The following is a 53,957-nucleotide window of genomic DNA, read 5'->3' on the forward strand; positions in this document are numbered from 1 at the left end:
AAAAGGACCTATGATGTCTACCCCCCATTGCGCAAATAGCCATGAGGCCGAGATGGGGGTGAGCAGTTAGGGAGGTTGATGGATAATGTTTGCGAAACGCTGGCAGTTGTCACAAGCTTTCACAAACTGCTTTGCATCCTGCTCGACACTGGGCCAATAGTACCCTTGTCGAACCACCTTGGCCGACAACGACCTGGCGCCAGAGTGGTTTCCACACACCCCTTCATGAACTTCCCTAAGAATGTAAAGGTCTTCTTCGGGAATCACACACTTGAGCAGAGGCAGGGAGAAGCCACGTCGGTACAATATTCCTTCTCGGAGTGTGAACCGAGCTGCTCTTCGCGCCATCTTCTTTTGCTCTTTCGGATCTTGCGGTGGGTTTCTTTTGATGAAGTCCACGATTGGGTCCATCCAAGTGGGTGATGAAGTATCAACCTCCATTACATCTGGCTCCTAGATTGAAGGAGTGTCCAAGATCTCGACCGGGACCGATCTAGCCAGGTCGGTCTCATACGCTGATGCCAATTTAGCTAAGGCATCCGCATTAGAGTTTTCAGATCTTGGAACTTGACTCACCTCGTAAGTCTCGAACTGGGCGAGGTGTGATCTGACCTTGCTTAGATATTTTTCCATTCGGGGATCCTTCGTTTGGTACTCTTCCTTAATCTGATTTACAATTAGTTGGGAGTCACTAAAGACCTTAATGTGGTTGGCCCCCAGCCCTTTGGCAACGCGCAGGCCTGCTAGGAGTGCTTCATACTCGGCCTCATTATTTGACGTCCGAAAGTTGAATCGTAGAGCATACTCGAATTGCTCACCTCCTAGTGCGAGCAAGAGGATTCCTGCCCCGCACCCCCTCTCGTTGGAAGATCCATCAACGTAGATCATCCACGGGAGGTCGGACTTGGCCAAATGAGGTGGTGGAGTGAGCTCTGCGATAAAATCTGCCACTGCTTGCGCTTTCAACGCGGTTCTGGGCTCGAACTGGATGTCTTACTCGCTCAACTTTAATGCCCACTTCATCAGACGCCCTGATGTTTCAGGCTTAAGGAAGACATTCTTGAGGGGTAAGTTTGTAAGTACTATAACAGTGTGCGCCTGGAAGTACGGCCTAAGTCTTCGGGTCGAGGTGACTAAAGCGAGGGTCAGCTTCTCCATTTGAGGGTACCTGGTCTCAGCCTCAGTCATGGCCTTACTGGTGTAATAAATAGGGCTTTGGCTCGCACCCTCCTACTTGATCAGTGCCGAGCTGACGGCGTTATCAGATACTGCCAGGTACAAGTGGAGCTTCTCTCCTGGCAATGGTTTTGCAAGTAGAGGTGCCGAGCATAGATAGTTTTTCAACTGCTCTAATGCTTGCTCACACTCTACTGTCCATTCGAACGACCCTTTCTTCCTGAGAAACTTGAAGAAAGGAAGGCACTTGTCCGTTGATCTTGACACGAACCTATTCAAGGCTGCAATCCTGCCATTGAGGCACTGAAGCTGTTTTAGAGTCTTGGGCGCCTCCATCTCGAGCACGGTCTTTATCTTCTCTGGGTTAGCCTCAATCCCACAGTTATTTACCATAAAACCAAGGAACTTTCCCGAGGAGACTCCAAAGGCACACTTGGTCGGATTGAGCTTCATTTGATACTTGCGTAGCACTCCAAAGGCTTCGGTCAGATCGGAAAGATGCGACTTTGACTGCTTGCTCTTGACAAGCATGTCGTCCACATACACTTCCATATTCCGACCGATCTGCTTGGCGAACATTTTGTTCACCATCCTTTGGTAGGTCGCACCTGCATTCTTTAGGCCAAAAGGCATCACCTTGTAGCAGTACAGACCTTGGTCTGTTATGAACGTGGTATGATCTTGGTCTGGCAAGTGCATTTTAATTTGGTTGTATCCGGAGTAGGCATCCATGAAGGTGAGCAGCTCGTGCCCGGCCGTTGCATCCACGAGCTGGTCGATCCTCGGAAGGGGGAAGCAATCTTTTGGGCATGCCTTATTTAGATTTGTAAAGTCCACGCACATCCTCCACTTCCCGTTGGATTTTTTAACTAATACAACGTTAGAGAGCCACTCAGGATACACAATTTCTCGTATATATTCAGCTTTTAAGAGTTTGTTTACTTCCTCAACAATTACATCACTCCTCTCTTTATTTACAGGTCTTCTTTTTTGCTTTACAGGTCGAAATGATGGGTCTATGTTGAGGCGATGCATCATAATTTTTGGGTCGATGCCAGGCATGCCCTCGTGAGACCATGCGAAGACGTCCGAGTTAGACCTGAGGAAGTTGATCAGTTCTTTCCTATCAGTGGCCCCCAGCTTGGTTCCTATGCTTGTTTTTCAGGGCTGAGTAAAGGAACAAGCTCGAGTTCTTCTGTTGGCGGGGAGAGTTGCCTTTTACCTTCCTTTGGCAGGTCTGCTTCGGACTCTTGCAGCTTGCCACGATTGGTTTGCTCTTCCAGGGCGCATACCGCCGACCCTTTAAGCGCGGATGCATAACACTCCCGCGAGGTTTTTTGCTCACCTCGGACCATGCCCACTTCATTCGGGGTTGAGTACTTCAAGACTTGATGCAATGTGGAGGGGACAGCCCGAAATGAGTGGATAATGGGTCTCCCAAAAATGGCGTTGTAGGCCGATCTGCCGTCGATTACCACGAACTCGGCCATCTGCGTTACTTGGGTAGCATCTTGCCCGATAGTTACCGGCAGGTCAATGCACCCTTCTGGGGAGACCGATTCTCCAGAGAATCCAACCAAGGGTGTTGGACTCTTCTTCAGTTGAGACCTAGTCCACCCCAAAGCAAGATATGTTGAGAGGGACAAGATGTTGGCAGACGTGCCTCCATCTATCAACACTCTTCTGACCAGGTCATGATCGATCAGAGAGGCGATCACCAGTGCATCGTTGTGGGGCAAGTGGACCCCCTCCAGGTCGGCATCGCCGAAAGTGATGGAGCAAGTAGGTTTGTGCTCCCTAATGATGCATACCTCGCGCCTGGCCTCGCGAGCTAGCTCCTTCCTCTTGTTTCCGGACTGGCCCCCATTCGGACCTCCGAAAATAGTGTTGATGACCGCAGGTCGGTCCTCTCGTCGAGGCGGCGTTCTTGAACGCTTCCTCTCTTCTTTCTTTTCGACCGAGTTAGACCTCGGTTTTCCCACGAACTTTTTGAAGTAACCATCTTGAATGAGATCTTCAATCTGGCGCTTCAGCTCCCAGCAACTTGTCGTGTTATGGCCGTGATCACGATGAAAACGACAGTATTTCTCTTTGTTGCGCTTTTCTAGGTCTCCTCGGAGCTTCTCAGGTCGCTTGAGGAGCTTTTCCATCCCGCTCTCTTCGATGTTCGTGAGTATCTCGGAGATGGGAATGGTGCTTGAAGTATACCGCTCATAAGGTCGGCTCCGGCTGGGGCCGCTCTCCAACCTACGGTACTCTGTTCTGCTGGCGGAAGAGGACGATCCCTTATCTCTAGACTTGGAATCAGCCTTCCTCTTCTCTTGGCTCAACTTCTTCTGGTCGATCTGCTTCTCAGGTCGGCCAGTTTTGGTTCGGAGGAGCTCTTGCCCATCAATGACCTTCTTCGCCTTCTGTAGGACTTCGACGAAGGTGGTTGGAGCCTCCTCTCCAAGTTTTACTGTTAAGGTCTCATCGGCCAGGCTGGTGAGGAAGTAGCACATGGCCGAATCATCGGAGCAGTGCGCGACCTTCAACTGCTCCTCCTGGAACCTCGTGACATACTCTCTCAGCGTCTCTCTTTCCTTCTGCCTGATAGTGGCGAGATGAGTCGCTGTCTTTCTGTCATAATGCCAAGAAGAGAACTGACTGATGAACTCCTTTCTCAGCTGAGAGTAGGTCGAGATCGACCTAGCCGGCAGTCTTCGATACCACAGGCGCGCGCTACCGGTGAGCGCGATCTGGAAGGCGCGGCACTTGATTGCATCTGTTGCCGCTTGAAAGTCCATGAGGCCTTCGAAGACCTCAACATAGTCTTTAGGGTCCTTAGACCCATCATAAGGCTTCATCGTGGGAGTTTTGAACTTCGGAGGGATTGGAGCCTCCAGGATGTCCGGGGTGAATGGCAATTCTCCCAAGTCGTCATCGTCGAACGAACATTCTTTCTTCTCGCACCTGGCCTTAAGCGCCTCGACCTGCTCATCGAACTTGTGCTTCATCAGGTCGAACTCTTCTCTAGTGATCACAGCTTCTGGTGCTAGAGGCTTGTATTTTGACTGAGCCTTTAGGTTCGAGTTCGAGAACTCTCGGGAGTAGGAAGGAGAGTCTTCTGGCTCCCGAGATGCTCTCTTCTTCTTTTCAGTGAGATGCTTTCTCAGATCGTTGTCCCGCAAGCTGTAATACACTCCTTCAACGTTGGGAATGGGTCGCGGTCGCCAGGTTGGATGGATGGGGCTCCCTTTTCACCAAGTGCGCCCGGGACCCTAGAGGGAGACGCAGTTCGGTTAGCACGCGTTGCCTCGGCGTACATTTCTTCCATTGTGCGCAACCGATGGCGCATATCATCCAACTCGCGCTGGAGAGTAGACAGAGCTTCAGGGTCTGCTGCCTGGTTGGCCCTTTGGGATGTCTTTCTCGAGGTCCCTCCTCAGCCTCTGTTGGCTTTTGAGGGTTTCGGGTGAGCAGGTGGTAGCTCTTGGTTCGCATGGCGGGCAGATCTGCGCGGCAGATCTCCCTCTTGTCCTGCTCAGACCTGGTCCTCGACTATTCTTGCGTCGAGGTCTCGCTGAGTGCTATTATCAGCGTTCACACCCCTCTGTTCTGTCGTATTAGCAGAGCTTGCCGGATGCACCATTGTTGCGTATATTTTCTAGATCGGGATGACTTAGGATGTCCTTCCCCACAGACGGCGCCAAATGTTTATGCAGGAATTTGCACAACGGTTCTTCACGAATCGAGCTCGAACCCGGTCTCCGGTTCCGACCTGAACACTAGAGTGGACCTGCACAAGAGGGTTAGCACTCCGACGCTTAAGTCAGTATAGATCGGACTCCTTATTTAGTTTGAGGTGAGATTTGATCCCTGAGCGTGAAATGAAGTCCTCTATTTATAGGTAATGGATCCGACAGTACACACGATCGACGGTTATGTGTCTTTTTCTCATATCGGACCTGTCGGGTTCCGAGCAGGTCGGACCCTAGTCAGGTCGAACCTTGGTGCCCATAATTAGTCTTTTTTAACGGGCGAACCCGGCCACCCTGGCGGGGCCGAGGTGGACCTAAGCAATCCTTCTTATTCGGTTTCTTCAAACACTAATAAGGGTCTTCCACGTGTCTCGGGTACGTTTACCCCCAAACAATTTTAATTTGGTATTTGGTGTTTGTCATTTGTTGTTTTGTTATTAAAAATACAAAATATAAAAATAACAAAAACTAAAATAATATTAAATTACAATTATGATTTTAAAAATGAAAAGAGAAAATAGAATCTTAAAAATGTAAAACACCTTCCTTTAATTTCTCCCTGTATTTCATCTTTTCTAATTTTCTCCCAACTTCCATATTTATCACTCCCTCTCTCTCCACTCTCCCAATTTTACGTAACTTCTTCATCTCTCCTAACAATATCTCCCTCTCTCTCTCACATTCTCCTCCATCCCACATATTTCTCCATTTTCTTTCTTGTCACATCCTCCCACACTCCCACTAATCTGTCTCACACTTACCCTTCACACGGACAGGAGTACTTTGTGTTTCCTTTCTGTCCAAGTTTCTATAGGTCAATATAAATTTTTTGATTTTTATGGTGAATGGGGGTATCTCCATACAAACAGAAAAAGACACAGGGGAAGTCTCTGTCAATTTAGTTGGAATATCAAAAACCTCCTTCCCACACATACAGGGAGTACTTTTCTTTTGTCTCCAAGTTTTTTTTATGTCTATATAAATTGATTAATTTTTCTTTTAGGGGAGAGAGCAGAAAGGAGAAACACAGAGTGGAGACACACAAAAACACAGAGAACATACATTGAGGTTCACCATATCTTTTGGTCTCTCCAAATTTCCTTTTTTTTCCTTCTTCTTAAAATCTCCTCCAATCGCTGCCCGCTCAATTTTTGATTGAACTCAACATCCTTCAGAAGGTTTGAAATCTCCTTTATTATTATTTTACTATCTTTTCAAATTACTGAATGCATGAGATATACAAGTATTAGATGATGGACACTAAAATCCATTTTACAATTATTATAGGAGATGTTTTTTTTTAGTGTTTTATGCATTGGGACCCTTATGTGATTATGTGACTCTGGTTTTAATTTGTTAAGATGCTTGATTTGATATTAATTTCACACTATGATTAGTTTCATAGATTGGTTACTGTGCATTTGAATTTTTAATGTTGACATCTTCTCATTTTTGTAGATATTGTCAATTTGAATTTCGTTTCCTTTTATTTTTTAATTTTCAAACAATAGGGAGAAATTAAATTTTAAATATTAGTGCAGTGTTTTCCCTATGAGTTTCTTTTATTAAAATTCTAAACTCCTCTTAAAAAATAATTTTACAAAATTTCGAAAACGAATTTCTTAACAAACAACATAAATCAAATTTGAGAATTAGTAGTGTCATCTTTGTGTATTTTCTTAAAATTCATAAATACATGAAAATTCTCGTGCAAATAAAAATTTCCATAATTTTGGAAAAAGTAATGTTCTCTTTATGGATTTTATAAATTCCATAAATACATGAAATTTCCGTTTTAAAATAATTTTAATAATTAAAAATAATTTATCATAAAACAATTTAAACAAATTTCAAAAGTCACTCATTTCTATAAAAAAACAAAAGGGAGATTGAGTAGTGTTCCCTTTTGGAATTTATTAAATTAATCCAATACATGAAATTTCTCCTAAAAACAAATTTCAATATTTTGAATGACATTTTATGTGACTCATAATTATTAAATCATGTTTTATTTCTAAAATGTGGATTAATAAACATGGGACATTTAAAAATAAAATAAATAAACTTTTGTGGACCTTTAATAATTTAATAAATTGGATAATAAAAAAAATACTGGTAACTGTTTTCACGGCTGTTGTAGGGTGCTAATACCTTCTCTATACACAAATGACTCCTGAACTCAATCTGAATTGCATAGACTAATTTACGTTTCGTCTAATTGGGTGACCAATCACACCCTCAACATGATTTGTGGCCACTCCAAAATCTTTTATTTTAAGAGACTCTTAAAAGAGGACGTCGACCGTTCCGCGTCGCGATCAAGTTGCGACATATATAATTCTATTTTCTTGATTAAATAGAAGAAACAAAAAATAAAAAATGGAAACGTTACCCGACCCTTAAACACTTATTAAAATTCAGAAACAAACCGAACATAATTTAACATTATAATTTAACAAAAAAAACTATTTATTTGTTAATTTTCCAAAGATTAGATCTTAATGATTATATGAAAAATAAAGTGATAAATTCAAATCTAATATGCATGTATATGTACAAATAAATATTTTACACATTTTAACCGATTGACAAATTGTTTTACTAACATCAAAAGATACTATAATGATTTTTCTAGTACAATATGCAAGAGCGGGAATCAAATTCATGACCTCTTCTGATAGCAGATAGATGTCATAACTCATTGATCTACGAGAAGCATAATAATTTTTAATTTCCACGTAGTGAAACATCAAAGTAGTAGTTTGTTTATTAATTTTGAAAAAGCAAGCAAATTAAAAATAAAATAAAGTGGGAATCTATTGTATTATGGATGCACACTTTTTTTAGAATAATATATATTTGTTTCATTAGCCCTTTTTTATTTCCTCCAAACACAAATATCTCTTGTATCCACTCACCAAGATATGCAAAAGCTTAGTAGCTAAGGAAGGAAATCAAACTTTTCTCCCACTTTATTTGTTTGTTTGCTTTTTTTTTTCCCTGTAATTTTACTGTCTTTCTCGCCCCCTTTTGAATTCCTGTCAATGTTCTAAGAGACCTTAAAAACGTGTCTATTCTATAGATCTATTATTTTATTTTAGTCCTTGAACCCTTTAAAAAAACAATTATTTTAATTTGATCGTTGCTATTACTCTGTCATCTAACATATTTTTTTCACTTAATTATTCACTTTAATCAACCCATGAGTCGCTCAAATACAATGTCCACATTGACATGTTAATAATAATTAATATTTTAAACCACATTATTTATCTATTAAACAAATGATAAATAATAATAACTAAAATAGTTGTTTTGTAAATTTGAAGGACTAAATAGATATTTTGGAAGTTAAAGGGCAAAAATAAACAAGGATATTTTAGCCTCTAATATTTAAGTATCTTTAAATTTAGTTCCTATTTTATTTTAAATGTTTTATTTTAATCCTTTATGTTTTGACTTTTTTTCTACCTAGAAGAGAAGATATGGTAGTGAGCAAATTTTGTGGGAAAAAAAATTATATTTGCATGGGAACGTTTGTAACCGAGCAAAAAACCACTAGTTTATTACAAATTTTTTATTATTTATAATTTGGCCTCATCAAATTAGAAATTAGTTTACAGTATATATCTACACAATTCTAGCTAGGGTTAATTTATAATTAATTACTTTCGCTGTACTAAAACTTACAAATAATTAGATCACTTCTTTTAGTCTAATTAAAATAGCAAAAAAGGATATCAAGGGCTCGTTTGGTAACGTTATTGTTTATTGTTTCTCGTTTCCAATTTTATTAAGAATTCTAAGTATTTGACAACTATTTACGTTTCTTATTATTATTTTTAATATTCTCAAAATTGTATAGAAATTTTGGAAACAACAAAAACAATCTTTTTGTTTCAAAATTGTTCCAACAAAAATAAAGATCTTGTTTTATCATCTTAAATCTATGGGTGTTTTCAGGAGACCTGCAATTCACTCTTCTTTATTAAAAAAGAAACAAAAAACGAGAAACAAGAACATTACCCAACGGATTCTTAAATAGTTAAATGTGTGACCTCATATTATTAAAATAATAATAATAATATGAAATATCATGGATTAGTACCTTGGATGCATAACATAGAAATTACATGAAACATGATCAGTACATGCCTATTTCCAATTGCTACTTTCTTATTTTATCCAAATCTTTATCTTTGACCTAATGAGGCAAAGTACAATTAATTGAATTTCTATATTCCTAATTCATCCGAGTACGTAGTAGTAGTAATATATATACAAACACACGTTGTAATAATATATATAAAAGTCCAAATCAAAGATAATGCAATGACTTTGGGTGGGTAATCCCTTTGTAAGTGAATCCGCTATCATAAAGTTTGTTCCAATAAATATGTGGTCACTTTGTACTCTTTTCTTCACAACTAGAAACTTTACGTCTATATATTTAGACTTAGAAGCTGATTGAATTTCTACTGTTATTGGAATATAGCACGGTTGACTTATCGTCACAATAAATGTTGAGTGGTCTTTTAACACCCTCTAAAATCCATAGCCCCATGACAAATTTTGTAGCCATATTCCACGATTTCATGACTCATAACAAGCTACAGATTTTGCCATCATCATGGACGAAGTTATGAGTGTTTATTTGACAACTCCTCCAAGATATAGCTCCAACGACCAACGATAAATATAGCCTGACACAGATCTCCTACTATTTTGACATCCAACATAATCTTTTGTTTTGTCCCTTGCAAATATCTCATAACCCGTTTTGGTGGTTTCCATTGATCCATACCATGGTTATTCAAGTATTTGTCCAACATCTCAACAATGTACACAATATACAGACACATATATACTTGAGAACGATCCCGATATATTTGAATTCTTAGTAATACACAAATAACTTTCTATTAAGTAATAACACCATAAATACAACAACCAAACCGAACATAACTCAAGTAGTTTAGGTACATATCTCTTACCAAAAAGTTATGAATTCGAACCCTCACTCCTACATGTTGTACTCAAAATTTTCGATTTCTCGAATTTTTAGTATTACTTCTTTCACTCCAAATCTTTTACCTCTATCTAACATAACACTCTTTTTTATCTCTCTAAATTTTAATATTTTCTCAAACTTTTTTTCTTTTAAATTTTACCTTTGTAACTTCTATTTCTCTTTCTAATCCTTTTTTTTAAAAGTAAATATGGCTCAAACTTTTTGCTATCTTAAATTTTTGGGTGATTGTAGTTGGTAGCAAAAATATTTTATGTATTTGAAAAATGTCACCAGCATTTCAAAATTTCAAATATAGCAAAATATTTGAATTTTTATTATTCCAATTTTACCCTTATGATATATGATATATATCTATATCTGATATACATCCAATATATATTTATATCTGATATACATTCAATTTATATCTGATGTATATCATACATGAAATCTATATCTAATGTACATCCGATGTAACTCTGATATACTTCCGATATACATTCGATGTATCCCTAATATATGGTATCAGATGTACCATGATATACATTATCAGATATACCACTGATATACATCAAATGTACGTATTATACCACTGATATATATATATATGATGTACTCCTAATTTTTGATATACTAAATATATTTCCAACTGATATGCTATTTGCAACTGATATACTAAATATAAGGTATATCAAATGTTTGACTTTTATTGGTATATCAGCTGTTTAAATTATAGATTATCATTTCAATTTGTTGATTAATATACTAATATTATCAATAATGTTGATTACTATATCACTACTATTTATTCAATATTAATATTAATTAGATACTAAATATAAGGGATATCAACTGTTAAATTTATAAAGTATATCAAAATTTTAACTTATCTTTTTGGACGTTCATGGTCCACATAAACCTTTTATATAATAACTTTATATTTCAAAAATAAAAAATAAAAAATCTTGCACCATTGTTTTCATATGAAAAAAATATTGGATATAATAGTATGATATCAACACACATATATATAGTTATATTAATAGATATAATGATTATACAAGAGGTATATAAGTGGTAAATTAGAAGCATATTAAGTATATATCAGTGTTATATTAGTGGTAAATCATAAAAGAAGTTATATCAGTAGATACCATAATTATATCAGTGGTATATCATTTGTATATCAATAGTAGATTAGAGACATATCAAATATATATGTATTGTATCAACGTGGTAATCAATGGTTATCATATGTATATCAGTGGTAAGACATGTTAGAAGTTGAATAGATATCATGGTTATACCAGAAGTAAATCAATTGTATATCATATCATGTTTAAAAAGTTTGTTTTTGTCTTTCTAAACTTTTACTTTTATGTCTCTACATTAGGGAGGACAAAAATCCTCCCAAGATTGGTACTCGCTCAAAGAATAGGAAGTGCATTTCCCACCATGATCCACTCCTTGATTCCATTTTTTTTTAAATGAATATATATGTTATTAACTATTTTACTAAACTAATGATAAAATATTAAATAGTTTTTAAAACTAATTATTTATACTAGTAACAATAATTTTTATATATTTAGTAGACTTTTTTTTTTCTTTTTTTTTTGAATTTTATAAATAATTACAATAATTACTAAACCAATATTTGTTCTCGTGAAGATCTTCATCTCGGATTCCTCGACCTGGATCTCGATTTACGAAATCAAAGAATGAGGCGGGTATGAGGAATAAAATTTCTAGAAGGAAGAGGATGGGAGGGCGTGCCCGACTACCCCCGTCTCGTTGTATAGATAGCATATCTCTTGATTCTCTACTTTACATAGATTTTTCCTCCCTCTCTAGCATATCTCTTGATTCTCTAACTTTTTAAAAACATCAAAGCAAAAATGGTTATCAAACATGGTTGTTTTTGTTATCGAAAAACTAAAAACAAAAAACCAGTTATTAAACATATCGTTTTTGTTTTTTAAAAACTAAAAACTTAAAACTTAAAACAAAAAAACAGAAAACAAAAGGTAGGAAACCAAAAGCCCAAAAATAAAAATCGTTATAAAATGGGTCCTAATATTTCATAGTATTTATATTCTTTTGTCTAAAAAAATTATAGTTCTTTTAATAGTAATATTTTATTTCTGGAGATAAAATGAAAAAGTAACATTTATTTTAAATAAAAAAATAACATTTATTTAAATTGAATTAAAATGAAAAAAGAATTGCAATATAACATTCTATTGGCTTGAAAAATATTGGTGTTTTTAATGGGTAATATTGCTTTAAAAAAAAGTGGTAGAAGACATGTCTTAAAGAGACGATATAGATGTTTTTATAAAAAAAAGCAACATGGCTACATGTTATTCTCTAAGAGACGACATACAACGCCACATATATATTGTCCGTCGTCTCTCACTAGTTAAAGTAGAGTATGTTGTATTTGGAGAAATCTATGAAGTATTATTTTTGGAATAAGTTTGGATTTGAAAATATTTTAAAATAAGTTTGAGAAATAGTAACTGGTTTGTTATTTTTTGTCTTATGTTTCCATTTTTCAAAATTTTCAAAATATAAATAAAAAGATGGTTTGTTTTCTGCATAAAAAATATATATATTTTTTAAAATTAAATAGAAAGTAATAATTTTGGATATTTTAGTTTTTTTTAATTTACATTTCAATAACTTTTTTTTTAAATTTAAAAATTGAGATAGAAAAAACGAAGAGAAATGAAACTACAAACATTTTTCCATTTCTTTTATTCAATAAAAAATGAAAAAAAAAATCACCGAGCACATTTTTTATTTAAAATAAATAAGAAATGAAAAAGGAAAAACTACCAAAAAAAACAAACAAAAAACAAAAAACTCAATCAAGCAAGAGTTAATGAGCCCGAAAAACTATATTTTAACCATGCATAGATGTGATTAAAACAACGCATTGAATAAATTGATTCGTTATTCAATTTCCTACAATAGTGTGTATATAGTGATCTATTAAAAGAAAACATATATAAAATTTTATATGCATGGCACCTTCACATCTCATAATCAACTTTTTATAGATAATTTTATATGCATGGCTTTCACACCGACCTTGTGTATCTAAAGTTCATGTCAATTTGCCCACTTTTCAGATAAAGCAACTAAAACAAATGATGCCCAACTTCTTAGCTTCGTGTATGGATACTACTCACAAATCACAATATATCAATATTCTATTTAAAGAAAATAATATTTTTTTACAAGACAGCTACTTAGGCTTATTTCTGAAAATCACACCTTGGATTGCAAAATATTATATGTACCTTAAAAATTACAAGTGCTTTATTTAAAAAAAATGTCACAAAGGCTTTCTTTTCTTCTCGATCCGTCTTACGTGATGATTCATATTATTTTGTTATTAGTTTATTTACCTTGTATTTTTTTTAGTACAACATGTGCAGGGATTCAAACGCGACTTTTTAGTATAAGTGTCTTAACCAGTTGAACGTTCAGGCTAATTTATTTATGTTGTATTTAATAAATAAGTTACATGTAACAAATGTTGTGTTTGGAAGTGACGGTAAAATTAATGATTTTTAAAAAGTAGATTTAAATATAATTGATTTTCCAAAATTATCATCCAGCGATACTTTAAAAATCAATTTAAAATAATTTTAAACTTTCCTAAAGTCAAATTTTTAATTTGCTGATGGATGAAAATGTAATTGATTTTGATAATCAAAATCACTCTTAAATACACCGGATCAGTCACACTAAAATTAAATCATATTCACAGCGAGTATAGGAGTTTTGTTGAGGAAAAGTTGGTGAATCCAATTAGCTACAACTCATTTAGTTTATGGGAATTTACTTTACGTATATACGAAGCTCTCTTTATTTTTGTTTCTTGTTTTTTTATTTTTATTTTTAATTTTTCGATGGTCACTCACCACCCACTTTCACTTTCACTTTCGCCCCCTGAATCTCTCATGTGCTGCGAACAAAAGCAGCTGCTTCCTTTTTTGCAAATTTTCCTTTTTCTCCATTAAGTTTCCTTTTAGCTTTTTCTATATATAAATATTACACACTAATGCAATTCCCTCATGCCACTCACTACTCCTCACAAAATGAAGAACAAGGCCTCTAATTTGCTGAAGAAAATCACGTCCGTTTTCAGTGTCATAGCCAAGGCCAAATCCATGGCCGTCAACTCCAAATTCAGCCCCACCAAAGCCCGCCTCCTCGTGCTCTCCATGCTCAAGACCAAGAAACTTGTCATGGATTCCCTCTCCAACAAAATCCACACCGTTCTCGGCCAGCACGACCGCAATAACAACGACGACGACCGTAACAAGGCCATTGTCCTCTACGACCATAACCAGTACCGGGCGAGCCGGGGCGTGGTGATGGTGGCCGAGGGCGAGGAGGAGGACAAGTATCCGGATTTGACACACTCGCTGTTCGACGAAGAAGATGATTACGACATCGACGATGCGAAGCTGCAGGCGGCGGGCGGTTCGATCATCGACATGATGAGGAACTCCAAGGAAGGGGAGGAGTTCAAGCTGGAGGAAGAGATTGATGAGGCTGCAGACTTGTTTATAAAGAGGTTCCGCAAGCAAATACGCTTGCAAAAGCTTGAATCTTTCAAGAGACTTCAAGAGATGCTGGCCAGAGGGACTTGAATCTTTCATTATATTAATTCATATTATATATTATATAATTATATTAACCTAATCTCGTCCCTATTAATGGGTTAAGTTACAAATTTTGTTCCTATAGTTTAGATATGGTTTCAATTTTGGTCGGTAAGTTTTAAAAATTTCCAATTTAGTCTATGTGATTTGAGCTTATTTTCAATTTGGTTTCATATAATTTGAATTTAGTTCCAATTTAGTCCGATCATTTTAAAAGTTCAATTTGAGTGGTATGGTTTAGTTAAACTTCAAAAAAGTTTTTGCCTTTATCAAATTGAGAATTTTTTTCTGTTCATTAGTTGATATTTTCTATTTAACTAATTTATATTAGTTTAATGTACTACAAGTAGTTGGGTAAAGACTATATTCTTAGATCGATTTTTTGGTCGGTAAAACACAATTTAGAAACAATTTATGAGATTTGACTAAATACTAGGACAAAATTGAAACTAAACCAAAATCATACCCATCAAATTAAAAATTTTAAAACTATAGAGATAAAACTAAATTAAAACTATATCCAAGCGGATAATTTAACCTTATTAATTTTTGTTATTTTATTTTAAAAACGATTAGGCGATAAGTAGTTGCAAGCTAATTGGCAAACTATAACAAAATGTTTTTTTAGTTCGACATGTGGGGGATCGAATTCATAACCTCTTAGTTCGAGATATATATCAATTAGCACTGAGCAATGCCTCCTTTGGCAAACTATCACTATAACAAATCTGGTTTTTAATGACGGTCAAAATAAAAACACGGAGGAATCAATGACGGACAGGGAAAAAAAGGCGTTTAAATTTAAAAGAAAAAATAAACAAGGACACTCGTATTGATGACGGTCACCTGACCGTCATTGTTATCTTTTAGTGACGGGAAATACCCGTCATGAAAATCCGAATTTGTTGTAGTGTATAAAAAATGTTGGAATGGATGGAATTGAAAGCCTGAAACCATATATAAAAATCAGAATTACTGTCATTTCGGAGAGCAGGCTCTTGTTTTTACTGCCTTTATTCTCTATTCTCAAGACTATAACCCTTTTGTTTTCTAATTTTTGTTTTTTAAAGTTGAGTTTATTTGATAGTAATTTTCTTTAGATGTATATAATTAAAGGCCCAACTGCACTGTAACATAATGCTGGTTAATTAAATAGTCTACGCTATATAAAATAATAAGTTAAAAAAAAGAAGTAATTGTGATTAAGTTGGCCAATTAGGGCCTGCAGGCGGAGGCTGAAAAGCTCCGATGGGCTGAGGCTGCCATGGCCGCCAAGCTGAAGGATGAAGACTTTTTGGATGTCAAATTCCATGAGTAGTTGGGCTACACAGCAAGGCGCTGGCTGACAATGGCTTCAAGTTCGCCGTCGCGTACTTTGAAAAGAACCACTGCGAGCTAGATCTCCTCTGCCTCAAACGTGCCTACGTTAAGTCGTGGACGATCTCTCCAGATGGCACTGTGACCCCTGAAGAAGTCATACAGGCCGGGGTGAAGAAGTTGGACGAGCTCGTCTTGGTGGCCCCCTTGGACAATGATCCTTTGGCCGAGGTGGCTCAGTCCGACCTCCTGGACAAGGGACCCCACTACTTCTTCCTTGTTCTTCCTGCTGTCGCTTTTTCTTTTTTTTTTCCTATGTTTTCTATGTTTTAAGGTTCGAGGCCTTCTCCTCGGTGAATTTTTAATGAATCTTTGGTGCATTTATCCTTCACTTTGTGTTGCTCTTCTCTCTCTTTCCTTGTTTGACTTTGTACGTCCTATCTAGCTCGTACTTTCGCACTTAGCAAGCATTGTCGCTTTGATACTTAAATAACAAAACGTTCTAGGCCCCCATTTAAATGTTGCTTGTTTTAGCTATAAAAGAGTTGCATTTAAATTTCTTGTAATTACGTAATGCGCTTGAACAACTCGCTAGGCTATACTTAGCGGCAGTAAATGCGTAGATGTTACGTGTTCCATGGGTGAGGGAGCTGCTTCCCTTCGAGGCTGCTCAAGGTATACGTTCCAGGTCGCTTCTCGCCCTTCACCTGATACGAGCCCTCCCAGGTTGGCTATAGAGCTCCCCCTTTTTGGAGGACTTTGGGTAGTACGAGGTCGCTAGGTCGGAAGCAACGCGGCTTGACCCTTGCGTCGTAATGTCACTTCATTCGTCTCTGATACTCAACTAGTTTGAGCTGTGAGGTATCCCTTCTTTCTTCTAAGAGATCAAGATTCAAGCGAAGCTCTTCGTCGTCTGATGGTGCATCGAGGGCTTCAGTCCGAGCTGTAGGGAGGTCGATCTCGACTGGCACCACGACCTCTGAGCCGAAAGCCAGGGCGAATAGGGTTTCCCTTGTGGAGTTTCGGGTGGTTGTTTGATACGACCACAGCACTTCTGGCAGTTCTTCGACCCATCTGCCCTTTCGGTCCTCCAGCCTTAACTTCAGGCCGCGCTTAATGATATTGTTGACGGCCTCCACTTAGCCATTGGCCTATGGATAAGTCGGGGAAGAGAAAAAGTGCTTTATTCCAAGCTCTGCGCAAAAACTTGCATTGTCGGAGACAATGGCATACGGTATGCCGAACCTGCAGACGAGGTTCGTCCATACGAAGCTCGTGATATTGGCCTCGATTATGGTGGCCAACGGCTCGGCCTTTGCCCACTTGGTGAAATAATCCACGGCCACTACGACAAACTTTGTTTGGCCTTTCCCGGTCGGTAGGGGTCCAATTAGGTTGATTCCCCATTGGGCAAAGGGCCACAGGGCCAAGATCCGCGTGAGGAGCTCGGACGGCTGATGGATTGCCGTGGCGAACCTTTGGCATTGCTCGCCCAGTCGAGCGAACTCCATAGCGTCGCGCCCCATGGTGGGCCAGTAGTAGCTCTGCCTGACCAGCTTGGCTACAAAAGACCGGCCTCCGACATGATTACCACACACTCCCTCGTGGATCTCCCTCAGGGTATAGTTCGTTGTCCAGTTCTAGGCACCTTAGCAGTGGAAGGGAGAACTCGCGATTGAATAGCATATCGCCCCGGAGGGTCGTATCCCGCTGCTTTGCGCCGCATCTTCTTGAGGTCGGCATGTTCTGGAAGTTCTTCTCCCCTGAGGAAGGCCTTGATATGATCCATCCAGGTCGGTGCCGTAGCTTTAATATTCATTGCCTATAGTTCTTGAACTGAGGAGGCCACCAAGATTTCGACTGGAGCTAACCTGGGCAGCTCGGTTGGGTAGGAAGATGCTAGCCTAGCCATAGCGTCGGTGTTGGCATTCTCTGCCCGAGGTATTCGCTCTATGGTGTACTCTTGGAGGCGAGACAGCAGGTCACACACCTTATGCAGGTATCTCTCCATCTTGCCATCTTTGGCCTGATATTCCTCTGTGATATGATTGACTACGAGCTACAAGTCGCTCTGTATATCTAAGCACGTGGCACCCATGGCTTCAACCATACACAACACTACTATCACTACTTCTTACTCGGCCTCGTTATTTGAAGCTGAGAAATTTAACCTTATCGCGTACTCGAACCGATCTCCATTGGGTGCTTGGAGAAGGATTCCGGCCCCACTGTCTTTTTGGTTCCAGGATCTGTCGGCATGTAGGACCTATCGGTTTAGGTCGTTGTTGCCCGAGCTTGGGAGCAGAGTGAGCTCGGTGATGAAGCCTGCCACCGCTTGCCCCTTTATCGCAGTTCTTGGTTCGAAGCCGATGTCGTACTCACTTAGGTCGAGAGCCCACTTCATGAGTCTCTTCGAGGTCTCGGGCTTTTAGAAGACCTGTTTCAATGGGAAATTGGTAAAAACCTTCCCTTTGTGGGCTTGGAAGTAGGTTGAAGACGTCGCGTTGCAACAGTTAGTGCTAGGTTAGTTGGCACATCGCCGTTAGTGTTCTGATCCACTTACTAGCAAAGACGGTATAACGTTCCCCCTTGACTTGACTCTCCTACGCATGCATGTCGTGGTGGACAGAGAGACCCACACAAGGTAAGGAATAACTTTTCCATTTGAGGGTACCGAGTATCGGCGTCCGTCATGGTCTTGCTCGTGTAGTATGTAAGGCTCTGTCAGTCGTCGCTTTGCCGCACCAGTGCCGAGCTCACTGCACCTGTAGACACGGCGAGGTAATAGTGCGAGCTCTTCGCCTAGTAGCGGCTTTGATAGCAGCGACGCAGAGCCCAAATAGCTTTTGAGCTCATCGAATGCGACTTGGTATTCAGGAGCCACTCGAAACGATCTTTCTTGCGCAACACCTTGAAGAATGGCAGGCACTTGTCCGTAGACCGTGACACGAAACGATTTAGCGTGGCGATTTTTCTGTTGAGGCATTGAAGTTGCTTCAAATTCTGGGGCGGTTGTATATCTAGCACGACTCGGATTTTTTCTGGGTTAGCCTCTATCCCACGCTGGTTGACCATGAATCCGAGGAATTTCCCAGAGGAGACCCCAAAGGCGCATTTCTCTAGGTTGAGCTTTATTTGGTATTTTTGGAGGACTTCAAAGGTCTCTTCCAGGTCGGTAATATAAGAGGTCATCTTCTTGCTCTTCACAAGCATGTCATACCTCCATGTTTCGACCTATCTGATCGGCAAACATCTTATTGACCATGCGTTGATAGGTCGCCCCTGCATTCTTAAGTCCAAAGGGCATGACCTTGTAGTAGCAGAGCCCTTGGTCGGTGATGAACAATGTATGCTTTTGGTCAGGGATGTGCATCTTAATTTGATTATACTAAATAGGCGTCCATGAAGCTTAAGAGCTCGTGCCTTGCCGTTGCGTTGACCAGCTGGTCAATCCGTGGAAGGGGGAAACTGTCATTTGGGCATGCTCTGTTTAGGTTAGTGAAGTCCACACACATTATTCATTTTCTGTTTGATTTCTTGACTAGCACTATAGTCGAGAGGCACGCAGGGTAGTTAAATTCTTTGATATATTCAACTTTAAAAAATTTTTGGACTTCTTCTACAATTGCTGAGCTTTTTTCAGCGTTTACAAGTTGTCTCTTTTGTTTTACAGGTCGTATAGAAGGATCTATGTTCAGATGATGAACTATGATGTTAGAGTCAATTCCCGACATGTCTTCGTGTGACCAGACAAAAACGTCTACGTTGCTTTTGAGGAAATGGATGAGTTCTTCCTTCTCGGTTGCCTTCAACTTCGTGCCGATGCTCGCGCACTTCTCTAGGCCGAGCAGAGGGACAAGTTCCAATTCCTCTGCAGGCTCTCAACGGCATTGCAAGCGGGCTTGAGGGCTGCCACATAGCACTCCCTCGAAGTTTTATGTTCGACTCTCACCATTCCCACCTCCTTGGGAGTTGGGTACTTCATCGCCTGATGTACTGTGGATGGCACGACTTGTAGGTCGTAGACGATAGGTCGGCCGAATATTGCATTGTACGCCGACCTGGCTTCATTCACCATAAATTTTGCCATCTTCTGGACTTGGTGCTCTCCTTCTCCCAGGGTTATGGGAAGACTAACGCATCCTTTCGGGCTAAATAGTTCTCCTACAAAACCAACAAGTTGAGTGGGGTTCGGCCTGAGTTGGCCTCGCTCCCATCCTAGAGCGACGTAAGTGGAAAACGATATAATATTAGTGGAGGCACCTCCGTCGATCAGTATGCACCCGACCGTCATGTGATCGATCTGGGCTTCAATGACTAAAGCGTCATTGTGAGGGTTGTGCAGTCCTTTCATGTCCTCGTCCGAGAACGAAATCTGGTAAGGGACGAGCTATGTGTAGCTCACGCACATTTCATGGCAGGCCTCTCTTTCCAGCGCTTTGCGTTTGTTACCGGTTTGACCCCCACTTGGTCTTTTGAAGATCATGTTGATCACGGTAAATTGGTCTGGACGCTTTGGGGGAGACCGCGGTCTCTCTCTTTCCGTCCTTTCTCCTCTTGAGCTACCTTCTCCGTTTCCTCCTCCGATGGGAGCCCGTCCCACGTGCTTCTTGAAGTACCCCTTCTGAATCAGTCTTTCGATCTACCTTTTCAGCTCGTAGCAATCGGAGGTGTCGTGGCCGTGATCCTTGTAGAAACGGCAAAATTTTATTCTATTGCGCTTCTTAGGGTCTCGGCGCATAGGGTTGGGCTCGGTTAGTAGATCGAGGTTCGAGTCTTGTATGTTTCTGAGAATTGTAGCCACCGGGACGTTCAGAGGTGTAAAATGGTCATACATTTTAGGTCGTTCGCGTTTCTGGTTCTGCTTCTGTCAAGATTTGTGGTCACATTGCCATGGACGCTAGGTTGAATGAGTTCTCTTGTTCGACCTCTCCTTTCACTTGCATAGTTGGTTCTCGGCGGCTCCTCCCTTGATTGAATGAGTTCGCTTGCCTACATGAATTTCCTAGCTCGCTCTATGCTGGCCTTAAGGGTGAGCTTCGGCTTCTTGGCGAGTGACCATTTCAGCTACTCGTGCTGGACACCTGAGGCGAATGCCGAGCAGGCGTACTCTTCGTTGCAGGTCACCGTGATCTATGCAGCGAGGAACCTCCTGACGTAGTCTCTCAAGCTTTCGCTCGCCTTCTGCCTTATCGTGAGCAGATACTAAACCGGGTGTTGGGTCTCCTGCTGAGCCGTGAACTAGGCCACAAAGGCCTTGAGGAGCTGATTCCAAGAGGAAATGGAGTGGGGCGTGAGCTGCCAGTACCATTTCCTTGCGGACCCTTTCAAAGTCACAGAGAACGCCTTGCACTTCATCGTGTCAGGGAGGCGTGGAAGTCCATCAGTGACTCGTAGGTGTCCACGTGGTCCACTGGGTCGGCGGATCCATCGTACTTGTCGAAGCTTGGGAGCTTCCCCTTGGATGAGATTGACGCGGTCAAGATAGCCTGAGTGAAGGGTGGCTCGTCGGCCTCGTCATCATTTGAGACGAGTTTGCCCTGGACCTTTCGGAGGTCGTTCTTGAACTCTTTCCAGAGCTGCTCGAACTGTGGCAACAGGTCCCCGTTGTTGACCGACTCCGACCTTGTCGGGGGATCGTCTCTGTTGGAGTATTTCTGACCTAGCACATTGCGAAGGTCTCGTTCGTTCAGTTAGGAGAGACGGGCGTGCATGTCCTTTAGCTCTCGAGGGCGGTCGTTTCCCCTGAGGACAAGCTTCAACAGATTGCGCCCCATCGATCTCTCTTGGTTTGTTCCGGTACCCTTCGCCTTTCCTCTTCGGGGATCGCTGGATTTCGAGCTTAGGGAGTGGCACCCCTACTGTCTGTAGTGCCTTGGTGAGGGTTGTGCCCTGAGCCCTCATGGCATTCATTTCTTCTTGCGGGTCGAATACCACCTGGACATGGAGACGAGACTTTGACCTTTGGGAATCATCCCGGGTCTTTGGTTTCTGACCTGCCGGCGGTTGGAGACAACTGACCGAGCTTTCGAGTCTTTGGAATGGTGATTGCTCAATGTTTGGGAACCTTCCGTCATGACTAGCGGTTGAGCGATCTACTTGATCTGGCTGGGACAGTTGTCCCCATAGACGGTGCCAACTATTGATGCAAAATTCAAGGTACAGAACACGAGATTGGAAGTCGGCTGGCGGCACTTGGAGGATTTTTTGAGGTACCTGCAAGGAGGTAGGCCACTCCGACGCCCAAGTTAGTATTTAAGCCGAACTAAGCGGGTAAGCATCAGACAAGTTTTTCATACCTGGGGACATGGATGAGTGGTGTATTTATAGCAGTAGATGGGGTAGGTGTATGTCCCATCAGTTTATTTCACTGCTCGAGGAGGAGCCCGTTGAGCGACCGTCACTCCTTGGTAGTGACCGGTCCATTCCTCGCTTTTGAGGATGAGGCTTAGCGGTTTCCTTCCTCGTCAAAGTGACGGTCGGCCCTTCGGATCTCGGTTCATCCAGGTCAGGCGTGCGTGGTTAACCCCCAACACCATGGTTCTTGGTGGAAGCAAGAACAAAGAGCAAGAGAGAACGGAGAATGAAGCACTCAAATACATAGAGCTTGCTCTTCATCATTATCTCCACAGTCATTGTAGAATCGAGGGAAGAGATAAAAAGTGAGAGAAATTGATGACATTTTGCAGAGTTTGTGGAACAGAACAATGATACTCATTAAAGCATGCTTCCACTTAAAACTTAAACCAAGTATATACCTTCATTTGGGACTAGATATTTAAAGTTAAAACTTAAACTAAGTCCATATCTCATATACAACAAATGACTAAGTGATGAGAGATAAAACCATGCCATCAAAAAGCTCCTTTTAAACCATGTTCAATGCTTTATTCAGTTTTTCACTAAATCAATTTTCTAAACCAGTGGCTTAAATCAAACAAATTCAACATACAAAATCTATTCAAGCTCAATCTACCATTTCCTGTTTTAGACTTTAAAAAGCTGATGACTTAGGAAATTAACGGTCCTGTATAATTTCTCCTTCCACAGAAAGTATCCAACACAACCAAGAATATGCAAATAGGAAGAAAAACTATAAAGCACAAGTAAATGACATAGCAGTTTATATTGGTTCACCACTAAGGGCTACGTCCAGTCTTTCACTCAGATTTTGGTAATTCACTAATAATTGTTTCAGGATTGGAATACAAAACTCTCCCAAAAAATATCCCTTAGAGGTCCCAACAAAAGCCCCCTAGCTTTTAAGTATTTTAACACAATAATACTTAGGAATAGGAATGAAAAACACACTAGATCAAGATACAATTACCCCAATAAAGACGATCTTGATCTCTCCCAATGTCTCTGCCAATACTCGAGCCGCTGCCACAAAAACTGCTACCAAAAACCCCAATTCGGCTACCCTTAAAATTCTGATGGCTACTCCCAGAAAACATAAAAGTCATATATATATGAGTATGTGAAACCTAAAATTTACGGTTTGGGCTTTTGGCCCATTATTTGTTTTCACTTCTTCCTTTTATTTATTCATTTTATTTTATATAATAAAATCCCAACAATCTCCAACTTTGAGACAAAATAACAAACATCTGCCTCCCACTGCATCAATAATGTCTCATCATCTTGATACACTCTGTCAAGGCATAGTTCTGACTCCTCTATCAACAAACTAGTCCACACTACTCAGCCCTACTAAAGCTCTCTCTGTTATTGCCCTGAGACTGAACAATCTTACGTGGTCTTGTCTTCAGACGTTAGAAACACAACCACGTTCTCTCACTCGAACTAAGTGGTCCCTGTCACTTTATTTATCGATCGAGCCCAACGACCTCTGAAGGAAGATTCCCTTGATGACTTGGTGCTCCAACTCAAGTTTGTTGCCTTTCGAGAGACATTACCCTTGACTTCAGCACCAACTATAGTCTTCTCCCTCAATGCACTATCTCGCTTTTGCGACTTCATCAGCTCGCTATTCCGTCTGACAACTGGAGTATTATATCGACAACCTGTTCAACATCTCACTGAGTAGTTCCCTTTACTTTTTCATCTACTTCTCAGCTGTTGTACTTAAGTTGATGGCAGATTCTTCTGATCTGTCTTGGTTGTCAATGCTGCTGATTCTTTTAAGTCTCGCCTTGAACCATTTGCAGCTAGACTATGCATCCTCTGTCTTTCAGATCCCCTGGCAACCTCAAACTCGGACACATAAACAGAAGATATCTTGTGGCATGTTGCCACCACACTGGATTCCCTCTTGAGCTTCCAGCAACCCCCACTAAAGTCACTACTGTAACCATCGTCATCTAGTTTCCCTACAGATAACAAATTATATATGAAGCTAGGAATATACCTGTCGTCTCGTAGGCCAAACTTGACCCCTTTGCCTGTCTTCAAACAAACATCTCCAATTCCCCTCACATTGGAGATACTCTCATTTCCCATTCTCACTTAGCGATAGTCATGTTGGGATTTTTTCTACCTTTAAAAAGATTAGAGACTCGTGCAAGCGCACACGGTCACAAGTAATACTCGAAAGTAATCCAAGGTCGAATCCTCAGGGACTTGTTGCTTTTCAAAATCAAGTAATGCAGTGAAATGGTTCAAATATGCAATTGTGAGTAGTCAAATCCCAAGTGGCAGAGGGCTTCCCAACACATTCTAAAGCCTCATCAAGCTGTGCTAGAGTCGGAGTCACTAACATCTTATTGCCCACAGCATCTCTGATATTCTTAATGTTAAAGGTGTAGTTGATCTGAGTGGCATCAAACCGTATTTCCTTCCCGCGCACTATGGCTATATGTGACTGGGGATGGACAGCAGCATAGAACTCTCTGACTAACTCCAAAGCCTCACATTGTATGGGCTGAATGAGTGGTCTCCACTCTTTGTCTCTAGCGGTCTCCCTCCAATCATCAGGCACATCTCTTAGAGTGAGATCGAATCCCAATTCTGTCATAATCTTACGGGATTTCATTAATGAAGTTCGAGTGGCTAAATTTGCCGCGTTCCATTTCGTCTCGACCTCCTCTCCCTCAGACAAGTCTAGTTCAATTGTATCAACTGGCCCAGGTGCCACTACCTTCTCCTTAGCTTCAGCTGCTTTAGCTTTCGCAGCTCTCGTTTTAGGTTCATTCGCGGGCACTGTTGGCTTCTTAGCCTGAGCTGCACGACGTTTTGAACTCTTTCTCTCCCGCCTCTTGTATTGGAACATTTCCCTTATCGTCTGCGTGTCCTCAAGATCTTCTTCGCTGGTAGGTTCTTGAGTACTATTCTCCCCAACCTTGGATCTACCTGTATCACACCCAAGCGGGTTAACTGTATTAGAAGGAATAGTGTGAGCATCCCTTACCCCTGGTAGAGTGGCCATCGGTGTGACATACTCATCCGTTGCCAACGGAGTAGATCCAGTTGCCCCAGTAGGCAACTCTTGGTGACTACAAAACGCTCCTTCTGTAGGTGTATCCAATGGGGAAGGTTCCTGAGTATCTGTTCTCACCACTTCGTTCTCGGTATCCTCTATTTCCGGCATATTTGAACAATGTCCTCGTGAAACCAGTAGAAAATCATCATTACCATCTTCCGGTGTAATAATCAATGGAGATGAATAAAACTGCTCCTCGTCCCTGTTCTCCATAGATGAATCCTTAGGCGTCAGACGCCTACTACTCCCATCTTCCTCAATTTCTGGGTCTATCATCACCTCCTTGCCCTTCCTCTTTTGCCCTATCGAAACCCCGGGCTCTAGCCTATGGCTATGGCTCTTCTCTTGCTCTCCTCCATGCTCATCTCCTGCATCCATTGGCATATTGGTTGGGGTTGGCATCCTAGGAGGCTCTAAGGGTTTTAGTTGTCCCATGTTGAAGGTACTCGATATGTTAGGGTTCAATTGGGGTGCTTGAGGTCCTCTTTCTAGGAATGGAAGTTGAGGTGGTGGGGAAACTCTAGGTGAAATCATCCCATAATTATGTGGAGGTACCCAATGACCCATTCCATAATAAGGTGGAAGGCTAGGAAATAGAGTAGATGGGTTTGGCATTCCATAAGGATGAACACTAGATGGAATTTGCATTTGAGACAAGGGAAAATGATATGAAGGAACCGGGTTAAACATAAACGGTTGGTACATACCCGGATTGATCATTGGAGGAAGTTGTTGAGGATTTTCAGCCCTAAACTCACTGTTTTGAGGTATATTAAAGGTTGGTAGTTGCTGAAAATTAACATAACCATGTGGGCTCATTATAGGATGTTGTGTAGGAGCTTGGGATGGAGGACATTCAAATGTTTGAAGCGGGTTTCCTCCCCTAACAGTAGCTAGCCTAGAATCTGAACCCATGTGGTGTTGGAAGTTCTCCAATGGTGGAAAAGGAATGCTTGTGGCATTTGGAGCTTGAGTAGAAGAGGTAGGAAGTGAAGTATGTTGAGAAGAAGAAGCCATAGATGTAAGCAAATGCTGGAAATTCCTTCTTCTTTTTGGTAGCTGAAAATCGAAAACAAGGGTGATGAAGGGAGTGGGTTTTGCCGAAAAAACAAGGGGAAGAAGAGAGTTGTGTGGGTTTTGGTGGAGTTGTAAAGCTTAGGCAATGAGTCTATTTAAAGCTTTCCCCAAACTAAATCCTAAATGGAAAGGGATTGACATTTAAGTTCAACTAAGTTTCCTAAACCTAAAAGGAAAAGAAAACAAATTTGAATACAAAATAGGATTAGGGAAACAAAATTTGAGTTTGAAGAGAAGTTCTTAAAGCTAAATCATAGAGGATTAATGTTTGACCCAAAATAAAGCCCATGCTATCGAAAATTAAAACCCAAACCGTGAAGGAAAACGAAATTCGAACTGCTGGAAAACAGGGCAGGCGCCAGGCGCCTACGTGATTTATTTTTGCAAAGGGCAGGCGCCAGGCGCCTGCGTAATTTTTTTTTTTTTTTTTTTCAACGTTTTTTAAAAACATTCTCTTAATAAGAAAATCTTTATAATGAAACAAAGAGAAAATACAAGATACAAAGACTTCCTTCCTTTACTTTTGTTCTTTCAAAAACGGATAAGAAGGAAAAAACATTTTTCGCAAAAATTTATTGACCTGAAAGTTGAATAGAGGTTTTTCCTCTATCCACTGGTTCTCCAAAATACGGCTTAAGTCTCTGCCCATTTACTTTAAAAACATTTCCCTTAGAGTCAACTAGATCCACTGCCCCATATGGGTAGACTTTAAAAATTTGAAAGGGACCAGACCATCTAGACTTAAGTTTTCCAGGGAAAAGTTTCAACCTAGAGTTGAATAACAGAACCAGATCACCTTCTTGAAGATTGTTCGGCCGAAGACGCCTATCATGCCACTGTTTAGTTTTTTCCTTAAACAACTTAGCATTCTCATAAGAAAAGTGCCTGTGTTCTTCTAATTCCAACAATTGTAACTTTCTCGCTTCACCTGCAGCCAACAAATCAAAATTTAATTTCTTAGTAGCCCAAAATGCTTTATATTCTAGCTCAAGAGGCAAATGACATGTTTTTCCAAAAACTAGCCTATAGGGGGACATGCCGAGGGGAGTCTTAAATGCTGTCCTATATGCCCAAAGTGAATCATCAAGCTTAAAAGACCAATCCCTACGGTTAAGATTTACAGTTTTTTCTAAAATGTTTTTTATCTCCCTATTAGATATTTCGGCTAACCCATTCGATTGAGGATGATATGCTGTTGCAACCCTATGACGCACATTGTATTTAGTCAGCAACTTTTGCATAGACCTATTCACAAAATGAGCCCCCCCATCGCTTATCAGACAACGCGGGGTTCCATAACGCGTAAAAATGTGCTTTTGCAGAAAACGAATGACAACTTTGGAATCATTGGTAGCAGTTGCAATGGCTTCTATCCATTTCGAAACATAATCTACTGCTAACAATATATAAAGCTTACCATTAGAAGATGGAAATGGACCCATAAAATCTATACCCCACACATCAAATATTTCAATCTCCAGGATCGGGGTTTGAGGCATTTCGTGGCGTTTAGATATATTACCTGTCCGTTGGCATTTGTCACAAACCTGGGCAAACTTATGTGCATCTTTGAACAGAGTGGGCCAAAAGAACCCACTTTGCAAAACTTTGGCTGCGGTTTTGTGTCCTGCAAAATGTCCTCCATATGGAGACATATGACAAGCGTCTAATATCGCCTCGTGCTCTTCTTCTGCGACACACCTGCGTAAGATATTGTCAGGTCCTAGCTTATATAAAAAGGCTCATCCCAACGATAACATCGAACTTCATTTAGAAATTTCTTACCTGTTGCTTGTTGAACTCATAAGGAACTATTCGACTTACCAAATAATTTGCTATATCGGCATACCACGGAACTGAATCAACTCGCAAGAGTTGCTCGTCAATAAACTGTTCACGTATAACAGTTCCATCATCACAGAGCGGGGATTCCAATCTAGACAGGTGATCAGCAACTTGGTTTTCAGTACCCTTCCTGCCCCTAACTTCAATATCAAACTCTTGAAGTAACAAAATCCACCGTATCAAACGTGGTTTAGCATCTTTTTTAGCAAATAAATATTTTAAAGCAGAATGGTCAGTAAAAACAATGACTTTTGTGCCTATCAAGTAAGACCTAAACTTATCAAAGGCGAACACAACTGCTAACAGTTCCTTTTCAGTAGTAGTGTAATTGAGTTGTACACCGGTCAGAGTCTTACTAGCATAATACACAGGATGCAAGATCTTGTTTTTACGTTGTCCTAACATAGCTCCTATTGCATAATCACTAGCATCACACATGAGCTCAAAAGGTAAATCCCAATTAGGTTCGATAATTATAGGAGCTGAACTTAGAGCAACTTTCAACATTTCAAATGATTTCAAACAGTCATCATCAAAAACAAATGGTCTATCATGTTCTAGCAATTGACACAAGGGTTTAGAAATTTTAGCAAAGTCTTTTATAAAGCGGCGGTAAAATCCCCCATGCCCTAAAAAACTTCTAATCCCTTTGACATTTGTAGGAGGAGGTAGCTTTGAAATGATGTCTATCTTAGCGTGATCTACCTCTATTCCTTGCTTGGAAATTTTGTGACCCAAAACAATACCCTCTTGTACCATGAAATGACACTTCTCCCAATTTAGGACTAGGTTTGTTTGTTCACATCTCTCCAATACTCTCTCCAAATTAACTAAACATGCGTCAAAAGAATTTCCAAAAACAGAAAAGTCATCCATAAAAGCTTCTAGAATATTTTCTACCATGTCAGAGAAGATGGCCATCATACACCTCTGAAAAGTCGCGGGTGCATTGCATAGTCCAAAGGGCATTCGCCTAAAAGCGAACGTACCATACGGACACGTAAATGTTGTATTCTCTTGGTCTTCTGGAGCAATAGTAATTTGATTATAACCCGAATATCCATCTAAAAAACAATAGAAATCCTTACCTGCCAGACGGTCGAGCATCTGGTCAATAAACGGGAGAGGAAAATGGTCTTTCTTTGTTACCTTGTTGAGTTTGCGATAATCAATGCAAACTCTCCACCCGCTCACAGTTCGGGTTGAGATGAGCTCATTCTCCTCGTTGGCCACCACGGTTATACCCCCTTTCTTTGGTACACACTGTACTGGGCTTACCCAGCTGCTGTCAGATATTGGGTATATAACACCGGCGTCAAGCCATTTAAGAATTTCTTTCCTTACAACCTCTTTCATCTTCGGGTTCAACCGCCTTTGACTCTCAATAGAGTTCTTAGCATCTTCTTCCAATAGAATTTTGTGCATGCAAAAGGCTGGGCTTATCCCTCGGATATCTGCTATCGTCCATCCAATGGCCTTTTTGTGCTTCTCCAAAATCTGCAATAAAGAATATTCATTAGTAGGTGATAAATTGGAAGCTATAATAACTGGTAAAGTGTCGTTATCCCCTAGATACGCATATTTCAAATGCGACGGCAATGGCTTCTGCTCCAACGTGGGTGGTTCCACTATGGACGGAAGTAACGACTTGCATTCTTCTTTTTGTATTTTTTCAATAGGATTAGCCATATCTTCTGGTCCTTCTGCTATCTTATCAAGCTCTTCTTCAATCTCTGTAACTAATAAGTCATAAAACTCATCAAACATAACAGGATTCAAGCTATTTATAGCAGAGCACTCTTCAAAGTCTCCTGGTAATTTCATGGCGTCTAGAACGTTAAATTTAACTTCTTCATTATTTACCCTCATTGTAATTTCTCCCTTCCTCACATTAAAAACTGTATCCCCAGTGGCTAGAAATGGTCTTCCCAAAATAATGGGAACGTCTAAGTCTGCCTCGCAATCTAGAATGATAAAGTCCGCAGGGAAAATGAATTTGTCCACCTGGACTAAAACATCTTCTATCTTTCCCTCAGGTCTTATGATAGATCTATCTGCTAGTTGGAGGGTAACCGTAGTAGGTCTAGCTTCTCCTATGCCTAAAGATTTGAAAACTGATAATGGCATAAGATTAATGCTAGCGCCTAGATCACATAATGCCCTGCCTAAGTTTTTTCCTCCTATGGAACATGGAATGGTAAAACTGCCAGGATCATTACATTTCATGGGTAGCGGGCTGCCTACAGCTTCACTACTACATTTTGTCATGGCTACCAGTTCATGCTCTCCTATTTTTTTCTTCCTAGAAACTATATCTTTCAAAAACTTAGCATAATTTGGCATCTGTTCTAGAGCATCTACTAATGGTATATTTATATGCAGTTGTTTTAAAATATCTAAAAATTTTCTAAACTGGGAATCATTATTTTTCTTAACTAATCTCTGTGGAAACGGGGGAGTAGGGGTAAAAGAAGGCTGTACCTGTGGAGGAACACTCGGGGTGTCCTCATTACCTTTTCTAATATTTTCTTTTTCTGGTGTTGTTGGATTTTCTGGTATCTTTACAATTGGTTCAGTGGACGGAATCTGTACATCTGTTGTTGGCATTGTTGGTCCATCATATGCCAGTCCACTCCTGAGGGTGACAGCTTTGCACTGTTCTTTCCCTTCTCGTTTTGGTAATTCAGTATGGCCTGGAAAAGAACCTTGTGGTCTATTCTTCAATTCATTGGCGAGCTGTCCCAATTGGGTCTCGAAATTCCTCATTGATGCCGCTTGGGATTGTATCACTGCGTCGGTTCGGGCCATGTACTCCTTCATCATATTCTCAAGATTTGAGTTGTTATTTTGAACTGGTGGAGTCTGTGTTCTCTGATTGTACTGCTGTTGCGGTGGCGGGATGTATTGCTGTGTACGTGGAACATAGGGCTGCTTGTTCTGCTGGCTCTGCCCTTGATTAAAACCGCTCGAACCTCCTTGTCCTCCCCATGAGAAATTAGGGTGGTGCCTCCAACCTGTGTTGTAGGTGTTCGAATATGGGTTAAAGTTCCTATTGTTCCCATGTCCTACATAAAAAACAGAAGCAGGGTTATGTGGACAATTATCATAAATATGGTTTTCACTGCAAAATGAACAAATGAGATCGTTGACTTGGCAAACAGGGGCAGGAGTGCAATAATCCGACTGCACAGGTTGTATCGGCGTGGCTAATGGATTTTTTATTCCCAATGTCATCTCTTTTAGCCTCTGGTTCATTGTAACCATCTCTTTTTGCATCGAGGTCGCAATGTCCAGAGCCAAAACTCTAGCTGGAACTTGCTTCTTTGGTGCTGCCCTAGATCTTTGCGAACACCATAGTTCGTTATGTGAAGCTAAGTCATTTAGGATGTCAACTATCTCGTTGAATGTCTTCTTTGTAAAGGCTCCGCTGGCAGCATTGTTTAGCATCATCTTAGTAGGACGATCTAAACCTCTAAAGAAATGTTCTATCTGGATGCATGCCGGCAAGCCATGGTTCGGACATTTCCTGATTAGTTCTTTAAATCTCTCCCACGCCTCGTGAACAGGTTCACGATCATACTGTCTAAAGGAGATGATCTCCTCTCTGATATCAGCGTGGCGAATAGGTGGGAAGAATTTTGTTAAGAACTTCTCCACTAACGACCGCCATGTGGTGATGGATCCCGGTGGAAATGCATTGAGCCATGCTCTAGCTTGGTCCTTCAAAGAAAATGGAAAAAGTGTTAGTCTCAGAGCATCGTCTGTTATACCAGGTAATCGAAATGCATTTGCAATTTGAATGAATGATTTCAGATGATCATGTGGATCCTCATGTTCCTGCCCTCCAAAATGTCCAATTGTCTGCAACATTTGGAACATCATTGGTTTAAGCTCAAAGTTTGCGTGGGCTGGAATAGGGTTGACTATCCCTGAATCAAAGTTCTGAAAAGCCGTGGCGGCATATTCTCGCATTGCCACGTCTCTGTTGTCCGCCATCTGGATATGGTTGAATTCATCATTTCTTGCATGATCCCTCATATTACCGTTAACAGCAGGTGGATCAACCGGATCACGAGGTGGAATATCTGCCATTGATGTGCTCGTACTCTCTACCTCACTTTCAGGACTGATTTCACCTTCTCTCTCTTTTTGCTTTTCTAGTTGTTTTCGAAGTCTTTGCTCCTTTCGAGTTTTTCGAAGGGTCCGCTCAATCTCAGGGTCAAGGGGTAGAAGAAAAGATCTTGTGCTCATGCACTTTAACTTACCCTTGTGAGATAAACGACCAAAAATATAGAACAAAAACGGTGGATGGAACTTACACCCAACAACAATTCACAAAAATAAAAACTAAAAGAATTTGAAAATAATTTTAAAACTAAAGTCCCCGGCAACGGCGCCAAAAACTTGACTGGGCGTTTATGCTGAACGCACGCGCTAAGCGTGGTAACAATTATATAGATGCAAGCGCACACCTGTCAGAGTAATATAAAATGGATGGAGTATCCAAGTATCGATCCTCAAGGACTTCTAAACAATTTCCAAACTCTAAAGTTTTAAAGAATAGTGAATGTTGAATGAGTGATTCTTGTAAAATGGGAAGTGGTCACAAATAATGGTTTGGATTTGGGATTTGGACTTATAATAATAAAACCTAGCCCGAATTACTTCAAGTTAGCCAACAAAGAATCAAGGACATGCTAAGGACAATATGCATTTTACTTTAGAAACCAACGACTACGCTTCTCACTTGACTTATGTCTAAGCAAGTTCAAAGTCCTAAGACATTCCCTAATATGTCTATTATGAGAGATATCTTAGTTTTAGGATGGAAATAGTCGCAACCTCGGGTTAAGGTCCTATGTCTAGGCTACTTAAGCGGAACCCTTATGTCTAAGGCGCTCCTCTCCTCGGTTTAACCACTCAACAATGCAAATAAGCAACCTTTTCAGTATTGACTTGTTAAGACTTACAGTGGCCTTCTCTAAATCCTAACTTTTTGGGAAAACATGTTGAGCAATGAATGGAAAGCAAAAACACTACTTCTCAGCAACCCTTTTTAGACATAAAAGGCTAACTATCCATAACCGGGCTAGAGACGGGAATTTAGAAAGACATATTGAAGAAAATACAGCAAGTAAAATGGTTGAATGTGGAATGCATGTGTGAAAAACAAAAGTTAACTAACGGAGAGTTTTTATCGGGATTGAGAGCTTCGCCCTTCTCTTTCAAGCAAGGGGGAGTGTCACGTGCTCTTTCCTCCAAAAACACAACTCTCTTAACTAAAAATAAAGTAAAGGCAAAGAGAAGAGAAGCAAAGTGCTGGATTTTTATATATTTGAATAAGTAGAAAATCACTAAGTACAAATGGAAACAAAACAAAGCTCAATAAAAGAATGTAAAGTGCTCGGGATTTAAAAACCAAAAGCAACTAATGAAAGCAACTCAAAAGTACTTAGAAAGCAACAAAGAAACATTAAAAATGATCAAGAGAAGGAAGCAAGGCTTGATGATTTTGGTGGAGAAGTTGCTGGAATTTATAGCTGTGCAGAATTGGTTAGGTAGGTCCTAAAACGATGGTGAATCACCCATTTCCAACTCTTTTGACTGACCAAATCGTGCTCAAACTGATAGTGGAACACTTCTTCTACACGTATGCATCGGTTGGAACCACCAAAACGCATTGGAAGACGCGTTTCATTAAGGGCAAAGTTGGAAGAAAACCAGTTTTTCTGCAGGCTTCCCAGGCGCCTGGCGCCTCCCATGAAGCTTTTTTCGTCTTTTTGCTTCTTTTGATTAATTTTCACTCCCAAATGGTCCTAAAATGTCATAAATACAATATAAGCCAACCACAAACCATAATATATGAATTTTGCATGAATTGGAACTCAAACGATCGAGAAAAATCCGAAACAAAGCTGAAACATTGTAAAAACAGCATCTAAAACCTTCTTTTTACGCATGTAAACAAGCGTAATCAATAAGGTCGGCTCCGACTAGGGCCGCTATCCGACCTTCGATACTCAGCCTTGTCCTTAGACTTGGACTCAGCCTTCCTCTTCTCTTGGCTGGGCTTTTTTTGGTCGATTTGCTTCTCAGATCGGCCAGTTTTGGTCCGAAAAAGTTCCTGCCCGTCAATGACTTTTTTCGCTTTTTGCAGGACTTCGGCAAAAGTGGCTGGGGCTTCTTCTCCGAGCTTCACAGTTAAGGTCTCATCGACTAGGTCGGTGAGGAAGTAGCACAAGGCCGAGTCATCAGAGTAGTGCGCGACCTTCAGCTGCTCCTCCTGGAACCATGTGACATATTCTCTCAGCGTCTCACGTTCCTTCTGCCTGATGGTGGCGAGGTGAGTCGCTGTTTTTCTCTCATAGTGTCGAGAAGAGAATTGACTGTTAAACTCTTTCCTTAGCTGGGAGTAGGTTGAGATTGACCTGGCCGGCAGTCTTCGATACCATAGGCGCGCGCTGCTGGTGAGCGCGATCTGGAAGGCGCGGTACTTGATTGCATCTGTTGCTGCCTGAAAACCCATGAGGCCTTCAAAGACCTCAACATAGTCTTTTGGGTCCTTAGACCCATCATAAGGTTTCATAGTGGGAGTCTTGAACTTTGAGGGGATGAGAGCCTCCAAGATATCTGAGGTGAATGGTGACTCTCCCAAGTCGCCATCATCAAATGTGCTCCCTTTGACCTCGCACCTTGCCTTTAAGGTTTCAACCTGAGCGTCGAATTTGCTTTTAAGTTGGTCGAACTCTTCCCTTGTAATCACTCCCTCAGGAACTACCGGGTTGTAAGAAGATTCGGCCTGCTGGTTGGAGTTCTTGTGCGAGCAAGATGGAGATCGTCCTTTTCGGAGGGACGAGCTTCTCTTTCTGCTGAGATGATCGCGGAGATCGCCTCTCTAAGGAGTGTACTCTTCATCTTCATCTTCTCTAGGGTGCTCTTCATCGATTGGGTTGAGGTGAAGACCTTCTTGTTCACGCACCTCGTCGCGCGCCGCTCGGTCTTCAGATCGAGACCCGGCACCCACAGCTTGCACCATTTCGTTGTACATCTCTTCCATGGTGAGCATCTGGGTGCGCATTGCCTCCATTTCTTTTTGGAGTGCATCAAAGTTCTCCCTACTAGGAGCCGGGGCTGCTCCTAGAGTGGTTCTTCTCGAGGCACCACCTCGGCCGCGATTGGCCTTAAATGGTTTTGGATGTGCCGGTGATAAATCGGGTGTGGTGATGCGTGCCGACCTACAAAACGGCTCGGTCCCGAGGCCTTCATGAATCTGGCCCTCTACCACTTCTGCCCCGACCTCTCTCTGGTGACCATCGTTGGCAACTAGAGCTCTTCGGTCTCCTGTGTTGGTTGAGTCTACTGGTTGAACCATCTTTGTTCATGCTTTTTAGATAGGGATGACTTAGATTGTCCTTCCCCACAGATGGCGCCAAATGTTTATGCAAAGAATTGCATAATGCTGTTTTACGAACAAAGCTCGAACCCTGCTTCCGGCTTGACCTGAACTCAAGTGAACCTACACAAGAGGGCAAACTCCCCGTCGCTCAAGTCAGTTCTAGTCGGACTCAATATTAAGTTCGAAGTGAGATTCCATACCTGTCTGTGAAATGAGGTCCTCTATTTATAGGTGGCGGGTCCGACAGTGCTCACGACCGGCGGTTACCTTTGTCTTTTTTTATGTCGAACCTGTCGGGTTTGAGCACCTCAAACCCGTCCAGGTCGAACCGGGGCTTTTTACACAGCCTTGTTGATGGGCAAACCCAGTCTCCTCGGCAGGTTCGAGGTGGACCTGGGGTACTTCCTTTATTCCTTGAACACCAACGAGCGTCCTCCACGTGTCCAGGGTATTTTTATCCCCAGACAAGATATATGCCAATTACTGCTTAGATATGCTCGCTTTGGCGGTGAAACTTATGTTCTTGCATGCAAATGTGACTCCACGTCTAAGAAAGTAACGTTGGGATAATGAATTGCAAAATTATAGCTCATACTCCTATAATTTAATAAAGTCGCCCTTCGACCTTGTAAAATATTTTAATTAGGTGGGAAATTTTTTTTGAAACCTTCAAATTTAAGCTTAATAGTATAAGAGAGAGTTATCCAAACTCTTAGGCCCATAACTCATAAATGATTCATATTGGGCATGGGCAAAAGCATGTGACCATGACCTATTAGTCTATGTATAGTTTATTGAGTAATATATGCAAAGTTTATAGGGTGAAGTATACAGCTATTCCATTTAGAGATTATTATAATCGCAAAAACCGGTCAACTTTTGAGAATTTTCATACGAAGATTATTTTTGCCCATTGGAATATATATTTAATAAAAAATTAAATGAAAATTCGAAAATGGGAAAATCTAAATTTTGGAGGGTTTCCATGTCAAACTCTTTCTGAAATCTCTTAATTTTGGGTATATATTTCTTTTAATTAAATCAAGTTTTTTTATTTATTTAATTTCTTTATTTATAACTGTGAACGATGAATGAAGCACAAATCTTATGCAGTATATGTTTGGTAGCTTTAAGATATATATTATATAACGTAATAACACACCACCAGAGCTTTAATTAAATGGGGCTCCAATACTATCAAGCATTTATTTTCTCAGATTAAAAAACAAAATGTCATTCTCGCTAAAGCATACAAACAAGCTTCTTCATCTTGACTTCGCTTTCATCCATATGCTTGAGAATTACTTGGCGGGCCTTCTTGAACAAGAAGAGATCTATTGGAAGCAAAGGTCGATGGAATATTGGCTTGGGGGGGGGGGGGGGGGGAACACAAAATGGTTCCATAAAAAAGCATCTCTTCGGAAACAAGAGACAGTGGATACGGTCGTTCAGTTTATTCCTACCTTGGTCACTGTTGAACGATATAATGTGTTCCTTATGTGCAAGTATACACGTTCGTTGTAGCAAGTAATAAAAAGTTCGAATCCACAGGGAATGTTCACTAAACACTTTAATAATGACTCAAGAAAGCTAAAACATAAATGCAAAATGTTGGGCAACAAAGACAACACGAGCAATATAGAAAATAAAAACCGCAATGCACAGTGAATACTGTAAACATGCACCTCAATTGGATTTAAATCTAATTTTAACAAAATAGTAAGCAATGGAAGTGGTTAACGAATTTCTTTTTAACAAGGTAAGGAGGAAAGTTGAATGTGACTTTTTCTGGACTACTCAAACAATACTATAACATTAACAATGTGAGTACTGCCAAACAGACATAGAACCTTTCCAGGCGTCCCTAATTTTCTGTTGTTAGGGTTTTTAGACAAACTTAAACAACATTTGAAGCAGTTTATAGCCATGCTAGGTGAGCCCTATTCCTAAGTACTCACTCTTTAACGCAAGCAGATTCTAACATAAATTGAAGTTCATCACTCCTTATTACACTTTTCCAAGAGTTAACAAGGAGATATTCCAACAATGGCGATCAAGCATGCTGAAAATAAATTTAAACACAACTCCAACTCAATACTCATTTATCGTTAACGCTAAAAGCACAATATATAGCCCAAGAAAAGAGTTCACATCATTTCCCCCTTACAAATGAGTCTAGTGTTGCGCCTCTGCTTAATAGCAAGAGGGACGAGTGCAAGTGCACACTGTCACAAGTAATAATCTGGAACTATTCCAAGTTCGTCTCCACAGGGACTATTTTTCTTTTAAAATTTTCATTTTGTAAACAGCTTGAATGAGCAATCGAGTTTGGGAAAAATCGGTTGGTTGAAATGCACGTTTTATAATTTAATAAAATAGAATTTTGAAACCAACCCTCATACTACTGACTAGTTCGAAGAGAAATGAATTACACCTATCAGAATCTCACACTAAATTTACTCTCTAATTGCAAACTGGTTCAACTCCTATTCCATATCGCGTTTGGTTTGTTAAGAAGATTAGGCTAGTATTTAAAACATGTCTGTAAAATACTAGAAGAATCCTAAGTAATTAAAACTCCAACTTACGTTTAATGGGTAAGAGAGCCTATGTCTAGGATCTTGTTTAAGTTCTTATGTCTAAGTAACTTCTCATTTTACCTTGATGAACTCCGTTGACTCTAACCTTTTCAGAATTAAACTCAACTGTTGTGATTTAAACAAGTGGCCAGCAAGTAAAATCAACTAGATTAATTAACTCAATCAAGATAAGCAATTTGAGCGTAAACGCCGTGCTATCTGATAGATGTAATTAAAATTATGGGAACTAAGTCATTCATAAGAGGGTTGGAAAAGCAAATTAGCTACTCATAAAAACATGAAAAATAGAAATAATAAGAAGTGGATTGAAATAAAATATCATATTAAGTTTAAGAAGTAATTACAATAGCTAAATTAAAATCGAGAACGAAAATCTAAAGAAAATGATAACAACAAAAAGGGATTGCAATAAAAAATAATTCCAGGAATGTTGAACACAATTAAGACAAAACAAATTATAAAAGCGTAAATTCTAGAAAGAAAGCAAGCTGGAATTTAAATGTTAAGTGAGCTCCCTTTGAAGTTTGATGGAACTTGGTATTTATAAGCTAAACCTTGCAAGTTGGTGGAGAAAATCTTGGGTATTTGAGTGGAGGAGCTACAATGGGGCTTAACAGCATTTGGTTGCACGGATCAAGGGATGGGTTGAGATTTCTTCCAACTGCCCGGTCAACAACTTGTGGGCCTCTCTCTCTCCTCTGCTTCAGCAACGACTTCGAGACTCCACCTTCTTCTCGCCTTCCTCGAACTAAATTTGGGAGGGTGTCTTGAAATGAGAGTTGATTGATGTGAAAAAGTGTGTGGATGCTTCCTTTAATGTTGGCTTTTACACCCCGATTTGTTTTTAGGGCAACAAACAACATTCGTGTGGGCCCCAACTCTCAGTTCCAGGTGATTTCTTCATTTACTGTGGTAACTCCCAGATTACAGCTTTGCAACTGTCACTGCCAGTCTACTGCTTTCTTGCACTTTTCTGATTGTAATGCTGTAGCATAGTTGATGCTACAACAAAGTGCCCAAAATTAGAACTTCTTACAAAATTTGCAAGGCTAAGAAGAATGGAAATATTCTAGCATTTCAGACAACACATAGTGTAGATTGGGTGCAACTGAGGCTATTTTATGCTAATCTATGTTAATTTCTCACCAAAATAACTCTCTTTTGGGGAGTTATCAGTCACTAACGAAATGAATTTCAGCTATTAGCCCATTTTGTGAAGGAAGATATTGAGGTTGCTATAAAGCAAATGTTCACAACAAAAACCTTGGGGCGTGATGGTTATCCAGCTCTTTTCTATCAACGTTTATTGGGATGTTATGGGTCTTTCAACAACGTAAGATTGCTTGAATATTCTAAATATGAGAGGAAATATCAGTGGATGGAATGATACCTTCCCAAAGTTTTAAGCATCCTAGAACTGTGGCGGATTACAAGCCGATTAGCCTCTACAATGTTTCTTATAAAATAATCACTAAGTCCTCGCCAATCGGTTCAAAAGGGTTCGTGATGTTATGATCTCCCCTGCGCAATCAGCTTTCATTCCCAATAGAGCAATTACAGACAACATTATAATTGGGCATGAATGCCTCCATCACATCCGTAACCAAAAATCTGGTTTTTCAGGCCTAGCGGCTCTCAAGCTTGATCTCAACAGGACTTTTGATAGGGTTTAATGGTCTTATCTAGAGAGATTGATGCTTAAATTTTGGTTTGCTCGTGGTTGGGTCGATCTTATTATGAGGTGCCTCTCTTCGGCTAGATTTTCAATTCTTTTAAATGGCATTCCCACTGAATATATTTGTCCCTCACGAGGCATTCGTCAAGGTGACCTGCTCTCTCCATACTTATTCGTCCTTTGTGCTGAAGGTTTATCTATGCTCTTATATGGTGCTTGTTGGGTTTTATGCCCTAAACTCATGATTTGTACACATAAAACAAATATTGATTCAATAAAGTTGTTATTGATGTTTCTCTTAGAATTCCATTAACCTAAATCCAATAAACTAACATCCGAAGTTATGTTATGTAACTGGAACAGTATATAACAGATATACAGTATATATTTAATATACATCATATATATTTCATATACAGTGTATATATATTATGTATATATTCGATATACAGGAGAATAATGTTCTAGTAGTAACCTAAAGGATCTATAGTATATAGATAAGGTTGGGTACCTTTACCTTATCCTGGTAACACTATGGATACGACCCACTTTTTAATAATTACAAATGACTTGATCCAGATCGTTCGTGTGGAGACATGCGAGTGGGGGTATCCTATACAATGAGTTTGTACAAGACAGGACCGCGAAATAATTATTCTTTAGCTATAACACCGTTAGCTAATATATTAATATTTCAATCGGATGACCAGGTAACTCGATCTCAATCCTGAGTGAGTTATGGATTTCTACCTGTTAGGGCTTGTCATTTGATTTGTATGGGTAAGAGTGGCCCGGGTCGCCGACTTAATATTCCTACTATTTTGGGGACGAGACCGAGTGGGGAGTTGGAAACTTAACTACAAAAGACGAAATTCACTCCTTCCCAACTTTAGGGTGAGTAGATGAGTGTTCTCTTAAGTGCTGACTCCGAGACTTGAACAAGGGGCTCCACCCTCTCACTGGTCCGAGAGGGACTTCCGAATATTGGTCGGACCATAACCAGGTTGTTCATTAGAGGATCAACAGTACTTAAGTTCCAAGATGTAACACAGGCGTAAAATGGTAATTTAACCCAACTGTGGTTACGAACACTCGTGATGGATTGACTTGTCATTAATGGTCAAAATCCGTGAACGCAAAATATTCTACAATGAGAAGAATGCAACTGTGGGTCTTTAGTGGAGTGACCGACAGTTAACGAATGTTGATTAATATGGTTAATAAGTTTAATCAATTAATCTCGTATCGTTGGAGTTTCTGATCTATAGGTCCATTAGGTCCTCTTGCTAACTCGTAAAGGATAGTTAAGAACATTTAATCTTGAAAAGAATTTGAATTGTTCAAATTTGTTAACGAGAATTAAAGTTAATTGAATGAGATGCAATTAACATAATGTATGTTGATACATTATAATATAAAATTAATTTTGAATTAGATTCAAAATTATGAGACATGGATATTATAATTTGATTCTGATTGATTAATTTAAGTTTAATTTGATTAAATACGAGGTAATTAAATTAATGAGATATGTTAATTTGGTTAAATTAAATTAGATTTAATTAAATTAAATTAATAATTATTTTTTTAATTAATTAAATTAGATTTAATTAATTATTCATTTAATTAAAACTGTTTTAATTAAATTAAAATGAAAAAAAAATATGGGAAGACAAAACCTTCCACTCTCCACCATGAGAGGTTTTCCCACCTTCTATGGTGGGAGGTGGGAAGTGAGTGCCTTACTCCTCCTTCCCTATAAAATGGAGGTTTTCATCTTTTCTTTTTTGAAGCTCCCCAGTCGCCGATTGTTGAGTTTCCGAAACTCCAACGAGAAAATCTCACCCTCGATCTCTCGATTTCCCTATCAATTATAAGACGGTTCCCACAAACCAAGTTCTTAACATCTAGAGGATAGCAAGGAATACTTTTTGGTGGTGTTGGTGTCTAATTTGAAGAGATGTCTTCAAAGGTATGTTTCACCAACTTCGTTCTATTCAAGCTTATGTCTTTTCTTCGTAGTAATTCTAAAACAAGATCGAAGCACACGCGTTCGCATGCTTCCGCTGCGGGATTTGATCCCTTCAATGCTAATTCTATAGGAACTCTTCATGGTCTCCTATTGGCTCACACTAGCCCCATTGTTTTGAATTTATTGTTTGCTGATAGCCTAATCTTTTCTTAGAGCTAATGAGATTGAGTGTCTGTCCTTGAAAGATTTACTTGCAGTCTATGGAAATGCTCAAGGCAAAGTATTAACTTTGAAAAATCAGCTTTGATGTTCTCTTCCAACATCCATATGAATAGACAGAAATAACTTCAATCTCTGTTTAGTGTTGTGCTTGTCAATGACCTTGACAGCTATTTTGGTTTGACATCCTCTTTCCTACGATCTTGGTTTGACATCCTCTTTCTCTCGTACGAAATATCAAGACTGGATCTTTCTTAAAGTTCGCACTTGGAAGGTTATTCAAGGTTGGAAGCGCAACTTATTTTCAGTTGGCAGTAAAGAAGTCCTCATCAAAAGTGAGTCAGGCTATCCTTTATATGCTATGAGGGTTATTTGCTTACCCAAAAGTTTTTGTGATCATATATCCAAATCTTTTAACCGGTTCTGGTGGGGTTCCACTTATGATTCGAGGGAGATTCAGTGGATGAGTTGGCAGCAGATTTGTTAGCCTAAGGAACTTGGTGGTCTTAATTTCAGGGATCTTGAGAGATTTAAAAAAGCACTCGTAACAAAGCAAGTCTGGAGGATCTTACAAAATCCAAACTTACTCGTGGCCAAGGTGTTGAAGCCAAATTTGACGCTGATTCCTCCCCGTCGTCTTTGTGTTAGCAGCCAGGAATTTGCCTTTTTCGATTTTTGGTCCACTCATCTCTGCTCATTGGGTGATTCAGAGGAGCTTGCGACAATTTTGACATGGGCAATATGGAATGATCGAACCCAACTAAATCAAAATAATCTTATTCCAGATTCTGAATCAATGATGTTTGAGCCCGGAATTGAATGAGCTCGGACACGATTTAGATCGGTATGCTCAGGACGAGCTATGGCCAACGATCCCGCACCTTCCCCTGAACACTTCTTGAAACCTGCAAAACAAAGTTAGCACTCCGACGAGCAAGTTAGTTCTAGTCCGAGCTAACTTGCCGAGTCTACTTAGGATTGCGTACCTGGCATTTAAGGCAAAGGTTTCTATTTATAGAAACTGGGCCCGACAGGGGTTCTGACACACCCTAAAATCGCGGCGTGTTGTCGGGTACGGAAGGGACATTGTTACGGACTCCGTCTAACCTCGGCTCGGCAATATAGGTCCTACCCTATCTTCCGACCTGAGTATCTCAGAGTCAATTTCTATGTTTTGTCTGCATGTTCAACCAACTCACCTTTTCGATCGTGACACGTGGCAGGCCAGGATTCGCCTCCAACATTGGCCCCCACTTCGACGGGGCGGAGGTCGGCTCGACGAAGTCCTCCTAGCTAACTGGGGACGGGTCGAATCCACGCGTGCATTTGTGACGTCCTGGATGTCGTCAGCCCTAGCTTCTGCTTCGGGAACCCAAACGTCGTCGTGGGGACAGCCTGGCGTCGGCGGATCTTGTCCGTTGATCCCTCCTTGATCGAACGGCTCTCGTGCCTCCGAGCTCTCCTATAAAAGGCGAAAGTCTTTCACTTTTCACTTTTTACTTTTCACTTTTGAGTTTTCGTGTACCTCGGCCGTTTCCAAGTCAGGTACTCTCTCCCTCTTTCTTTAGATAGTTCATTTAAGTCTTCCTAGTCAGGTCTGGCGATGAGTAGCTCGTCTAGGGATTCGTCGTCTGGGTCTTCTAGTTCCTCTTGTTCGGGCGACGTTTTAGGAGATCCGACCTTAGCTCCTACCTCTAGGAACCCTTACGTCGAGGATAGCTCGGCAAACCCCAACATAGCCTCAACCTCGAGAAACCCTAACCTCGGTCCTGTAGTTGAACTTCCTCCTTCATCTTGCTCGGTAGGTAGGTTGGCCGAGCTCCGCAAAACTTACTCGATCCCCAACTCCATAGAGCTTAGGGTGCCCAACATCGGGGAACACCTCGACGACCCTCCTCCGGGCTTCGTCAGTTTCTACCCCCAGATGTTCCATAGGGGGGGTTAGACTTCCACTCGACCCTTTTATACAAAAGTTCCTTAGCGCAGTCAACCTCGCCCCAGCTCAGTTCTCGCCTAATGGGTGGTCTACTGTGCTCGGAGCCTACGTCCTGTGGTGGGTTCTCCGAGACGAGGACGAGGACAGGCTCACGGTAGATCAGCTCTTAGCGACCCACACCGTTAAAGCCTCCAACGAGGGAGAGGGTCGGTACTACCTCTCAGCTCGGCGGAACGTAGGTCAGCTGATTAGGAACCCCTCCTCTAACCAAAATTGGAAGGAGTGTTGGTTCCTCGTCTCTGGCGAGTGGCTTCGGAGGGACGGAGGGGGTGAGCCGACCTGTCAAGTCCCAGTAGAGTTCGGAGACGTAGGTGAGTGTCTTAGGCGCGAGCTGGGGTCGTTTTTTTTTTGTCTTAACTTGAGTATCCATGTTGCTGACGCTGTCCCATTTTGCAGCTCTGTCGTCCCCCGTTCCGAGGATTAACAACAAATCCTGGGAGATCATCAAACGAGCTCAAGGGCGAAGGTTGAGGTACGCACTGTGGGGTGAAGCTCTTTCTCCAATTCTCACCTTTTCTCTTGCGGCTTCAGTCTTCGCGACCACCCGGACGAGCTCAAGAAACTTCCAAAACCTCGTCAGCGCAGCTCGCAAAAAGAGGAAAGCTCCTGAAGGTAACCTCTTATCGGCACCTCAGCTCGTTCAATGGAAGTCTCTTAAGTAACCTCGTCTTTTTTACAGGAATGGCATCCAAATTCCTCGCACTCAGCAGTACAAAACGGCAGCGGGCCCCGGCCTCAACCGCTCCGCCGGCGCCTCCTCAAGCTCGTCGTGGTACGAGCAGCGCCGACGTCCCAACTCCTAGGCTGGCCAACTTGGCCAAGCTCCAGGCCCTCCAAGCTCAACCCTTGCAGACCGTGGTCGGGGGCGAAGAGTCGGCTACTCCTCTGCATCAGAAGAAACGGACGAGGGTGATGCTCCCCTCCGAGGAGGTCAACTCCAGGTCTCCACCTCCACCCATCATGGTTGACTTGGAGGAAGGGTCCCAACACGGTCGGCAACACTGCGACGAGCTCCCGCTCCCCTTCAAGCTCGCCTTCTCCCGCCTCAGCATCCACGAGGATGCGACGAAAGTAAGGTCCTCGAGCTCTCGCCGAATAGAACGAGCTGTTCGGGTGCTAGAGGACCCAGTGGAGGCGGTGAGGAAGACTGTAGCTCTTGCTACCGAGGTAAGCTCGTTCTCGCTCTGCCTTTTTTCTCTTCCTTTAGTCTTCTTATCTTAACGTCTGGTCTTCGCAGCTGCACTACCACGCCTGCCTCTCGGCATCAATGATGAGCCTGGAGCTCGGAGGTCGAGACCTGAAGGAGGAGGAGACTAACGCCTCTTACGAGCGTAGGATCGCTGAGCTCCAAGCCGAGGCCGAGCAGGCGTGAGCTGAGAAGGAGGCCGAGGCTGACAGGTCGAAGGCCCTGATAGCCCAAGCTCGTACCGACCTGAAGAACGCCCGGGGCCGAGCTGAGACTGTAGAGAAGGGCTGGAATGAAGCTCAGCAAAATCTGGCGAGCTGGGCTTACTTGGAGAAGAAGATAAAGGAATTCCCTAAATTCGATGGCCTAGCTCGCGCCTTAGCGGACAGGGGCTTCTTCTATGCCCTCAACAAGCTCGACACCTCTTGTCCGAAGGAGGCCATTGCCGCTGTCGAGCTGGAGTATGAGTCCATCTGGGCCGACCGCCCCACTGATGTCAATCAGGAGGCTGGGGCTACTGAGGCCGCCGTGGTCGCTGATGCCGACGTTGGAATTAGCAGCCCTGCCGACCTCCCGCAAGAATAGCTCGTCCCCTTCTTCAGTTGCTTCCCCTGCTTTACTATTTTTAAATTCAAACAGTGTACTGAGCCGAGGCATATATACCTCGGCTCTTCATCAAACTTTGAATTCAATGAGACACAAACTTCGCCCAAACTTAGTTGTTCCCTCTGAGGTCCTTATACTTAAAGAAATTTAATTAAACCTTAATTATACTTCGGCTCTTCATCAAACTTTAAACTCAATGAAAACAAACTTCGTCCAAACTCGAGTTGTTCTCTCCGAGGTCCCTATACTTGGAGAAATTTAATTAAATTTTCAATTTGGTTTTGGTTTCGTTGTTTAAGTTTTTCAAGTCTTAGTAATTTCTTACTTACACAACGGCTTACGAGCCGAACATTTCAGCTCGGTGGTGCGTATTTGGGATAGCCTGGTTCTTACTAGCTCACCATTGCTTTGCGCGTTTATATTATTGTAGGTCGTTTAGCATAGGTCATACCACGTAGTCTTCCTTGGCCCCCATTTGACGTAGCTCGGTAGTAGTGGGCGACGCTAACGGATAAAGTCAAATTTTGCACAAGTCATTGGAGATCAGCTTTCATTAATGAATGAAATTTTACACGTCGGATTACACACATTTTACTGATAATAAACTCGCAAATGCTCGACATTCCATGGGTGAGGGAGTTGTCTCCCGTTTAGGTCGGACAGCAAATACGCTCCAGGTCGGAGTATTTTTAAGACTCTGTACGGGCCTTCCCAGTTCGGCTCGAGTGCTCCAACATGTTGCATTACCTTCTTGAGGACGAGGTCGCCAGGCTTGAACGCTCTGACTTTTACTCTGGCGTTGTAGTACCGAGCCATACGGTTCTGATATTCTGCCAGTCGAAGCTGGGAGTGAGATCTTTTCTTCTCGAGGAGGTCAAGATTCACGAGTAAGGCTTCACTGTTGGCTCGCTCGTCGAAATTCTCAACTCGGGGCGTTGGCATGCCGACTTCCGCAGGGACAACAGCCTCCGAACCGAAAGCTACGTCGTATGGTGTCTCACTGGTAGATCGGCGGGGTGTAGTTCGGTAGGACCACAATACCTCTGGTAACTCTTCTGCCCACCGACCTTTCAGAGATTCTAGCCTCGTCTTCAGACCACGCTTGATGATCTTGTTGATGGCTTCAACTTGCCCATTAGACTGCGGATGGGCAGGCGACGAGCTGAGGTGACGTATGCCGAGCTGTTGACAGAATTGATTAAATCGGGCACCGTCAAACTGATTTCCATTGTCAGTAATGATAGCGTTCGGTATACCGAACCGACATATTATGCTCTTCCATACAAAGCTGACGACCTTCGCCTCGGTAATGGATGCTAGAGGTTCCGCTTCCACCCACTTGGTGAAGTAATCTACAGCTACTACGGCGAATTTCAACTGCCCCTTCCCCATCGGTAGTGGGCCGATCAGATCTATCCCCCACTGAGCGAAAGGCCAAGGACTTGAGATCAGCGTCAACATCTCCGGGGGTTGTCTCAAAATACTCGCGAAGCGTTGACATTTGTCATATGTTTTGGCGAACTCCTTGGTGTCGCGCTCAATCGTCGGCCAGTAGTAGCCCTGGCGGACGACCTTCGCGGCCATGGACCGAGCTCCTCCATGGTTTCCGCAAACCCCTTCATGAATCTCGCGCATGACATACCTCGCCTCTTCTGGATCGAGGCATCGCAGTAATGGTAGGGAATATCCCCTTTTGAAAAGCTTGCCTTCTTGCATCAAGTAGTGGGCAGCTTGGCGTCGGAGCTTTCTGGCCTGGCTTGGATCGGCGGGGACGGAGCCATTGACCAAGAAGTCCTTAATTGGGTCCATCCATGTAGGCTGAGCTGACGTGATCTCCATTAACTCAGGCTGGTCGACGGACGATTCAACAAGTATTTCAACTGGAACCGTTCTTGGTAGATCGGTCTCGTATGCCGAGGCCAGGCGAGCCAGTGCGTCGGCGTTGGAGTTTTCAGACCTCGGCACCTGTCGAATGACATAGTCCTCAAACTAGGCGAGGAGCTCTCGGGCTTTGGCCAGATACCTCTCCATACGATCTTCCTTTACTTGGTATTCCTCGGTAACCTGATTGACAATCAGCTGGGAGTCACTGAGAATCAAAAGTCACCTCACGCCCATCCCTCTGGCGACCTTTAGTCCATTTATCAACGCCTCATACTCGGCTTCCTTGTTGGAAGCTCGGAAGCTAAACCGGAGTGCGTACTCAAACCGAAGGCCACCGGGGCCGAGGAGCAGCATGCCTGCGCCACAACCTCTCTCATTAGACGAACCATCCACATAGAGTGTCCACTGGTCACAGACATTGCCCCCTGGCCTGGGTGGGGTCAGCTCGACAACAAAGTCTACGGCTGCCTGACCTTTCAACGCTGTTCTCGACTCGAAGGCAACGTCGTGCTCACTGAGCTCTAGTGCCCACTTCATCAGGCAACCCGATGTTTCGGGCTTGTAGAAAATCTGCCTCATGGGGAACTTTGTCGGGACGATTCTTTTGTGTGCCTGGATGTATGGTCGTAGGCGTCGCGCCGAGGTTACCAAGGCTAGGGCCAGCTTCTCAACACAGGGGTAACGTGCCTCGGCCTCGGTCAATGATTTGCTCGTGTAGTAAACAGGGCTCTGCCGCCCTTCCGCCTCCCTGACAAGTACTGAGCTCACTGCATTCTCCGACACTGCTAGGTACAGGTAGAGTACATCGCCAGGCAGCGGCTTTGACAACAAGGGGGCCGAGCTGAGGTATTGCTTCAACTGCCGAAGCGCAACTTCGCAATCGTCGGTCCATTCGAACCGATCCTTTTTCCTTAGTATTTAAAAGAAAGGGTGGCACTTATCCGTGGAACGAGACACAAAGCGATTCAAGGCTGCCAGTCGGCCGTTCAACTTCTGCAGCTGTTTAACATTCCTCGGTGCTTCCATCTTGAGGACTGCCCTTATCTTGTCAGGATTTGCTTCAATTCCGCGTTCGTGGACCATGAACCCGAGGAACTTCCCCGACGAGACCCCAAAGGCACACTTGCTCGGGTTGAGCTTCATCTGATACTTTCGAAGCACGCCGAAGGCCTCTGCTAGGTCGGCTAAATGGGAGCTCGTCTGCTTACTTTTCACCAACATGTCGTCTACATACACCTCCATGTTGCGTCCGATCTGCTTGGCGAACATCATGTTGACCATCCGCTGATAGGTCGCCCCGGCATTCTTCAGACCGAATGGCATGACATTGTAGCAATACAACCCTTGGTCGGTAACAAAGGCGGTATGCTCTTGGTCGAGCACATGCATCCGAATCTGATTGTACCCGGAGTAGGCATCCATTAAGGAGAGGAGTTCATGCCCTGCTGTTGCGTCGACGAGCTGATCTATCCGATGCAGGGGAAAACTGTCTTTCATACATGCCTTATTGAGGCTCGTGAAGTCAATACAGACGCGCCACTTGCCGTTGGACTTTTTAACTAAAACTACATTAGATAGCCACGCGGGGTAGTGAACTTCTCTTATGAATTTAGCTCGTAGCAACTGCTTGACTTCTTTACAAATTACATTGCTTCGCTCGGCGTTGACAGGCCAACGCTTTTGTCTCACAGACCTATAGCTAGGATCTACATTAAGTCTATGCACCATTATACTTGGGTCTATGCCCGGCATGTCGTCATGAGACCATGCAAACACATCAGCATTTGCTTTTAGAAAACCGACAAGCTTCTCTCTCACCTCGGCCCCAAGTCTGCTGCCGATGCTGACCTGTCTTTCTGGCCCCAGCAGGGGGACAAGTTCTAGTTCTTCAGCTGGGGTGCCACGGCTCGGCTCTGGTTCATCGGCACACGGCTTGGGCGCGCTCGTGACCACCGCACAAGTGGTTGTTCCCTTCATCGCAGCGGCGTAGCATTCTCTGGACGTCTTCTGCTCACCCCGGACTGTCACAACTCCGGCCGAGGTGGGATACTTCAAGACCTGGTGGTAAGTAGACGGGACTGCCCTGAGATCATGAATCAAGGGCCGACCAATTATGGCGTTGTACGCGGAGCTCCGATCTATCACAACAAATTCTGCGACTTTAGTTACTTGTTGATCTCCCTCGCCGATGGTAACAGGGAGCGAGACACATCCTTCCGCGCTCACCGACTCCCCTGCAAAGCCGACCAACGGCGTCGGGCTGAGCTTTAAGTGCTTCTTCTCCCACCCTAAGGCCGTGTAGGTCGAGAACGATAAGATGTTGGCCGACGCTCCACCGTCGATAAGAACTCTTCTCACCTTCACGTGATCTATGAGTGGAGCGATTAATAGGGCGTCATTATGGGGCATGTGCACTCCTTCGCCGTCTTGGTCGTCGAATAAGATCGGCATCACAGGCTTCTTGGGGTACGAGGTACAGACCTTATGTGCTGCTTCCCAAGCCAGGGCTTTTCTCTTATGCCCCAACTGTCCCCCACTTGGGCCCCCATGGATGGTATTTATAACGGCGGGTCGATCTTCCTTCCGTCTTGGCGGGGGCGATTTCTCTTGCTTGTCCTCCTGAGCCGACCCCCCTTACTCCGCCCTTTCACGCCTGCCGACGTATTTTTTCAAATAGCCCCTCCGGATCAGATCCTCAACCTGCTCCTTCAAGTGGAAACAGCGTGAAGTGTCGTGGCCATGATCCCTGTGGAATCGGCAGTAGAGCCGCTTGTCTCATTTCCCTGGAGGTCGGCGGAGCTTTTATGGGGCTGCGAAAAGCGCCTCCAGGTCGGTGTCTTCGGTCGCCGCGTAGATCTCCGCAATTGAGGCATTCAACGGAGTGAACTTGTCGAACTTCGACCCTCGACGGTCTGAAGGGGCTTTCTCGTCTCGACGGCCTCTATTCTTACTGTCATCGGCTTGCCGAGACGAGCTCCAACCATCGCTGCGCGGCTTCTTGGGAGGAGGGGACCTTTGGTCTCGATCTATACCACGGTTGCTCCGCCGAGCTCCATTGGCCTTCCACAATTCCAAGTCGTCGATGTACTGGCGAGCTCTAGCGAGCATCTTGTTCAGGGAGGCCGGCGGTCGACTTCCGAACTCTATCGTCAGGTTCCTGTCGTTCAGACCCGTGGTGAAGTACATCATGGCGATGTCATCAGTGCAACTTACCACTTTGACATGCTCGTCCATGAACCGAGCGATGTACTCCGTCAAGGATTCATTGTCCCGTTGCTTCAATGTTCCGAGGTGAGAGGGTGGCAACTTCAGCAACTACCGAGCTGAGAACTGGTTGATTAACAACCTTCTCAGATTTTGATAACTGTCGATGGATCATGGCTTCAACTGTCAGTACCACAATCTTGCTGAGCCTTCCAATGCTATTTGAAATGCTCGGTACTTCATGGCGTCGCTCGCGGCCAGGAAATCCATCTTCCCCTCGAACACCTCTACGTAGGAGATCGGATCTCCAGACCCGTCGTAAGAACTCATGACCGGAGCCTTGAACCTCGGTGGAATAGGTGCGTCCAGGATCGCTTGGAAGAAAGGCGGTTCCTTTTGCTCGGCCACGCGATGCGGGTCCACAGGCCTGCACCGCCGCTTAAGATCTTCTATCTCCTTCTGAAACTGATCCCGGAGGAGGTCTACTTCAGACCGAAACGAATGGTCAGCGTGGGAGGACCTCTCTTGAACGTCGACCACTGGGCTTTCCTCCTCATCGTCAACCAAATACTCCCGATCTTCGGGTGCCACTACTCGTCGCCTCGGCGTTTCGGCACCTCGGCCCTGATGGGCGTTGGAGTTATCGAAAGATGCCAAGGGAGTTCGGATTGGTCGGATCCTCGGGCGCCGACCCTCGACCCGATCGTCCTGCCGAGGGTGGTCGCGCACCTGTGCTCCCACGACACTGCCTGTCCTCACCCGTTCTGGCTTTCGCGAGGGTGCTCCAGCTCGGGCCTCCCTGCGAGGTCGGAACTGATACTCCGTTCTTTGGGTCGGATGCATCGGTCCCTTTCCTCGGATGGGATCCCTGGAGACGGAAGAGCTGGACACCTCGCTGCCTCTCTCGACCGCCTCGAGCCTCGCCTTGACTTCCGTGAGCTCGACGATCACGTTGGCTACAATGACGGGGTCCACGCCTGCCCCGGCACTTGCCCCGGAGCGCGCACCTGTGTTTCCCCAACCGTGGAGGCAAGGTGCACGGGGCGGCAACCCGTTCCTCTGAGGTTGCAGTGACGGGAACTGATCTGAGGCGAGGTGGAAGTCCCGGACTGCTATTGGATCGGATGTGGCCGGCCGACCTCCATTCTCCTTAACCACCCCCGCCTGGGGTCATTGTTTGATGACGGGAGTCCCGGCCACCTGAGAATACGTGAGTCGAGGATGGGCTCGGGAAGTGACAGCATCCCTCATCGGAGAGCGAATAGGCAAAAGTTGAGATCGTGACTGCTGGGAGCGGGTTTGGGCCATCGCCTCAAATTGCGAAAGGCGAGGTCGACTTCTAGATATGTCGTTCCCACAGACGGCGCCAGATGTTTGAGCCCGGAATTGAATGAGCTCGGACACGATTTAGATCGGTATGCTCAGGACGAGCTATGGCCAACGGTCTCGCACCTTCCCCTGAACACTTCTTGAAACCTGCAAAACAAAGTTAGCACTCCGACGAGCAAGTTAGTTCTAGTCCGAGCTAACTTGCCGAGTCTACTTAGGATTGCGTACCTGGCATTTAAGGCAAAGGTTTCTATTTATAGAAACTGAGCCCGACAGGGGTTCTGACACACCCTAAAATCGCGGCGTGTTGTCGGGTACGGAAGGGACATTGTTACGGACTCCGTCTAACCTCGGCTCGGCACTATAGGTCCTACCCTATCTTCCGACCTGAGTATCTCAGAGTCAATTTCTATGTTTTGTCTGCGTGTTCAACCAACTCACCTTTTCGATCGTGACACGTGGCAGGCCAGGATTCGCCTCCAACAAATGAGTCTATGGATTACCAATTATGCTGGTGCTCTTAATCGAGCCAACACGTTCCCTCGCGCTCATCTGTTTCAGAATGGCTGTGCTCATCAGGTGTCAATTGGAACAAGCTTCCCTCCTGGCGGACTTCCCTTAATGTCGACGCTGCTTGTCGTGGTGCCGCAACAGGGCTTAGGATGGTTCTTCGGAATTCGGCGGGGGAAATTCAGACTGCTCGAACGCTCTTTCTCAATTCTTCCCTTTCTCCGTTGCTTGCTGAGATTCAGGCTATCCTTGAAGTCTCCACCTTGCTCGATCATTGGGCTATTGCGACATAGTGATTTATTCAGATTGGGCTGCTAGCCTAATTTTAGGCAAATCTTCAACCTTTGGAGTAGAAGGGGTGTGGATCTTCTACATCAAGATCTTGGTGAAGGATTTCTCCTCCTTTTCCATCCTGCATGTCTCCCGTGAGGATAATCAGTTTGCGGATTCCCTCGCGAAGTTTAGCCTCCGTTTGTCGTCCTCTTCTTCTTGGAATGTCAATTTTCCCCTTTGGTTATCTAACGCTCTAAAGAGGCCTCTTCTAAAATAAATAAATATATATATATATAATATAACTTTTTGGAGGACTATATATTTATCGTTATAATGAAAAATATATTTAGTATATACCAATAAAAATTATATATTATATAACCTTTTTGAAAAAGTATATGTTTATCATATTATTAAAAAAAACACTAAAAAAAATTGAAATGGTACGACCACTAAAAAATATAGAAAAAATAAGAATTAATCTCTGCGGTAAAAAGTTAATAAAGTCAATGGTGGTCGAAGAAAACTGAAATTAATCTCACCAGAAAATTGAAATTAGTCCCAAAATATAGAAAACCACAAAATAAATCACCGGATAAAATTGAAAAAAGAAACTTACCATGAAGAATTTTCCGGTGAATAAGTTGCGGGTATTGAGAATTCCTGGAATATGGAGAAAGTCGTCGGTATGAAGGAAGCTCGCGACGAAGGGGAACGTTGAGATATCTTGAATGTGGATAAATTCAAAAGAAATCTTTGATTGACGAAAATTTACAATATAAAATTAAGAGGGAAGGTTCAGGAAAATTCTGAATGT

At 42.5% G+C, this 53,957-nt stretch overlaps 3 protein-coding genes and 1 non-coding gene across 4 annotated transcripts; 2 read left to right on the top strand and 2 right to left on the bottom strand.

Moving 5' to 3' along the window:
- Positions 1–2,324: 2,324 nt before the first annotated feature.
- On the bottom strand, positions 2,325–3,962 carry LOC148211260 (uncharacterized). Its single transcript, XM_088124348.1, has 3 exons — positions 3,739–3,962; positions 2,840–3,657; positions 2,325–2,719 (listed from the first exon to the last, which is right to left on the bottom strand). The coding sequence occupies exons 1-3, from the start codon at positions 3,960–3,962 to the stop codon at positions 2,325–2,327; spliced, it is 1,437 nt and encodes a 478-aa protein (XP_087980474.1).
- Positions 3,963–14,029: 10,067 nt separating this feature from the next.
- LOC111024902 (uncharacterized) lies at positions 14,030–14,803 on the top strand. Its single transcript, XM_022302721.2, has one exon. The coding sequence runs from the start codon at positions 14,040–14,042 to the stop codon at positions 14,595–14,597; it is 558 nt and encodes a 185-aa protein (XP_022158413.1). The 5' UTR covers positions 14,030–14,039; the 3' UTR covers positions 14,598–14,803.
- Positions 14,804–24,014: 9,211 nt separating this feature from the next.
- Positions 24,015–30,417, bottom strand: LOC148211261 (uncharacterized). The gene is made up of 2 exons (XM_088124349.1): positions 28,815–30,417; positions 24,015–24,259 (listed from the first exon to the last, which is right to left on the bottom strand). Exons 1-2 carry the CDS (start codon positions 30,415–30,417, stop codon positions 24,015–24,017), a joined length of 1,848 nt encoding a protein of 615 aa, XP_087980475.1.
- Positions 30,418–31,795: 1,378 nt separating this feature from the next.
- On the top strand, positions 31,796–31,902 carry LOC148211262 (small nucleolar RNA R71). The gene has a single exon (XR_015791155.1). It is a non-coding gene; the product is annotated as a small nucleolar RNA R71 (small nucleolar RNA).
- The last annotated feature ends 22,055 nt before the right edge of the window (positions 31,903–53,957 follow it).

Source organism: Momordica charantia, assembly GCF_013281855.1.
Source record: "Momordica charantia cultivar OHB3-1 chromosome 5 unlocalized genomic scaffold, Mcharantia_2.0 BLBB01000005.1, whole genome shotgun sequence".
In the NCBI taxonomy this organism is placed as follows: Eukaryota; Viridiplantae; Streptophyta; class Magnoliopsida; order Cucurbitales; family Cucurbitaceae; genus Momordica; species Momordica charantia.

Bases quoted from the DNA above. Each gene is read 5' to 3' on its own strand.
- LOC148211260 (XM_088124348.1), bottom strand. From the start codon at position 3,962: ATGGACTTTCAAGCGGCAACAGATGCAATCAAGTGCCGCGCCTTCCAG. The intron at 3,658-3,738 runs GTATGTCACGAG...CTTCCTCACCAG, and splicing joins GAAAGAGAGACGCTGAGAGA to CCTGGCCGATGAGACCTTAA. The intron at 2,720-2,839 runs GCACGTCTGCCA...TCTCCCCAGAAG, and splicing joins AAGAGTGTTGATAGATGGAG to GGTGCATTGACCTGCCGGTA.
- LOC111024902 (XM_022302721.2), top strand. From the start codon at position 14,040: ATGAAGAACAAGGCCTCTAATTTGCTGAAGAAAATCACGTCCGTTTTC.
- LOC148211261 (XM_088124349.1), bottom strand. From the start codon at position 30,417: ATGCCATTATCAGTTTTCAAATCTTTAGGCATAGGAGAAGCTAGACCT. The intron at 24,260-28,814 runs GTTTGAAATCAT...TGTTATCTGTAG, and splicing joins ATTTGTTTTTGATGATGACT to GGAAACTAGATGACGATGGT.